Below are 72089 nucleotides of genomic sequence, written 5' to 3'. Positions count from 1 at the left end.
AAATAGCATCTCTTCACCCTCCTTTTTTTTTTAATTTTGTTTGTTGGTTGGTTTTGTTTTGTTTCGAGAGAGAGAGAATCCCAAGCAGGCTCTGCACTGTGAGGGCAGAGCCCAAGGCGGAGCTCGAACTCACGAACCATGCGATCAGGACCTGAGCTGAAATCAGGAGTGGGATGCTTACCCAACTGAGCCACCTAGGTGCCCCCCTCCCTGCCTTTGATAGAGGGTCTGTCTCTGAGATTGTGCAGGAAGGCCATCTAGTTCAACGTTTCCCAAAGTAAAAGAGTCTTCCATTCATAAAACAAGATACTGTTTTAGTTAATGCATAGACGTGATAATAACGTAGAATCACAGAGGGAGAAAGGTTATTCCCCTCTGAGTTCTCAGGCATTCCTTCTTTTTTTGTTACATTTATTTATTTTTGATAGAGACAGAGCACAAGTCGGGGAGGGGCAGAAAGAGAAGGAGACACAGAATCCGAAGCAGGCTCCAGGCTCCGAGCTGTCAGTACAGAGCCCGACGCAGGGCTCGAACTCGCGAACCGGGAGATGGTGACCTGAGCTGAAATCAGTCGCTTAACCCACTGGGCCACCCAGGCGCCCCTCAGGCATTCCTTCTAATGACCTCAAGGAAGTTCCCTCAGCCTTATGCCTGAATACTTCTGAAGCCTATCTAACAGTTACCAATGTCTCGTTTTAACAACGTTAAGAGAAGACCTCAAAAATCAGAGCCTTCAACAGACAACCCTCTCCAGCTAGAACGTAATGATACTGCTTGATTTATCCTATTGATTTTTTTTTTTTATGACAGTGTTCTATTTAGGGCAGATATTGGTTTTCCATCCACGGTGACAGCAAATTTGCTTTCAGTCAAATTTCAGTAAAAATGTGAGTTGGCTTAAGAAGAATATCGTGTAGGTGAGAATACACGATTCTCAGGTAGTGCGCAGATAAGGCAAAAACTTGTACAGATGGTACCAGGAGGTAGAGGGACTTGACAGTGAACATGTAACTCTATCTTCTGACTCAGTGGCAAATTCTCCCACTTGTGTATCCGGTTCTACGATGGGACTGCCCACTAATGAGTTACTTCAGTCAGGCCGACACAGACACACGAAGGTGCCCTAATTTTCTTTCAACTAGTCAAGTTTGTGCTTCATTACATATATTAAATAACTCATATTTCTCCTTGGAGACAAACAGGGGAAAGAGGAAAATTCCTTTTGTGCCAAATAAGACGGTTTTATGTTAAATCCCATTGCAGCCCACAGGCAAAATCCCCGAGCTGCCAATGCCATTTCAAAGAAAGTTCTCTATTTCCAAATCCCTGTACCTCAGAGTTAATAGTACTTGGTTTACCTAATTACAACAAATTCTTTCCAATAATAATCCTTACAACTAGTGCTTTCTCTGGCTTTGAGCCAGTGACTCAATAAAGCAAAGCCCCAACTGTTATTTCCTTCAGGCAGGACATCCTTTCTCTATTGCCTTGGATATTTCTTAAAATTTTATTTGTCTGCTTCTCATCCAGTATCATCATACTCCTTGACTTGGGCGAGCTTCTTGAAGGCAGGGCTCTCGGTTTGGTTCACTGCTGTGTTCTCGCTGCTTGGAACGGTGCCTGATCGTCAGTAAACATTTGTTAATTACCCGATAGTTTCATTAACTGCGCTGGTGGGAACGAGTCTTGATTTGGGGGAATTGCTTGTTTATGTAAAGCCAACTGGAACATCTGCTCTGTGCAGGTACGTCTCACAGAAGCGGCTTTTATCTTCGAGAGGGAGATAAAGAACATACTAGTGATGCGGGTTGTGCTCAGCTTGGGAAATCGTGAATTTCAAAGAGTCCCAGGGGTTATCTACTCGGTATTGAACCGGGGAACCATCCCAGGTGGAAAAATGCCTGATAATTGTCCAAGGCCATCAGGAAAGTAGGTCGGTTGACAACTCCTTGCATGCTGCCTACAGGTAAGTGTTCTCGTTCTTCCTGTGAAATAATAAAGAATTATCAAGACCTCCCGAGGTTATTATGATTTTTGTTTTCGTTTGGTTTCAGCTGAACATTCAACTGATTTAATGCACACATTGGATTTCATATTGCCAACAAAAATGGTTCACGTCCGTTGAGTGGAAAAGGTAAAATCAACAGGAAAATTCAGGGTCGCAGATAGAATTGTCGGTTTAGAAGAGCCTGGTCCCTTGAATCTCGCCCGTAGCCACAACACTTTGTTTTCTCAACAGGTATTTAGGTGCTAGAGAGCACCGCCAATACAATCTGCAGGCCCTGCCCGCAAGAAGTGTAATCACAGGGGCACCTGGTGGCTCAGTCGGTTAAGCGACCGACTTTGGCTCAGGTCACGATCTCACGGTTCATGGGTTCGAGCCCTGCGTAGGGCTCTATGCTGACAGCTCAGAGCCTGGGACCTGCTTCAGATTCTGGGTCTCCCTCTTTCTCTGTCCCTCCCCCGCTCACACTCTGTCTCTCTCTCTCTCTCAAAAATAAATAAACATTAAAAAAAAAAAGAAGTGTAATCACAACCGAACAGAAGACAGACAGGTGAGCCAGTAATTACAATTCCTATGGGTCATAGAGCCTATCAGAAGAGAAAATGGGGGCGCCTGGGTGGCTCAGTCGGTTAGGTGACTGACTCTTGATTTCGACTCAGGTCATGATCTCACGGTTCGTCGGTTTGAGCCCTGCATTGGGCTCTGTGCTGACAGTGCAGAGCCTGCTTGGGATTCTCTCTCTCTCTCTCTCTCTCTCTCTCTCTCTCTCCCTGTATCTCTGCCCCTCACCACTCTCTCTCTCTCAGAACAAATAAACTTGAAAAAAAAGGAAGAGAAAACCTATGGATGTGGTGGAGCACGTGGAAGGGACTGCGCCCAGTCTCTGTGCGCGTAGTGGGAGCTGGGAGGCCACGGAGAGCCTCTGGCATGAGGTTAATAACCCAAAGGTGCCGGAGGACTTAGCCAGGGAAGGCGAGGAAGATGTTCCCGGAAGAGCACGCGTCCCTTCAACAGTTGTCATCACGTCTTCGGTCTCAGGGTTGTCTTCTACTCTGCTCTGCGTTGTGTTTCTCCCTGTCTGGTTATCATGTGTCATTCCAGAAGAAGGAAAGATCATTGCTGTGGACCAAATGTCTGTGTCCCTCCCGCATTCACACGTTGAAGTCCTAATCCCCACTGCAATGGTATCTGGAGGTGAGGCCTTTGGGAGGTCGTGACATTGTGAGGGTGGAGCCCTCACAAGTGGGATTAGTGCCCTCGAAAGAAGCCACGAGAGTGATGATCTCGCCCGCCACGTGTGGATACGGCAAGAAGGCAGCCATCTGCACACCAGGAAGCGGGTCCTCAGGAGACGCTGAATCTGCGGGCACCTTGATCTTGATCTGTGAGAAATAAATGTTTGCAGTCTAACCACCGCCCCCCTCGGCCACCCCCAGTCTACGGTATTTGTTGTAGCAGCCCCAGCTGACTCACACAGTGGTGACGCAGTCCAGCCCACCATCACATAAAAATGTCATCTGACCCCTGCTTCCAGTCTAAGAGAACCACACCGTCTCCATTTTATCCCAAGAAAACCCTTTTATAATCCAAGAGCAAAGTTGGCCCAGGAACCCCAAGGTAGCCTTGGGACAGGAGTCTGGGCGATAAGCAGAAAATGTGCCCATGCTCCCCTCCTCTGGAAAGCATCAAAGCCGATGTTGCTGTCAATGGCTTCCATAGTACACAGCCAGGTTCTGTCTGTAAAGTGTGCATATTTTTTAAACCTGGTTCTTGTCCTCGGATGACAAGAGAGAGAAGGCTTTTTTATCATAAGCTGTCTCTGTCCAAAAAAAAAAAAAAAATTACCAAAGCTTCTGGCTGGCAGGAGAAGGGGATGAGTAGGTAACAATGATCAAAATGCCTTGTAGGTTTTCCTAAGAGACTCTCAGAAGATGCTGTCCATTCTCCTTTAGGTGAAAACAGAACAACTAATTTTAATTTTTTAAAAGCATGTTGATTTTTGAATAATTCATAGGAAACTAAATGCTTCATAGACTTGTTATTTCCCTGAGATTTTTTAAAAGATTATTTTTTTTTATTTTGACTATTTAAATTTCTTAAATATGTATTTATCCTTGAGAGAAAGAGAGAGACAGAGCAAGAGCAGGGGAGGGGCAGAGAGAGAGGGAGACACAGAATCCGAAGCAGGCTCCAGGCTCTGAGCTGTCAGACGTGGGGCTCGAACCCACGAACCACAAGATCATGACCTGAGCTGCAGTTGGCCACTTAACCAACTGAGTCAGCCAGGCGCCCCTATTGTGAATATTTTAAGATTTATAAGAAGTTATAAAAACCGTAGGGCGGGTACCTGTATACCTTCCGTCCAGCACGTACACAAGCATAGTACGTTGACAAAACCAATGTTCCTTAGATTTTTGTGTTAATTTTCTAAAAAAGAAAACTTCTGTTCAGTGTGCATTTGTTAATTTTAAAGTTTATTAATTCCACAAATATTTAGTGAGGACTCACTCTGTTCCCAACACTGTGCCAGGCCTAGGGATTGAAAGCTGACTGCAACATGGTCCATTCCTTGAAGGAACTCGCAATCCAGTGTGGGGAATAGACCAGGATCATGTGATCAGTCCTGGGACCCAGATAAACACGGTACTACCAGGGACCAGAGGAAAGGCATCTCCATAAAACTCTTCGCCCAAGAAGACTCCTCAAAGACCCGCCTGATTGGACTCGTGAGGGTTAAGTGATCTTTAGTTACCCAAAGGGATCAGAGGATATTTGGGAAGGAGGAATTGCGCGTGCTAGGTCCAAGTAATATAAAATAGCAGGGTTTGTTCAGAGAACCAAACTAACTCAGTTCGGACGGGTCAAAGAGCAAACAGCATATATGGGCTCTGGGCAGGTAGGAGTGGGAAAGTGAGGGATAGAGCTAAGTTATGATAGGCAGTCAGGGGCCAGATCATGACAGGCCCTGCTTGCTAAATTAGTGCCTTTGAAAGTTAACCCGAAATTCAGGGTGAGCCACCAATGGGCTTTGAACAGAGAAGAGATATTATCATTTACGCGTTTCGGAAAGCTGAGAAAGAAGGGAGAAAGAGGAGAAGGCCAGAGGTAGGGGGAAAGAGCAGAGGCAGAAACAATAGAATTCAGTGCCTGGTTGGATATTGGGGCTGACGGCTGAGTGAGAGCAAGTCTGGGCTGACTTTTAGGTCCCCAGGTCTGACCCCTGGGGGTATCATGGAGACAGAACGTAAAGGAAGATGGGGAGATTGGGGAGGGCATTTGGTTTGGGACATATTGACTATGGTGGAGATATCCAGTTGGAACTTATATCTATAAGGCTGGCATTAGCAATAAAATATTACTCATTTATTATATATAGTTAAGCCTTCAGGACCGGGTTAGAGGTGCAGAATGCTTGGAGGTGAGACAATCAAGCCAAAGTAAATTCCCACCTTTTAATTCATTCTGTTCCTTTGACAATAGTATCTTTCTACCAAAACACCCACTTGGTGGCAATCACCCTTGTGTCCCCAGAGTCGTGCACACAGCAGGTGCACGATTTTTCCTAACTGAATGCACAACAGCTCTGTGGGTTCCCGGGGCCACTTAAGTACTTCTCACCTTTAGCTCTCTCTCCCCTCACTAGGTGCATTTCCATCTCTGTGACCCCAGTCCCCATTTATTTCCGCTTCTTCCCTTATTCTTGGAGCTTTGACAGAAGCCACTAGAGGGTGACATGACAATTCCCACTGAAGTAGCTCAACAGAGAAAGGCTTCCTCCGCCAGCAAGAGGCAGAATGGCTGGGGACACTCAGGCGCCCAGCCCGTTCACTGAGAGAAGAGGGAAGTAGTGCCACCTAGAGGCAAAGCATGCAATTGCCAGCCTATGGATGCCACCATGACCCCCCGGGAGGCAGGTTTCCTCACCCACAGAAGGAGAGCGCGAGATTGATCTTCGTGCACCGTTTCTGGCTTGGTGAAGTTTAGAAGGCATTATGTAATGCCTCTGTTCCAATTAAAACATGGTATAACGAACAATAATTTTTCAAAAGTACACTCTTAAGAGTTAGCATAAAGTTTTCCTGCTTAGTTTTGCTAAAGGTTTTGGCAAATGGCACTCCTTATGCTGTTGTTATTAAACAGCAAGCAGGAAAAGAACTTGGCAGTGTGGATGCACCATTAATTCACTCTTTTCATTTGTTAAACAAATACTCCCGGGGTAGCTGGTGACAGAGCAGCAACATCAAGAACTGGCTTTCCTGGAGCTTAAGTTCTAATGGGATAAGGAGTCGGAGAGACAAGCACCCCTTGTCCGAGGTGCTAAGCTCTGTGGGGCAGCGTGTCTGTTACTCATAATCATCGCCACCGCTCCCATCTCTAGGATCGCACCACGCTTGACAACTGCCAAAGCACTTTCCCGCTCATTATTTCCTTCTTGACATCACAGAGAGGGACAGATCTGTTGAAGTAGATAGGAAAATGGAAATTCAGAGAGGTGGGGTGCCTATCCAAGGAAGATCTGACAAGGAGACAAAGAAGTCTTTTCCACTCGTCTGTTGCTTTGCATTTGCAAACAGATTGGTTTGCATCTAAAGTAAAACCCAGGCAACAATCAAGGAAGGGTGCATTTTGCCACTTCTATCCCCTGAATAAGAAGGGCTTTGGTCCCAATGCAAGTAGGTGCAGGAATAAACAGCAGGTAAGGAGAGGATCCTTTGAGGTGGAAAGATGTTGAACTCAAACCTGGCCTCTTCTTATGAGCCTGGAGGACACCGTAAGTAAATCCTCTGGGGTGGGGTAGGACCCAGAGGGACCCGTACATGGACTTCTCACTCTCTACTCCCAAGCTCCTTCACTGCCTGGGGGAGCCTCCCTCAGAGAGCTGCCTTTTTGATCCTGAAACTTATAGGTTTGGAAGGGATTGTATTCCTTCAAAAGCAACTTCTGGGGCGCCTGGGTGGCGCAGTCGGTTAAGCGTCCGACTTCAGCTCAGGTCACGATCTCGCGGTCCGTGAGTTCGAGCCCCGCGTCGGGCTCTGGGCTGATGGCTCAGAGCCTGGAGCCTGTTTCCGATTCTGTGTCTCCCTCTCTCTCTGCCCCTCCCCCGTTCATGCTCTGTCTCTCTCTGTCCCAAAAATAAATAAACATTGAAAAAAAAATTTTTTTAAAAAAAGCAACTTCTTCAGCAACTAATTCTAAGTACCAGAATGAGTATGGAATCAATGAATATTCATTACGGAGCTAGATAAATGGATGATTTTAATAACATAAAACTTATTTTACATTAGAATGCATCCCTATGCAGGCCCCCCGTATTATTTCTGCATTCATTTGCAGATCTCTGCCAATAAAAAAGTGTTCCGCTAGAGCACATTCTTTTTGTTCATAGAAAAGTATTCCTTTATTTTTGGAAAACAAACAGAACTGGTGACTTCGGGAAACTTCTTGCTACTGACTCATCATACGTGCGCAATTGTCCTTTGAAGTAGAAAGTGCAACTCTTTTAAAATGCTCATTGGAGCCCTGCAGTCCTATCTTACTCAGTTGGTTTAAAGGTAGAGTAAATAGCTATTGAATTTAAAGGCGACAACTTCTGACCCCAAGGTCTGTCTGAAATCTAGAACTGGACGTGCTATACCACCGATACACTATCTTCCCTTAAAATTCAATATATGCCTTTCCATTTGGCTTAGCTGATAATTTTTGAGTCCATCTAGCTCCCGGGCTTGTTTGAAAAGCTGGCTTCGTTTGGAAACGTAATCTCGGAGATTTTTGTGAGGACGGTCTACAGGATGAGAAGACAAATGAGGATTCCAACACTTCGGCTACCTTCACTTGCCTTTGGATCATGTGATATTGGAAGCAAAGCGGCTCTCTGGAGAGCTGTTAGACTCCTTTGCATTTACAAAATGTTACGCTTACTGTTGCTTATGTTTTGTGCTGATTGAGTTAGGAAAAAATAAACACAGAGAGGAAATTAAATTGGCAATAGGATCCCAGCAAGGAGAAACAAAGGCGTTATCTGAGGATTGCCGTTGTCTCTTCAATACAGAGCCGTGTCAAGGAAGACAAAAAAAGTATCTCCTTTGACATATATCTATGCTCATTTTCGTTGTTGCAAATACGACTATAATTATGACTATGTTTCTGTCTTTCCAGACACCTCTCAGGGAGGTGACCATGTATTTTGCGTAGCGTTAGAGCAACTGACGCCAGGGGTTAGCAAAATGATTTTCTCAGGCGCTGAGGCCCCTCATTCAATGAATGGGTAGTGGGGCTGCTGGTTTTCGGAAATTGGCCCTTCCTTTCCGGCTGGTGTGTTTCAGAGTGGCTGTTATCTGGGAGAGACCTATTCATTTAATGAAAGGGTGAAGTCATTGGGTGCCCCCACCCTTCCTATACTTACAATGCTGAGATCTTTCCTACCAGCATCACATGCCAAAATCTGGTGAGAGTGGAGTCTACCAACCAAACTGAACCAGGAGACTTCTCTTCTGGAGAAAGTTGACTTCATGCGCATGTGCAGATAGCTGAAGACAGCGTGTGGGGGACTGGCTTGGATAAGGAAGATTGCAGATGCCCAGAATTTTCAAATAAATTAGAAAGCTGGGGGTCATCTAAATCCACCCAGTTGAGTCTCAAAAGCAACAACAACAACAACAACAACAACAACTTAAACGTTACATAACCTACTTTTTCACCCATACCCAACAGCGAAGAAAAGAAGATTGTTTTTAAAAAGGTAAGCATTAAACGTAATAATCATGAGCTTTACCTGATACAGCAATTTCTCATTTTGGCTCAAATTATATAAGCCAGCGCTTTTTCCAAATTTGAATCCTCAAATCCTGCTTTTTATCTTCTCCAACAGGGAAAAACGAATAAATTTAAGGTTAGTATTCTGTGCCCCCCCCCCCCTCCCCGACTCTCCTCTTTAGTGTTGATATTTCTTGATGTATCACTCACATATAGAACAGTGCCTGAGACATAGTAAGTGATCAACATGTGTTTTTTAATAAATTAATTACTTAAAAAGTTGATGCCATGGGGCGCCTGGGTGGCGCAGTCAGTTAAGCGTCCGACTTCACCCAGGTCACGATCTCGCGGTCCGGGAGTTCGAGCCCCGCGTCGGGCTCTGGGCTGATGGCTCAGAGCCTGGAGCTTGTTTCCGATTCTGTGTCTCCCTCTCTCTCTGCCCCTCCCCCGTTCATGCTCTGTCTCTCTCTGTCCCAGAAATAAATAAACGTTGAAAAAAAAATTAAAAAAAAAAAAAGTTGATGCCTTCTTCGTGCCAGGCATTTGAGGACCATTAAGATTACTCCACTGGAGTCCTTATTCCCAGTGAAGCTCTACAGGTTAAAAGAAGAAGTAATAAATGTAAATAAATTAAAAGCATACAAAATGAAAAGTAACTCGTAGCACTGACAATTTACATATATCACCTCCCTTAACCTGAACAATCCAAATAAGTAGATACTCTTATTATCCCTACTTTACACATAGGAACAGAAACCAACCAGGATATCTTTATAAAGGAGACGCATTTGAAATAAACTTTACAAGATAAGCAGGATCTAGGTGTTTACGGATAAAACGAGAGTCCAGAACTGTGAATGGTTCGTGATTCTACCTGCTTGCAAGCTGAGTGAGCCTCCTCCAGTTGTATGAATGCAGTCTAAGACACGAGATTCCAGGGTCAGAAATAAAGGACAGTTTATTACTCAGCGATAGAATGCTTCTATGTCTAAGTATGGGCTCCAGTTATGAGTTCTGCCACTTGTCTATTTCCCACCCATCTGTGGGTCGCTGCAGTGACGGTACCCAACCTCATTTGCCCCACACAAATCTGTTATTCTTTCACGATTGTTCCCAAATGGGGAACCAGAACAACAGGTCTAGTTACATGTCACCTCAGCACTTGGAAGAAAGTTTGCAGGCAAAAGTATGTTTCTGGTGGCAAGGAAATCACTGTGGGTTAATTCTAAGTTCCCCCAGAATTGAGTTAACCTGCTAATAATAATAATTTTAACATCCTTTATACTGGAGTAAGGGAGAAGAAAAAAGGGGAAAGGAACATTTTCAAAGACATGGTGGGGTTTTATGTTCATTTAACTGTATTAGCCTACATGGGCCATCATAACAAAATACCATAGCTTGGGTGGCTTAAACAGAAGAGATTTATTTTCTCACAGTTCTGGAGACTGGAAGTCAAAGATTAAGGTGCCAGCAGGTTGACGTTTAGTGAGAATTCTCCTCCTTAGTTGCAGAAGATTGCCTTCTCTCTGCTTACAGGGTCTTTCCTTGGTGCATATGCACAAGGGAGAGAGGTCAGTGGAAAGGAAAGAGAAAGGGTATGAATGCATTCTAGTGTCTTTTCTTATATGGACACTAATCTTATCAGATCATGGCCTCACTTTTATGACCTCATTTAACTTTAATTACCTCCTAAAGACCCTATCTCCAAATACACGTTGGAGGTTAGAGTTTTAGCATACAAATTCTATTTTATATTTTATTTTATTTTATTTTTATTGTTTATTCATTTTTGAGAGAGAGACAGAGAGAGGCAGAGCATGAGTGGGGGAGGAGCAGACAGAGAAGGAGACAGAGTGCAAAGCTGAGCTGTTAGCACAGAGCTCGATGTAGGGCTCGAACTCATGAGCTGTGAGATCATGACCTGAGCCGAAGTTGGACGCTCTACTGACTGAGCCACCCGTGTGCCCCTTTAGCATGCAAATTTTAGGTAGGGCAATTCAATTCAGACCATAGCAATATCATGCAAACCTCAACTAACACCAGAAGGTCTTGATTCCCATTCTATAGGGAAGGAAACGGGCTCAGAAAGGTTCAATGAACTGTGCAAGGTCACAAAACTGATAACTGGAACAGGTAGAGATTTAAACCAATCTTCTGGCTTCAAAGCACATCTTGACTTCAACGTCAGACTGCCATCAACGGCCATTTGCTAATATCTCCTGTATATTGACTACTTACCAAGAGTCAGCAACCCTGCTGGAGGACTTTACAACATTATTCTTTAATGCCTCGACACCAAAGGGAAGGCACAGAAAAGTTAACTCACTTGCCAAAGAGCACAGTGAGAAAGTAATTTTATTCCAATGTCAACCTTTTTGTTCTGTTTCTCTACAGTGGATTTTTGGTCTTGGTCAATTACTTCCTAATCAATAATTTAATTAGAATGCATTCTAAACCGGTGTACTTCAAGCCTTATGAAACTATGGAAATTTTTAACATGAAAAAAAAAATCCACAGAACATTAATCAGGGTGAAAAGTTTTAACATATGCAAAGGCATATATTGATATCAAAATCAAACTTATATTGGTTTATGCCTGAAATTCCACATTAAAGGGAGGCCAGTATGAATTGTAATCACACGGAAGAAATATTAATTGGTGTAGGGACTTCAGGCCAGGAGCGTTTCCGTAAAATGCCTTTGGTTTCAAAGTTGTGGCTGGTGCAGTTAAAGTGACGTCTTCCACCCAAAGGGGGCAGCACGTATATTACTGCTTTTCGTGTGCTTTGGACTGCATTTAACATAGCTTGAAGCTTTGAGAGCTTCGAGAGACCTGAAAGATCCTCTAGGGTATCCCCATCGTTTTGAAACAGAGGAAGCGGAGGCCAAGAAATTATCTGTGACCTGCTGAACACCCCACAGCTTTCAAAACAGGGCCCGAACCAGAATCCGAGGTCCCCGACTTTCAGCTCTGTCTTCCTATGGGAAGCATTCCTCAACTTAGTAACAAATTCACAGCTGATGGGGGGGACGATGAGAGAGTAAAGTTGAGTTTAAAAGAGGAAAGGAAGAAGGCAGGAAGGAGAGGAAGAAAAGAAAGGAAAGAAAGAAAGGCATTTAATTTGGGAAAAAAGACGAGCTGCCAACAGAGCCTTGAAGCATGAAACTTCAAAAGTGTAATTGCGTCTGCAAAAGAGATCACGTGTTCCAGGGAATAGTTAGGAAACCCCTGCCCTGCACAATATCAAATCTATCTGGGCCAGGTTTCCCAAGTCAGCCACACCTGGGTGCTTGGTAGGAAGGCCGGGTCCGCAGCCCTGTTTCTTCCCGAATTGCTGAATCAGAATCTGCGTTTTACAAGACACCGAAGAGATTCACAGGCACATTAAAGTAGGAGAAACAGTGGTCCGGAATCTAGATTCTTGTCTACAGTGTGGGGTTCCCCAAGTGTGGTCGCTGGACCAGTAGCATCAGCAATTAAATCAGAATCTCCGCGTGGGGCTCAGCGATCTGTTTATGACAGCCTTTTCAGTGACTCTGAGGCATGACGAGGTCGACGAAGCACTACTTTGAACTTTGCTAATTCCTTTGCTTTGACAAGTCCTACATCTCTGTTAACCGTATCAGCTGGGCTTGCTCTAAATTGTTTTTTATCCAGATGTCACCTCCCACCTTCTTCCCTTCTGCCTGATTAAAGGGTCTATTACAGAAGACCTATTCAAATGGCTTGGCTCCTATTTGCTGGCTTAATTCTTTACACACACACACACACACACACACACACACACACGCACATATGTATTCTGGTAAACAACCAATTTCCTGGTTAAGATACCACTGAAGCCCTTGGGTGTCAGTTAAATAAATAAAAATAGATATTAAAAAAACACTATATGCTAACTCGGATGTAAATTAAAAAAATTTAAATAATAATTTAATTTTACATAATAAATAAAATAAAATATGAAAAAATTTTACTAATAAAAATAAAATAAAATAAAATATGAAAAAAAATGCCACTAGAGCCATTAGCTAGTTAGGGGGAGGCTGACATTTCCCGAAATGGGACCACTCAGACTTTCAGAATTTCCCAAGGCAGACCTTGTGATAAGATCTGTCCTTACTTTGTTCTGGCCCCAGGCCTATCTCCACGTGCAGAGATGGATGCCTGCCACCGCCTGGTGGCTCCAAAGCCACCAAAAGCCATAAATCTTCTGTAATAATTACTGAATTGGGGCAGCCTTCAGAAGATGTAAGGCACAATTGCTATTAATATTTTGTTGTTGTTGCTGGATATTACAGAAAGACCCAACTGGGCATCAATTTAAAAAAAAACCCTGGAACACACAGTTTATTTCCTCTTGCATAAAATGGGAATAGAATTGCCCCGTCTACCTCATCCAGATGTCAATAGAATCAAATGAGCTTACACATGTAAAAGAATTTTATAAATACGCTCTTACACGTGTAGGTATGCTTATGTGGCGATATGTGCCAGAAAGGTTGCTATTGTTATAAAGTTATCGTTAAATATTAGTATTTTCTGTACCTGTGGATTTTCAGAGCTTCTCTTCTGTATCCTTTGCAAAACTGATAAACAACCCAGAGGTTCTGTGGTTTCAACTCAAGCGGGGGTTGGTAAGCTCGTTCTATAAAGTGCCAGACAGTAAACATTTTGGCTTTGTAGGGCCACATGGATGCAAATACTCTGTCATTCTGGCTGGAGAATAGCCATCGACACTACATAAACTAACAGGCATGACCGTGCTTCTGTAAAACTTTATTCACAAAAAAATGGTGGCAGGCAGAATTTGACCCTGTAGTCTGATCACTCCTGACCCAAAGTCCTGGCTTGAGTGCTCACAACAACCGGTAGGTTTCTGCAGTGTTTGAGAGTCCAGAGGCAGATGAGAGATAAAAAGTAGAGACGTATCTCAGTGGTGTTTGGGAAGGAGGAAGCCAAGGTTTAGCAAAGGTAATCTTGAGAATTCTCTCCAAATAGAAGAGAATTAGCAACTATTTATTGCACATCTGCTGTGGCAAGCACTGTTCTGGGTTGTGAGGGAATAGTGTTGAATGAGCCAGCCCTCAGTCACCTCATGGTGTTTATAGTTGAGACAATGGCTGAGATACCACTGGTGGGATATATGGGTCGGGCTGACAAGGTGCATAGTTTGGGATGACAGGCTGTGATGTCAGAGTAGATCAGTTTTGAGCACTTACTGAATATTCTGGACGATGCTTGTCACAATGGAGGGAGACAAGCTCCTTTCACCCAAGGAGCATGGTATTTCCTGAGATTGGTAAAGAACACAGACCAACTACTAAAGATAGTAAATAAGGACTAAATGTGGGACAAGGAAGGCTTGACGAAGGAAGTAGGGACTAAGCTGGAGGGGATGGGACAGCCTCAGTTTTCCCAAACGTTGGTAGTTTGGGGACAGAGTGGATCTTGGAGCACATCCTTCTCTGTTTGGGAACAGAGTCTTTGGTCAATGAGTAGAGAGAAACCATGCATCTACGCTTTCATTTTCTGCCTTTTCTCACAAAGAAAGATAAACATAATAGTATCCTTTACCGTCAATCACCCCCGACCCCCAAATAAGTAATGTGGAGTTGTGAGAAACATAGGCTACCTTCCTGTTTGGTTACTTCTTTGGGTGAAGCCCAAAGAGATGCTCATCCCAAGCGGACAAAGCCAACTTCGCACGGCTTAGGGTCTAGAGAGCATCCCTAGCTGAAGTCTATTATAGCAACAGTAAGGCCAGATATTTTAGAGCTGGAAAGCTAAAGTCATCGACCGCTATGGCAAGTGATCCTGTTTTATGGAAGAAAAACAGCCACCTTTCTTCACCCCATGCCTGTAATGCCATTGAGAAAAACCAAGATTAGAACTAGCAGGTTGAAATAATGCAGAATTGATCACCTGTCTGTGCTCTATAGCTCATGGTGCACTGTCCCACTTTGTCAAAATTCAGCAAACAATGTGGCAAATGTGACATAATAGCAGGACACAGTTCCTGAAACCCGACCTAACAAAGACACATTTTAAAAATATTTCCTTTTGAGTTTAGAAACCAAAAAGTTGCTTTGAATTCCTAACCAGGTGAGCCAGGCTGTGTGAGTGTAGGAATAAAGTCGTAAGAGAAAGTCCAAGGAATATTTTAGAGAAATAACACTCATGGTAAATAATAGCTCGTGTTTGTTTCCCATTTGCCATGCACTAGGTAGGGCCTTATATTAATTAACTTATTAAACTTTACAGTACCTCTGTGAACTCTGTAGTATTATTTTTGTTTTATTATAGGTGATAAAGCCAAGGCTAAGAGGGATTACCTAATCTTCCAAGGCTCCCAGATGGTAAATTCTGCCCCAGCCAAAGCTTAAACCACAGTCTAAGGCTGCCTTGGGTATAATCAAGGCAAGAGATGAGAAAGCACCTTCAAAACAAGAGTGTGAAAAGGGGATGATGAGGACAGGACCTGTATATCTCTGAAACCACAAATTGGGAGACGTGTCCACTGTGATGGCGACTTGAGGAACTGGTGGTCCAGAGTCGCATAGGGTGTTGAAAGTCCAGAGCCCAGGTCTCCCAATCGCATTTCCTGGACTTTCTCACGCTCTCCAGACCACCTTGAACCATCTTTTCCTTCTACAAGATGCTGAGAGATTTGAGAGGAAATATATCGGCTGGCAATGCCTACTGGTCTCATTCAGTCGCTTTTTGTTGTTTAATTTTTGGTCTTATTGAAGTATAGTTGACAATCTTTATTAATTGCGGGTGTGCATCAGAGCGGACGTGCGATTCTGTTTATTATGCAATGCTCACTATGTCATCGCCATCTGTCACCATACAACGTTATTACAATATTATAGACTATGGGCGCCTGTGTGGCTCAGTTGGTTAAGTGTCTGCCTTGGGCTCGTGTCATGATCTCGCGGTTTGTGGGTTCGAGCCCTGCGTTGGGCTCTGTGCTGACAGTGTGGAGCCTGCTTTGGATTCTCTGTCTCCCTCTCTCTCTCTGCCCTTCCCCCTGCTCATGCTCTTTCTCGCTCTCAAAAATAAATAAGCATTAAAAAATATATACGTATAAAAATATTATAGACTATACTACCAAATCTTGTCTAATATGGCTTGGGGTAGGAAAAGGGACAAGATCCCAATTCCCTCCCTCTTTTTAAAAGTTATTTCTCCTTTTTAATTCTTTTTTTTTGTTCCCACAGAGATGCATAGCTTTGTTCTGCTATAAGAATGAAGCCAATATTTGTTTATTGTGTTTTAGCAGAGAGCCAAAATTGTGCATAATTAAACTCAAGAAGATAGAGTGCTTTGTCCAAATGGGAAAAGAGCTTTGGAAGCTGAAGTGCCGGGCGCCATAATGGTTCCTGCTCGTTACTCTTGAGCTTGGATCTCGCATGTTGAAAGGCTGCTCTGGAATGCAAAGCCCATGCTGTGAAGCGACCGTCAGAACACGTGCTTTGTTTTTCTGTGTTTAGGACATTTCCTAAGTCATCTACGGTTTTTTGTTTGTTTGTTTTTGGTGAGATCAAATTCTTAAGAAGGGATGGAAACAAGCCTTTCCCATATGCTGGACATACACTTATCATCTCATTTATTATCTATCTATCTATCTACTTATTTATCTTTAAAGGTTTTTATTTTTATTTTTGAGAGAGAATACGTGAGCCGGGGAGAAGAGGAGAGGGAGAAAGAGAGTGAATCTCAAGCAGGCTCCACGCTCAGAGCAGAGCCCGATGCGGGGCTCGATCCCACGACCCCAGGGTCATGACCCGAGCTGAAATCAAGAGTCAGACGCTCAACCAACTGAGCCAGCCAGGCGCCCCTGTATCATTTAGTCTTTACAGTACTACTCCCTCATGGGCATGGCGGTTTAGGGCAAGCTGCCTAGAGCTGCCTAATGTGACACCACTAGGATTTGAACCCAAGGCCTTTCAGGTCCCAAACTGTGCTCTTTTCCCCACTGTTCTCTTCTCCTACTTCACCGGACAACATTGTCATCGTGGGTGGCAGGATTGGGGGATTAAAAAAAAAATGGCCTCCTCAGAAAAAAACTATCTTGTTCCAGAGAAGCATGCGAATAGGATACAAAGCTCTACAGAGAATAACATGGTGGAAAACAATGACAACTACAGCAAGAGGGAACTGAGGTTACCATGAATTTTTAACGGATTTATAGAATGCTTCGGAATCTGCAGGGTGATTTACCTACTTGATCCTACTCACTCTCCCCTTAACAGATCTGAGAGGAAAGCCGGGGAGCTGTGGTTTTCCCTAAATTCACAAAGCTTAGCCGAGCTTACGTGTCCCTCCCCCCATTGTCTTCTCACCCCGTGTCCCACCCCTCTCACTCTATGCTTTTCCCATTAGTTTGAATTTTATCATCTGGAAATTGTCCAACGTCAGTTGACTGTGGTGATTACAGGACTGACAATTAGGTTGTGATATTTCGACCCACCGATGAGCTGAGAGACCCGTTCTAGCTCTCCCAACAGCATCGGTGTGTGTTCCAGAACAGCTTTCCAACACACGTCTTGTAGCTAGTAAACAGGAGTGTTGGCATTAGAGCTCAAGGACTTCAAATCCTCCCAGAGCCTTGTCTACACCACGCTGTTCATAGACTGTTGTGTTTCTAGATCTTTTCATTTCTTTCTGTGAGAGGCTGGATTCAGTAAAGGGTAGAAATAAGCTTCATCTTAATTCTTACGCGTTGAATCTTTCGACAAAGAAAATGTGATACGTTTTATGCCTTTTCCTTGTATGGTGCAATGGTGACCTTTTATTTCCCTCCTTGGTGTATTCAGCATACTAACCTCCTGAATGATTCCTTCCTAGGGAGACTTGAGTTCTGTCATGCTTTTGACTATACTTGAGATAGGATGGTTTCTGCTGAGACAACTTAGATTGTTTTTTAAATTTATACATGGGATATAGGATTATACTCACTGTGGAAAAGAAGATCAAGGAATACGAAGACAGAAACCAATAGATATGCACTCCCCCTACCTTGATCCTATTTTCCTTCTTTAAAAAATTTTTTTCTTAATGTTTATTTATTTTTGAGAGAGAGAGAGAGAGAAAGAGAGAGAGAGAGAGAGCAGGGGAGGGGCAGAGAGATATGGAGACACAGAATCTGAAGCAGGCTCCAGGCTCCGAACTGTCAGAACAGATCCTGACGCGGGACTTGAACCCACGAGCCATGAGATCATGGCCTGAGCCGAAGTCTGATGCTTAATTGACTGAGCCAGCCAGGCGCCCCCCAACCCCCCCATTTTCCTTCTTAGAGGTCATCCATGGTAAACAGCTTGAGGTGCTTGTCTTTAAGACTTTTTTTTCCTGTGCATTATATAAGTAGTGTTTGCAAAAATCATATGGCCCTGGTTTTAACTATGGCCTCTCATGGCATTTCGTGAAATTTTAACAACACCCAAAGTTACACACCCTGTCACAGAGACACAGTGACAGTACGACTAGAAGATTAGCATCATGTAATTTAAAATGTGCGACTCTTTCCCAGACTACCCTGGCTCGAGCCAACAAATACTTAATATATGTTAAAAGCTTACTGCATTGTTTTAATATATTGTTGTATACTGCATGTATATTATAATATATTATGGATCTTATATGTGATACATGTATAATTATATATATAAATCCTGTACTTATCCTGAGAAGAGTTTTATAACCTTTTTTAATGTTAATACTTTGATGTCAACCTGAAGGAAGTCACACAATGTCTGTGATCCTGTTTTCCAGATCCTCACTTATTAGCAAACCATGAGCCTCAAGAACGGGATATGGCCTCCGCAGAGCACTGGCTTGGGAAACAGGTTGTGGCTTTGATTCTGTTAGGGTGGTTGCACACTAGCGAAGTGACCTGAGCCCACGACATGCAGAGGCCACTCTGATCTTGTCTTCGAAAAGAGGAGGCCAATTGGTAAAGTCCTCATTTGATCCCACTTGCTGGCCGGGTCATGCAGTGGTCTTGGCCAGGCTGCCTGACCGTCTACTCTCCTTAGTCTGTGTGCTGCCTGCCCCCTTTCCTCTGTAGGGCTCAGGTGCTCCTGAAGAAGGACAGTATACAAGCGGATGTGAGAGGGCGTGTGCAGAAGGCATCCACAGCTGGAGGGGGTGTTATAGGCAAAAATCTCTGATCCAAACAGCAAACAATGCGTTTCCTTCCACACCCAAACGTCTTTCGTACCTCCAAAGATGGATAAAGAAGATGTGGTATGTCTATACGATGGAGTATTACTCGGCAATCAAAAAGAGTGAAATCTTGCCATTGGCAACTACGTGGATGGAACTGGAGGGTATTATGCTAAGTGAAATCAGTCAGAGAAAGACAAAAATCATGTGACTTCACTCGTATGAGGACTTTAAGAGACAACACAGATAAACATAAGGGAAGGGAAACAAAAAATAATATAAAGACAGGGAGGGGGACAAAACACAAGAGACTCATAAATATGGGGAACAAACAGAGGGTTCCTGGAGGGGGTGTGGGAGGGGGGATGGGCTACATGGGTGAGGGGAGCTAAGGAATCTATTCCTTAAATCATTGCTGCACCATATGCTAACTAATTTGGATGCAAATTTTAAAAATGAAAAATAAATAAGTAAATAAATAAATAAGGAGTCTTTATAGCTCTGTGATCTTACATCAACTTTCTGGGCCTTAGTTTACCTATAAAATGAGTGGGTCAGACTCATTAGAAAAATTCCAAATCTAACCCCCCCTCTATATTACAGGAAAGAAGTATTTACTGCTTACCTATTGTGTTTACATCTGTGTGCATATTTCACATGCAGACAATCTCGGGCTTCTGTCCTAGCCACCCACTAAACTCTGCCTGAGTCAAGGAGTATCTGAAACATCTCAAATGGCGCGACATTTCTCAGCTTGCAAAATTATCCAATTTATTAAAATAATTTGGGCTTTTTTATTAACAGAAAGTCATTTCACCCACAAATGAGGATAATTGGATGCTTTTCACAAGAGAAAGAAAGGCAGCTTTTGCCACCTTGCCTTTTGCTGCTGAAAAATTAAACTCTGTAGTACGTGAGGAAATGAGATTACTCCCAGAAAAATATCATTTGCTCTGGAAACTGTTCGTATGTCACTCGTCGCAAATTCTGTCAAATTGCTACCTTCTCAGTAGCACATGGAGAAATGAATCAACAGTGGTCATTCTAAATGGGGAGTTAGAAAGTGCGGGTAACGCCAATGAAATAGGTGGTTTTTCTGGTGGTACTTATTTGTGGGAGTCTGAATAAAGATACTACTTTCTAAGGCAAAAGGAATTTTGCATGTGTGATTAAGGATCTTAAGATGGAGAGATTATCCTGGACGATTCATGTAATCACAGGTGTCCTTACAAAGGCGGGCAGAGGAGGTGTGACTGTAGAATAGATGTGACGATGGAAGGAGTAGACTAGGGTGACGTGGCTGCAAGCCCAGGAATGACAAGTGACACGAGGGAGAACTGGCAGCCTCTAGAAACTGGAGAGGCAAGGAACAGATTCTCCTGTGGAGCTTCCAGAAGGACCCGACCCCTCTGGCACTGTGATTTTAGTCTTTTTGTTCTTTGTTTTTTTAGTTTACTTATTTTCAGAGAGAGAGAGAGAGAAAGAGAGAGAGAGAGAGAGAGAGCAGGGGAGGGGCAGAGAGAGAGGGAGAGAGAGAGAATCCCAAGCAGACTCTATACCAGCCGCACAGAGCCCGTCGCAGGGCTTGAATTCATGAACTGCGAGATCATGACCTGAGCTGAAATCAAGAGTCGGATGCTTAATCAACTGAGCCACCCAGGCCCCCCCATGATCTTACTTTTATAAGACTAACACTGGACCTCTGATCCGTCAGAGAAGAAATCTGTGTTGTTTTAAGCTACTAAGGTTATGGTAATGTGTTACAGGAGAAACAGTAAGCTAATACATTCATTTTATGGCTTTATTGTTTATTCAACAGTTTGATTCCAGGAAAAAGGGTGACAAGCATCTTTCGGGCCGTAAGAAGCCATTTGGTTGAATGTTCTTGGAATTCCTTTGGTTGGTAAGCTTTGCAATGGGAATCTCTTTCTGAGGGCCCAATCTTCAAACAGCAAATGCCACACTGGGCATTCGGGCTTCGGTATATGAAATGGGGGTGGGGAGGGGTCACAATTCAATTCACAGAAGGAACTAATTGTAATACTTATGGCGGTTCTCTTTTTGGAAATGTTTATACCCTGGTCTGGAAAACATTAAGTGGTAAACATTGACGGATTAATGGGAATAAGAATATTGACAGCATTGGAGTTTGAGAATTCTTACCCCCAGAGATGAAAAACTGGAAATATTTCTTTGTATGTCATTAGAATTCAGAAGATGCATTTCTAGAAAAAGCCCTAGCCGACACACAGTCCACGTCCAATTCATGGCGACACAAGTTAGGACTGTGGGTGCGTAATCTCTTTGCAAATGCAGTTGGCTTGGTGAATGCTTTCTATAAACGGATGTATTCGTCTTTGGACATAACACACACGTATGTGAACAGGTACAAATAAAGTGCTGTGTCCCAAAATGATGAACTTCGTTATTGAACTACTTATTTAGGCCTCACGAATCCCATGGTTAAAGAAAAAAAGTTATGTTAGTAGCTCCTGATAAAGGGAGCATGTATTCTACGGGCACAAGTGAGTAAAGATGTTAAGAATAGTTGGATCGTTGCCTCCTGCAAGATTGTCTTTGTTGGGAGTTATCTCCAGTCAGTTTATAGGCATACATGAACATGGAATGCTGTCGCACGAAAGTGAACACGTGAAGCTCTCTGCAGAAACCAAGTGTTCTAGAAATCCTTTCTCTTATCTAATGATCACCCGTCACAAGACATTTTGCTGGAGTTTGAACCTTCGAATAGAAGACAAAAGTCGTACATAGATTCTTACAGTGACAAACAAGAAAGAAGGACATAAAGTATAAGATGTTCTCTGAGGTTTAAGTACTTTTCTTACTGATGACCTACAATATAAGGTTATGCAATTAGTGTGAGTTGTGTGTGTTAATATTATATATACATGATACATATAATATTGTAGATATTATATATGTCATATATAATATTGTATGTATATTGTAGATATATATATTATTATATATATCTACATATATATATTATATATAATATATATATTATATATTATATATATAATATTGTAGATATTGTATAATATTGTAGATATATATTATATTAATATATATACATGATATATATAATATTGTAGACATTATATATGTCATATATAATATTGTAGATATTATATGACACATATAATATTGTAGATATATATCATATACAATATTGTAGATATTATATATGACATATATAATATTGTAGATGTGTCATATATAATATTGTAGATATTATATATGTCATATATAATACATACATGTTTTAATGGAGCAAACCTTCCAGTCTTAGTGGGAGGGATATTAGGAAAGATTCCATTTCAGAGATTCTAGGGAACCTAGTCAAGGTCTGCTGCTGCTGAGGGGGTATCTGGTCTTCTCGTAGCCAAAATCTACTCTTTTATGAAAAGAGTAAGGTGGGTATTTTATGAATAAAATGGGTATTTTGAGGACAATCATTTTATGAAAAGTGGGTATTTTGAGGACAATCATTAAACTGCTTTCTCAGGCAGGCTCCACTTGTCAACCCTTGTTGCAGACATTTTTCGGGGTTTGTCTGTCTGTCTTCTCAGGGTTTGTCTGTCTTCTCAGAGGCATATTGGTGCCCAGCTGGTGTGCCAGTATTCACGGCAAGAGTTCAGGTTAACCTCAGACCAGTCTCTGCTGGGTTGACTCCAAATCAGTGCGACTCAATAGAAATATAATGTGAGCTACATATGTAATTGTAAATTTTCCAGTAGCTACGCTAAAAATGGCAAAAAAAAAAAGAGGGGTGCCTGTGTGGCTCAGTTGGTTAAGCGTCTGACTTCAGCTCAGGTCATGATCTCACGGCTCATGGGTTCAAGCCCCGCATTGGGCTCTGTGCTGACAGAGGGGTTTTCAAACACTTCTTTTGCATACTTTGGGCTGGTTTTCCAGAGGAATTTGGATTGAGGATAATAAATGCTTGTTTCAAATGGCAATTATTTCTCGAGCCAAATGGGATTCGAGCAATATAAGGGCACAGACAGGCAAATGAAAATTGTGAAATAAGCAATTTCATTTTTTCAATAAATATCTATTAGGGCAGAAAGATGAGCCAGAATCTATGCTAATTGTTAGGAGAATACAAAGAAACATAAGACTTAGTCTCTGTCCTTAAGATACTTAAAGGTAATTAGGAAGATTAAAATAATCAGTCATGATAATAGCTCCCCTTTATGGAGCACTTATTCCCTTCTGCAAACTATGCTAACCGTTTTATATAGATTATTTCACTTAAGGATCCTCGAAATCCTAGGAAGTAAATAACTGGGCAATGGTCAAAGCAGAGATTAAATAGGATTTAGAGAGATACTGAGATTCACGGCCTCTCCTTTGTCCAAGAGTAAAGAAAGCAGGCCATAGGAATAGACCTTTTTATTTAGAATAGAGCCACATAAGTGGCCACTTAGTTTTACATACTATAGTATTATGATGCTGTCTTCTTTTTTTTACTGGACCAACACTGCCGCTCCCCTAGATCTTTGGTATCCAAAGCTGGTCTGGGAGGAGATGGCCCAATTTACCTAGAAGTTCAAGGTTATTCTGAGGAGGAAGGGACAAATGGTAGCCCTACTTCCCATATATTTATATATATATTAGGGTAGATCAGTGGGTCCCAAGCAAGACGCTCTGGTTGGCAAACTGAATCAGAGATAGGTGTCTATGTGTTTGATCAGAGTGAGAAACCAAAAATGATGCCTGGTTGCTTATGAAAATGCCAGAGTTATGACATACTTGCTTCGGTGCCCAAAGTCTCAGTTCCCCAGAACAAGGAAAAGCAGGTGAGTGGGGAGCTTTAAAATATATATTAACTGAATAGTCTCTGGGATAATCAGAAGCAAAGCAATCTGGAGATTCTCAAACCCGTTGTTCCCCTAAGTTATTTAGTGAGGTACGAAGAGGAAAATATTACATATAGTATTTGGCCTAAGCATCTTGTGAATTAATGTTCCATAGAACGCTAGTTTAAGAAATGCTACGAGAGATCTGTTCAAATCAGGGCTACCTTCCTCCCTTTCCCCAACCCTACAACACACGTGTATTAGTTTCTATACGAAACAAATATAGGAGGGCTACCTAATATTTACATCTCAGAATCCAGTTATAAGATGACTTCAAGTGGGACAGGTAGAGCCATAATTCCCCATTTACGTGCTGAAATTTGGATGAGGGTAAATTATGAAAAAAAACAAAACAAAACAAAAACCAAACCACAAATATATAAGTAGCGGGTCTCAGAGCTCTATTTCCATGGCAGTTCATGTAAAGAAAGCCATGTATTTTCAATGTGGGAGAGTCCACTGTGAAACAACGACATCATGACTGACTCCAAATATCACGTAAATTTTGGTGGCTCTGGGAGTTCCCTCTGAAGCGCTGCTGTTGTGTCCCGCGTGGGCTCCACTGTTGGTGGCAGATTTAAGAGGGAAGTTATAAAACCGTAGCAATCCCATGCACTATGCAGCATCATTTGTTGGCAAACGGGGTGTGACGGAACTCATTTTTCCAGGATTCTCTTCACTGTGTGGTTCTGCGTGAGAGCTGGCCAAAGGAAAGTTCTTCCAGGAGACTTGGACGGTGCGAGTCAAGGAGCCGCCATTGCCCTTTGAAGGCTGTGGTGTTAGATGTGGCGCAAGACTTCGAGACGACTGGTTGTCCTTGTTTTCTGCTCTGTCTCTGCCTCTTCTTCCTGACTACTGGCCCTGTTGAGCAATCGAGGCCCCAGCCCGTCACTGGAGGCTGGAATGTTGACTCGCCTTCTTTTCCCGTAGGTGTTTCTACAGCTCCCCCTTTGTGACGCTCCTTTTGGCAGTCAGGTGACCTTGGCCTCCTCTAATTTCCACCAGTTCCTTTTGACCTTCATTTCCTGGCTTCTCCTAGAGTCATGTAATTCTTATGTTAGTGTACATATCCCACAGCTCGTGTGTGCTTCCCCGACCGAACCGTGACGTAACTGACGCTCTATAGCGTTTAGCTATTATTATTGTCATGTATCTGAGGAGTGCTTACTATGTGCCAGGCACCACTCCAAGAGCTTCGCATCTGATACTTAATTCATTGCTCCTGGCGGTCCCGAGAGAGTAAATACTATTACTACTTCCCTTTTACAAGTGAAGAAACGGAAACGCAGAGAAGTTGTGCCACTTGCTGAAGTCTCTTTAGTTAGTGAAGGGGCAGCACTGCGATTAAACGATGAATCTGACGCAGGAGTCCATGTGCTTAACCATTCCAGAGATGAGGCCGAGCAGATTCAGAGGGGGCCCGAGAAGCATGCCAGAAGAGGAATGGCTTTAAAAAAATGGACATCTGATCTAAAAAACAATTCGCAGTACATATTTGTCAACGATCTCAGGAAGAGTGATATGGAGAAGGGAGTAAGCTTGTTTATCCCTATCCTGCCGGGAAGAACTGTAACTATTTGGTAGAAATGGGGGGGGGGGGATGGGTTTTATTACTTTAAAAACATTCTAATTATTAATGTTGAAAAGTGAAATGTCCTGCCATGCCGATATTGTTTCACCAGGATGGAATGATTATCAGCCGAGAAGATGGCCAGGGGTGTTTAGATTCGTTATGAACTGAATGCTCTTTCATTCATTCAAGAAATATTTCCGGAGTACCAAGCATTAGGCTTACAGTGGATATAACAAAGCAGATACGGTACTACATAACATTCCCAGTCTAGTAGCTACAGATATGAAACCACAAAAATCATGCATTAATATGTACATACACTAAACATATAATACAGCCCGTGATGAGTACTCTCAAGGACAATTAGAGCACGGAAAAGAGGATATGACCTAATCAGTAGCTTCTGGAAGTCTTCCATAAGGAAACTGCGTTCGGTCTAAATCTGCTGGCTAAACAAGAGTTTTCTGGGCAAATTGGTAGGATACAAGAGTACCAGGCACAGAGAAAGGCTATTCATTGGCCCAAAGGCAGGAAAGAGAGTGGCATTTCAAAAAAAAAAAAAAAACCCAAAAAACCCAGATGGCTGAAATGTAGAATGTTAGAAAGAAACGGAAATAATATTGCTCTAGGCAGGTAGATGGGACAGATTATGTAGAACATACTAGGGCAGATTATTGTCTTTAGCCAAAGGGGCCATGGGAGGATTTTAATTAGGGACTGGACATGAGAATCATTATAGATTACAAGCAGCACTTTGGACACAGTTGGAAGACAGGTTAAGAGTGAGCCATAGAAGAGTTGGATGGCTCTTAAAGTAGTTCAGGACATTAGAGACATGCGGAACTGGGTAGAGATGGAGAGAAGTAAATAGATCCGAGATAGTTTTTAAAGGCAAATTCTATAGTGTGTTCCTGGGTCTGGGAAGTAATGGAGGGAAATGACAAAGATGAAGCCCAAAGTTCTGATTTGCACCACTGGTAACCTGGGCTTGAAATGCACTGAGATAAGCATGTCAGAGGAGGGTTGAATCTGGGGGGGGGGGCGGGTTGGGGAGGGGGAATGGGATAGGAGACTATGAGGTCAGTTTTGGAAAGGTTTTATTGAACTGTTTGAAATGTCCAGTAGAGGTGTAAGGTAGGCAACTGGCTAGTTGGATTGGTGCTGAGGAAGGTGTGGACTTGAGATATTATCTGAGAAAACATTTGCATGCAGATGGAGCGAGAAACCATGGGAGTAGGTGAGAGGGCTTGGGAAGGAGTGTAATGTAAGAAAAGAGGGGCCAGGGATCATCTGGAGGAACTCTAACATTAAAAAGCCTGATCGTAGAGGATGTTCAGGCAAAGGAGCCTGAGGAGTGTTGGAACAGTAGGAAGAAAATCAGGACAAGGGTGGTGACTTGGAAACAAAGAATGAGGAAACATTTTCCAACGGTTGAGAGAAAACACTATATGATATCCGAGATGGCTTCTAGCTCTGAAATTTTATTATTCTTTATTTTAGAAAATAGGCATGGACTTTCCCGTTGTATGATTCTATTTTGAATATCTCTCAGCATGATCAATGTAGGTAGTCAAGAAAGCTTGACATTTGTATAGTGATTCCACATAGATATTATTATCTTGCCCCTCCCACAGTTGAGAAAGAATGAGGAATATATCCTTCAGGTGTTTTCAAATACGGCAACTGAATTTCAGAAAATCAAATGTTTTGCCTAAGGTTGTAACTAGAAGAGATATTCTGACTTCTTGGCCATTTAAGTTTCTTTCTCTTCTACTATGTTTCTTCATAGATAGTGTTACATTAAACTTCAGCCAGTCTCTCTTTACATTATAAGAAATCCTAAATGGTTAACGTGTCTTTTAAAGCTCACAGCTTACCAATTTTGAAGCTCTCCTGGAGTGTGGCTGAAAATAAATCTTAAAAGTTATCATTAAATCTCAAGAAATTTGCCTGGATTAAAATAACTATTGTTTTTCTTAAAGAATACTCTCTTTCTCTATATGTTACAGGTCAGCTCAACACTTTTGTTCTCTTAATTTATTGCCACGGAAACATGTGCTTGACCAACTCTACAGGTGATACACGAAGAGCTCTCCATTGGTGATGCCTACTATCAGTGTAACCAGTTGAAATGTTGACTTACGGCACTAATTTAGTAACTCATTTTGAACTCAGTGTCAACCTCATAGATGAATAAAAAACTAGAACTCTCTAATAGAAACAATGCAGGGCCCCTGGATGCTCAGGCAGTTAAGTGTTCTGACTCTTGATCTCAGCTCAGGTTTTGGTCTCAGGGTCGTGAGTTCGAGCCTTGTGTTGGGCTCCATACTGGGCATGGAGCCTACTTAAAAAAATAAAATTAAATTAAAAAAAGCCAAGATTGGTAATGAAAATGAATGGTACACACATAAAAGTCATGGTGATTTAAGAAATAATTCTCTTGACGTTAGCCATAATCTGTTGGGGACATTTCAAGAAACTCTGCTCAAAGGTATTGACGAGAATAAGTTAATCCAAAGAATGACTTACTATTTAAATCAGATGTGCCTATTGTCTTGGAAGCTAACTCAGTTCGTTAAAACAAAAGAAAGCAGAAATGAATAAGTTGCCAGCTTTTCATTTCCGAAATTGATGATTAAATAAAGCTGTCAAATGTCACTCGGGTCTGATATCGTATAGCGATTATCTTATACATCAAAATATTTTAAAATCTCATATCTTAGGTCTTGTCATTTGTTTTTCTTTAGTTTCATTGGGTCTGTAAAGTCAACTAATGATTCTCCTCTTCCTTCAGCCTGGGAAGGATAACCCAGAATCCCCTCCCACTTTTCCCTTTTCCTTCCATTCCAACATGGCCTCCCCCCAACACATGAAATTTGGAATTTAACATCACCTTATTATGCGCTCTGCTTCCTTGCTCACCTCTTTTGAGTCATTCCCCCTCCCCCAGACTGGCAATATTTCACGTTATTTATTTTCTCAGATTGTTTTCTCCGCTCATCAAATACCGCACTTCGCACGAAATCAAGACAAGACAGAAATGTAAAAGTCAGAAAATGATAGATAGTTTCACTCACATCAATAGCCTCTATTCTATAAGAATAAAAAGAATGTATTTTATCTTATGAGCATATGAAAGTCTTTATATTTTACACGGCTTTTGGCTACATTCACTTTTCTGCAAATGAATTTTCTTCAATTGCATCATATTGATTAGTTTTTACATTCTCTATTTCAGATAGAATTTATATAAAACTTTGTTAACATCTGCAGTAAACTCTGTTGAATAAATGAACTCAATATAACTCCCATGTTATGATATCTGAGAGGGCTTATAAGCACATATAATGACATATAATGGCAGAAAGCCACAGAGTCCAAGGTCAATGTAAAACAGGCGTTAGCAAATTTTTTCTTAGAGGCCAAGATAATATTTTAGGCTTTGTGGACCATACTGTCTTAGTTACAACTACTTAAGTCTGCTGTCATGGTGCTAATGCTGCCATTGACTATACATAAATGAATGGATGTGACTGTGTGCCAATAAAACTTTATTTACAAAACCAAGCAGTGGGCCGGATTGCCCCATGGGCCATAGTTAGCCATCCCTAATGTAAATCATTCCTCTTCCTATTGTATCAGTCTATTCAGAGTTCACTTCTGCTGGACTCTTTTTGCTCTCTCTACTCTTCCTCCTCCCCTACATGTCTCATAGACTCCATACTGGGCATGGAGCCTACTAGGGCCCCTAGTTCCATCCCAGAATGGTTGATTCAGAGCCAAAGTTTCTGTCCACAGCAATAAAGCTCTTCAGACTTTTTAGAGTAAACAGACAATTTCTGTCGCTAATAATATTTTTTCTAAATATAACTTTCTTAAAATCTTTACAATCTGGCCCTTCACAGAAAGAAATTGCTGCCCTTTGTTGTATAACTACTTTGGGATGCAGAATGGTTCTATTACCACGGAGGAACCCCCTTGTGCCACCCTTTTATATGGCATGCACCCCTCCACCCCTGTCCCTGTCACCTGGAAGCCGCTACTCTATTCCCCGTCTCTAAAGTTTACAATCCCATCTTCTTCTCATCTTTGCACCCACATCCCTTACTAGGAGTGCCTAAATATGTGTTGAACACATGAGCGGAAACAACGTTAAATGTTCCTTTTTAAAGTTGAAGACAAAGAAAAAAAAAAAGAATATCTTATATTAACAAACTTCTGATTGTTTGAAAATTATCATTAAGGTATGAAAACAAATAAAACCACTTACGCTACCATTTTTTAAAATAGTGTTTTCCGAGGATGCAAATGAAGTGCTCAGAATAGCGATCAATATGGGCCTAGGACGTCACAGTGGCCTCCTTGGAGGGCTCGCTAATTGTGTTCTACGGGAAGTGTGATCCTGGCACTTCACAATGGGTGATTTTTCAGCTCGTGCACTTATCAGGAAGTGACTGCGACCCACAGAGTTTGAAAGGCCCTACCCTTTCCTGTACCTCAGCAAAGATGATTAGCAGGCCTCTGAAAGCCTGATTAGACCAAGTCTGAAAGCCATAGCTGCTCACTGCCATTTCTGGGGTTAAGCCTTCCAGAGGTCCCTCTGGAACAGAGATTTCTTAGAGGAAACCTGGCATAAGAAGTGAGGGACCCCGGTGTCACGTGCCATACAAACAGCAAAGTCTACGCGGAGAACTGTTACCTGAGTTTAGACACTGCGAAGGGAAACTGGCCTGAGACTGGTGGACCTCAAACTGGGGCACCCAGAGGCTGTGCCGTCACAGATTGAGATTTCCAATTTTAGACCTTCAACTTCCAAAAATTTTATGGCTGAAATTGAGTCTGCGCTCACAACAGTTCTTCTCCCATTTGACAGGACAAAAGCATTTTCTTTCCCCCTCCAGCCACAAAAATTCCCTGGGGTAGAAACCTCGAGAGTACCGAGTGAAGGAGGCCGGGTTAATTACCAGTCAAGGCATCATTACCTGGTAGGACTTCCTGTCTTACACGTACTGCTCTTCAAGGTGAAGCTTGTTCTTGGAAGGTGGCTATGTGCGACCATGTTGGCGTAATCAGAATCCAGACAGGTGATAGAGGACGGCAAGTCCCTGACCATTAAGACTGGGTAGCTCTGAGGGAAGGTCCCATAAGAGCAAAGGGGTAGAAAGTACTGAACACTCGGGGCGCCTGGGTGGCGCAGTCGGTTAAGCGTCCGACTTCAGCCAGGTCACGATCTCGCGGTCCGTGAGTTCGAGCCCCGCGTCGGGCTCTGGGCTGACGGCTCGGAGCCTGGAGCCTGTTTCCGATTCTGTGTCTCCCTCTCTCTCTGCCCCTGCCCGGTTCATGCTCTGTCTCTCTCTGTCCCCAAAATAAATAAACGTTGAAAAAAAAAAAATGAAAAAAAAAAAAAAAGAAAGTACTGAACACTGAAAACAGCTTAAAATATATTACAATACAATTTCTTTCAGCCATTCTCCATACTTATCCTTACAACATGTAATTTGCTGAAAACAAAGAACACCTTCCAATAGCTAAAGCAGTACAGATTGGCGTTATTCTCTTCAGGATAACGAATATTTCTCAGGATTACCCAAATTTTCAAGATACAGTAGGTAACACTGGAACCAAAGTTTTAATTCAAAACTTTTTTTGAATTTCAAACAAGAATTGTAACTTCTTCAAAACTCCAAAGTGTTATTTCAGTAGTAATTGTTATACGTTTTGAGATGTTGACTTCAAATATAGTAAAACTTTATGACATTTTTTCTACTCCCCAAAATACTAGCATTTCTATTTCCTGTTAAAAAATATATGCTAGCGAATCATCAATTTTTTGCATATATATGCTCTTTTCTTAAGTATATAAGTTTAATTACGGTGCCTAAGAAATAAATGGTATTATTTCTAATTTTTAACATTTGATTCTTATTTAATTACTCCTAAAAGCCAAGCATCAAAAAATACTTACTAAATTCTATGCCTTTTTATCACACTTCTTCCTTCATCAGTAACACAATTTTGGCTGTATTTTATATTGTCACTAAGTAGAAAATGAGTAATAGGATATTGATTTATTATCTTAAAAACTTATTATAAATGTATTAATTACCTTAGATCTATAACAATTTAATCTTGAATAATTTCAGTAATGTATTTTGCAAGATGTGGTCTATTACTGTGTGTTACAAAAAATTCCCTGAAGTACCTAATACAATGCTTACTGCAACCAAAAAACAGAATCACCTTTTTTTCTGACGGAAAATTGGTCTTGTATGGCTGATGGGTAGAAAAGAAAAGTCAGCCTTCTTAAATAAGTTACATGGCAGAGAATTCCCACAACCTGCATAAGCAAAATCTGTAGCCCCAGGGTTTTGGTGGAAGTGTGTTTAAAGCTCATGATTAAATATAAGTATTTTATCAAAAAATAATGCAATTGCAGAAGTGGGTAAAATCACAATGGTTTGATTTTTCTCAATTCTTTCTGTAGTTAAACAAGATGGCGTTAATTTGAGGAGTGACAGGTATAATTAATAATAAGTTTCTAAGTCTGGCTAAAACCTGGATTTCCTGAAATATGGAAGGCGAATGATGCAAATATCCAACTTGTGATTTTTTTTTTTTTTTTTGCAATTCAGGTTTCCAGTTTTCCACCTTCCACAAAATTAAAGGAGTCAATTAAATTGTTAGCTGATACACTGTTAAAAAAGCAAAAAAAAAACTTTTGATGATAGAACATTGTGTAAGTTTTGATTTTTGACCAGCAAGGAGTTTAAAGAATAAAGTGACGTTGCTTCTTAAAAGAGAAAACCATGCCATGGAATCATATAGTTATGTGCACATGGTTTCTCAGTGCTTGTATTTATAGCAGTAAAAAAAAAATGGATACAGAATCAATGATAACTCTTATTTCATTTTGGCAAATAAGCCATTTTTATGCACAGATACATGAACTAATTAAGAAAAAGTATTCCAATTTATCTCATCAGAGAGCATTTGCATTAAAATTTCACCCCTTATATATTACTTATTAAAATGTGTAAAATGAAAAATGCCCTTTGGATCAAATGTTTTAAAATAATACTTGTAATGATAAATCATTCCAGAAAGATTCTGATCACATTAAGACTTAAGGTCACAGGAAATGAAATCAGTTTAAAGATTTCTTAATATATTTTATATTTGCACATACATGCACATATATATTTATATATTATATACTTATATACGTTTATTATTTCCTTCCAGTTAGGAAACTCTGGTTCTACAGTCCTGCAAAATATTTTTGAATTATTCCTCTGATTATTTGCTCCCTTCTCCGTGACGAGTTTTCTGATTTTCTTACTTTTTCTAATGTTTTGGCTCTGTTCTTTTGCTGTGTACCACAAGGGAGTTTCCTTAATTTTATCTTTAAGCATTTCTACTTAATTTCTGCTATCATATGTCAAATTTCCCACAGTCTTTGTTTTGTCCTCTTTTCTTTTTCTTTAATAGTATTTTTTGTTTAATGAATCCAAATCCCTTGTTTCCCTGAGCTTGATGATAGTGTATTTCTAAACATTATTTTCTTCCTGTAGTTTTTTTCTAAGGGTGTTTGTTGTGTTTTTGTTTGTTCATTTGGGTCTACATCATTCACGGTGAACTCATGCTCTCTACTGTGGTAGCCACGACATGTGTGGACCATTGGGTAATAGAAAGGTGGCCAGTCCAAACTGCAATGAGCTATATGTGTAAATCGTCTGGACTCTGAGAAGTTAAAATGCAAGGAAGGATGACCAATATCTCATTAATAGTTTTCTATTTCTTACATGTTGAAATAATATGAGAGATATATTGAGATACAGAAAATATATCCTTAAAATTAATTTCTACTTATCTTATTGTGGCTACTAGAAAATTTTAAGATACATGTGTGCTTGCATTATGCATCTAAAGAGAAGTCCTATGTGAGATCCTTTCTCAGATGTCTGGCAAATTTTGGTTTTGTGCATGTGTGTGGAGTGCATGCATATATATTTATAATGGGTTTATTGAGATATAATTCACATGCCATAGTATACCTTTAAGTAGCTGTTAGTATATTCAGAGTTGTGCAATCATCATCACTATCAAATAATAGAACACTTACATTCCCCCAGAAATAAACCCTTTTACCCATCAGCAATCCATTCCCCGTTCTCAACTTCCCTCCAGTCCCCGGAAACCATAAATCTAATTTCTGTTTCTAGGAATTTACCTGCTCTGGACATTTCCTATAAGCAGAATTATACAATATGTGGCCTTTGTGACTGGCTTCTCTCACTTTTCATAATGTTTTCCGGGTTCATTCATGTTGTACCATGTATCACTACTATATTCTTGTTTGTTGTTGAATAGTATTCCAGGGAATGGATATACCACATTTTATTTATCCAGTCATTAGTTGATGGATATTTGGGTTTCTGCTTTTTGGCTACTATGAATAATGTTGCCATGGACATCCATGTACAAGTATTTGTGAGGACATGTGTTTTCATCTCTCTTGGGCACAGAGCTGCGAGCGTTCACATTTTCAGAATGAGGCACTATAAAGCTGGCTGGGTTCTTTGAGCATGGATGTGAGGCTGGTAGAGTGCAGCCCTCCCTGTCTGAGGATATGGCTAGATAGATGCTATGTCATTATTTCCATGTCTTTCCTTTGGGCCAGACAGATTTCACAGAAAAGCTCTAGCATCCTGCAGGACCGGCTCACCCTGCGTGATAATGTTCTGGAGAGTAACTGAGAGAAAAGGGTTGGTTTTTCAGCATTCGGGGTGTCCATTACCTTTTATTTCCCCTATTACCCTACCATACCTTCACCCTTGACTATGCTTGGTATCTCCCAGTTAGAAACTCCAGAGAGTGGGAGTGGAGTGGGTATAAACTCTCTAGAGAGTGGGAGTGGAATGGAGTTAGAAACTCTATAGAGTGGGTAAAGGGGTTAGAGTCTCCCTCTTCTTAAACAAGCTTTTCTCTGGCTTTTTGTACCATCAACCATGCCTAGTTCCAGAGATACCTGGGGCGGTCAGTTCCAGAGCTTTTGGTAGGTGCCATGGAATTAATCCGTTTTCTTTTCGGCTTCCTCACTGCCAGCTGAGGATTTAGCATTCTTAGCTACCCTTATCTGCTTTCCATTTTCCAAAGCTCTGTGACTGATGTCTCCTCCCCTATTCTCTTTTGTTCTCGTGGGCTCATGCCTGAAAAATGTCTTCTGTGCGATTTTAGAAGGCTTTAGGAGGGAGTGAAACGAAATGCACGTACTCAGTCACCCATCTTGATCCCAGAGTCCCTGCTCCGTGCGTTTCTCATGCATTGTTTCAAATGTTTTCTCTAGCCTTTTCTCCTATCAGCAGACCAAATCATGCTTCAAGACTCTTAACATCCTATTGGGGTACTTGTAATCCAGAAGACATCATTATTTGTAACTACTTGACTGATTCCCCTGCTAGACTAGAAGCTCCTTGAGAGTAGGGATCAGCTTTTTTCTTTCTCTCTCCTGCTGTTTAGCACAGCGCTCAGCTCAATATGAGCCCGTGGGACATGCTAGTTAAATTTAATTGACACACAGAGGCTGAATAGTGGCGGCTTTAGAAAGGAGAGGAAGACTCAAGTGCCCAAGTCGCGCATTTTCCATACAAGGCTTTTGTCCACCCATGCTCTGCTTTGGCTTATAAAGGGGCTTGTGTATGTAGGGGTTTTCAGTGTTGGAATTTTATGGAGGCAAGCCAGAGAAGAATTATATCTATTCTGCCCACCAACAACAGATAGTGTTTACAGGTATGTTGTCCCTTTGGATGTACGGGTAAGTGGATTCAAGGACAGCCAAGAAGTCCCTGGATTTAGGAATTCCCTGGACCTAATCAGCTCAGGAGCTTGTGGAGTTTCTGTAACACGGCGCGCGCGCGCACACACACACACACACACACACACACACACACACACACAGAGCTGTCTTCCCTGAAGACATGGTTATTCTAAAGGAATTACCTCTGAAATAACTTCCTTTTTCCTGCCCTTTGCTATCTGCTGATATCATTCCCCTCAGGTCTTCAGGCCAGGTTTCCTTGAGATTCGCTGTTAATGAGCAAAAGAATAGAGACGGTTCAGTCTGAGAAAGCTGTCTGCCTTAGTCCCCTGGCCCTTCCCTGTTGCTGTTGCTGCTCCTTGCGTGCAGATTTTCTTGTCTTTTGTAGTATATCCTCCATGGCAACCACACGAGTTGGCCTCGGACCTCCGCTTTGCTCTGTACTTAGGCCACGTTTTCTCATGGCCTTCCGAGATTTTGACCTACTGTGGCCTGGCCCTTCAGTTTTACGTTGGCTGTAATTTCCAGACTAGTCGTTTCTTCCAATATCCTCATTGGCCTGGTGGAGTGAGCACTGAGTTCCCTCCTTGTCTAGCCTCTCAGCTCCGGCTACGCTAGTCCATATCCAGCCTTACTTTTCCCTACCATCAAAACCATTTCTTTTTTTCCTGTGCATCTTCAATTTGCCCAGTCGCCAGGTGGCAAAGGAGAGCGATGTAACGTTCAATGGTGTGATACCTCCTTGGGGCATAAGAAAATATTTGGATACTCTTTGTGATTAGAGTTTGGGCATAGACAGGTGTGGCAGATTACAGGCCACACCAGACTCTGCAATAGGGCGTAAGCTAAGGACGGTACTGATTCAAGGTATGGAACAATGTTTTAAAAAAAATTTTTTTTAATGTTTATTTATTTTTGATACAGAGAGAGACAGGGCATGAACGGGGGAGGGTCAGAGAGAGAGGGAGACACAGAATCTGAAGCAGGCTCCACGCTCTGAGCTGTCAGCACAGAGCCCGACGCAGGGCTCGAACTCACGGACCGCGAGATCATGACCTGAGCCGAAGTCGGAAGCTCAACAGACTGAGCCACCCAGGCGCCCCAAGGTATGGAACAATGTTATATTTGAACTACCTTGTTCTGGCACTTTGGGGGTCCTAAGAGTCTAGGGAATGAGGAGGGTGCAAAATAAAACAACCAGAATTGAACATTAGAGTGCTCAAGTGACTGTTGTGAAAGATCCCACCCCCACCCACACACCCTTAACTTTCTATGCAGTGGCACATGAGGCAGGAGACAGTTTCCCTGTCAGCCGGAGACGTGAGTGAGAGATGTGAAAAACAGATCAGGGATACCACGTAGGCTGCCCAACAGGGTTTGGGCAGCATGACGAACCATGGCAGGTGACATTTGGTGATGGAGAGGCACAGCCACGCAGGGCTCCAGGTGGCAACCGTAGTCAGAGGACATGTTGCAAGGGCACGGGGACAAAGGTTAGGTCAGTGATTCCGTGTAAGTAGCCCCTGGAGAGTCCAGGAAGGATTCCAAGCCAACTTATTAGAAAACAGACCAGAGCAAAGGCAAGAGCAGGGCTGGGTCACAAGGACAGTGAACCACACCTGTCTCTTTTGACACTATCGGCTAAACATAATAAAGGGGGAAAGGGGGTCTTCTGACTGCTTGTCCCTTGAAAGATAGGAGGTTTTAATCCAAAAGATCTAGGGATCAACTGTTACGGTGGTCTTAACCTATGGTTCATAAGCTGGTGAGACCTGGGGTTATACGCACATTATCTGGGAAACAGCATCGCAGAGTAGCAAATGCTTCCCGAGAAATTGAGTATTTATGACTCATTGTGGTGCTCTTAATCACTTGTCAACTGGCTTTCCTATTTATAACTAATACAATTATACATAGCCATTTCCTTTAGATGTAAAAAGGAAACACATCCACATACCCATGTGTATACAGAGATGCCTCATTAGAAAGACTGGAGGGCAACAGAGCAGAAGAGTGTTAAAACTCCGAAAAGGCCAATTACAGTTGCCCCCCAACTGGTCCACATTTTAAAGAGTGCTATTTGTAGGGCTGTGCTCACCTCCGCTGTCCTCGGAGTGGTGTCCCTTTGGCAAATTAAGTTCCTGGAGAAGATAATAGCCTTGCATTTATATTACAACTTATTTGCAGAGACTCAAAATACTTGTCCATGGCCATAGAGCTGACTTTATTTTCTATATGAATACATTTTCCAAGATGTGCTGTGGGGACACAGCGTCCCAGATTTTGTTGAATGACTGAATCAAAAGCAACCAGCCCAGTTGGAGGGTCTTTAGAGCCCATGGACAGTTGCTGTCAGTGAAACTTAGGACCGGGGATGGGGGAGCAGTGTTACATGCAAACCAGAGGGTTTGTCCAGGCTCTTGGCAAGAAAGGGTTGAGATGTTGTCCAAAGCAACAGGCAGAGGAAAAAAATTAGAAGGACGCCAGGTCAGAGAGGTCAACTTCAAGAGGAGGAAGACCATATCTAGGGGGAGGTACAGGACTGAGATTTTTCCGAGTGGCGTTGGGACACTGAGTCAGATGCAGATGCCGGAGGTATTAAACAAGACACCCCCCCCCCCCAACACACACACGCTTAGGAGACTTGTCATCTCGGGCTGGTTACTTCATCTCTCGGCATCTCGGGGCTCTGAATGTTTCAAATGGGAATGATAACAATGTCACAGAGATTTTGTAAAGATTATATAAATACCCAAAGCAATCTATAGGTTTAATGCGATCTTTATCAAAATACCAACGGCACTTTTCACAGAACTGGAAAAAAAAACCCCACAAAAGATCCTGGAGAGCCAAAGCCATCTTGACAAAGAAAAACAAAACCGGAAGTATCACCGTGCCAGATTTCAAAATATAATACAAAGCTCTAGCGATCAAAACAGTAGGGTACAAGTACAAAAACAGATATATAAGTCAGTGGAACAGAAAGCCCAGAAACAAACCCACAGTTACGTAATCAATTAATCTTCAACAAAGGAGGCAAGAATATGCAACGGGAAAAAGCCTCTTCAACAAACGGTGCTGGGAGAACTGGACCGCTACACGCAAAAGTGTTAAACTGGACCACTATCTCATACCATACACAAAAATAAATTCAAAATGGACTAAGAACCTGTATGTGAGACCTAAAACCATAAAAACCCTAGAAGAGAGCACAGACAGTAATTTCTTTGACATCGGCCACAGTAACATCTTGTTAGATAGGTCTCCTGAGGCAGGGAAACAAAAGCAAAAATGAACTTAAGGGACTACATCAAAATAAAAAGCTTCTGCACAGCAAAGGAAATAACCAACACACTGAAAAGACGACATAATGAGTGGGAGAAGATATTTGCAAGTGGTGTATCTGATTAAGGATCAGTATCCAAAATATATTAAGAATTTATACAACCCAACACCCAAAAAACAAATGATCCAATTAAGAAATGGGCAGAAGACATGAACAGACATTTCTCCAAAGAAGACAGACGGATGGCCAACCGGCACACGAAAAGATGCTCAACATCACTCATCGTCAGGGAAATGCAAATCAAAACCACCATGGGCTATCACCTCATACCTGTCAGAATGGCTAAAATCAAAAACTCAAGAAACGGCAAGTGTTGGTCAGGATGTGGAGAAAAAGGAACCCTCTTGCACTGTTGGTAGGAATGCAAACTGGTGCGGCCGTTACGGAAAACAGTGTGGAGGGTCCTCAAAAAATAAAACTAGAACTACCCTACAATCCAGCAATCGCACGACTCGGAATTTACCCAGAGAATACAAAAACACTAATTCAAAGCGATACGTGTACCCCTATGTTTATTGCAGCATTATTTTCAATAGCCAAGACGTGGAAACAGTCCAAGTGTCTATCACTTGATGAGCAGGTAAAGAAGATGTGGTATCTATGTCATGGAGTATTATTCACCCATAAAAAAAGAATAAAATCTTGCCATTTGCAACAACATGGACGGAGCAGAGAGTATAAGGCTAAGCAAAATAAACCAGCCAGAGAGAAACAAATGCCACCCGATTGCACGCATATGTGAAGTTTAAGAAACACAACAGAGAAAGAAAAAAAAGAGAGAGAGAGAGAGAAACCAAAAGCAGACTCTTAACTATAGAAAACAGACTGATGGTTATCAGAGGCAAGGTGAGTGGGAGGGAGGATTAACAGTTTACTTACCTTGATGAGCGCTGAGTGATATATAAAACTGCTGAATCACTATATTGCACACCTGAAACTAATATCATACTGTATGTTAACTACACGAGCATTAAAATTTTAAGTGATTAAAGATTAAATGAATTAAATGAATAATAACTTACGAAGTTATTATAAAAGTACTTTGAAATCAGTCTTCAAAGACCGCTGACGCGGAATCAAGAGAGCAAAGCATTGGGTTCAAGAACTAAACCATAATTCACCTTCAGTAGACGTATGTCTTAGCTAGGTCTGTGTCTCCTGTGTCCAGTGAAGTATCTGGCCCATGGCAGGTGTTCATACTCGCAGGCATAAATACTTGGTGGGGTGCCTTGATTCCATATCCTAGCCTGCAACCTGGTTACAGACATTTGCCTGGCATAGCCCATTCCACAGATACTCCAAGGTTCTGGGTCTCAGGCGGCAGGAAGCTATCCTGGAGTCAGACCCCCTGTTAGGGTCAATGCCACCAGAGCCAGCTTCCTAGTGAGTGTGACTTTCTTTTGGCCGCCAGCTACTTTCTTGTCACGGTCAGTTCACCATCAGTTTAGGGAAGGTCTTACTGAGTCTATTTTTTTTTTTAACGTTTATGTATTTAACTCAAGAGAGAGGTCGGGGGTGGGGGGGATGCAAGCAGAGAGGGAACGCAAGTCAGAGAGAGACGGAGAGAGAATTCCAAGCGGTCTCCGCACTGTCAGCACAGAGAGCCCAGTGAGGGGCTTGATTACACGAACCTTGAGATCATGACCTGAGCCGAAATCAAGAGTCGGACGTTCACGAAATGATCTTTCGATATCAATCATAATCTCCCAAGGGCCCCTGGCTGGCCAACCCTGAGAACAAGGTATGCAATGGTAAGATTTTAGGCTTCATGATTCTAGCTTCTGGCATCCCACGTAGCACTTAATGACGCACTGAAAAAACGCTTGTGGAAAAGAGCTGACCAGCTTCTAAGAAATCCATGTACTTCTCAGGAAATGCAAACCCGAATCATATTTAATTCTTAAACAAATATTTATTGAGTCCCTGCTATGTGCCCGGTAGTGTTCTAGGATCTGGGGATGAAGTGAGGAACCAAACAAAGCAATCTTCTATGGAGCTTACCTGTCACTGAGCTAAAAATACATGAAATTTTCAAATAAAGATAAGTACTGTAATTAAAATGCGAGGCAATGGGAAAGGTAGGAGATTAGTCGGCACTAATGATACGCTGAGGCAGTGATTTTCAAGCTGAGACTCGAATGACCAGAATGTTTCAGGGCTGCAGTGATCTAACGTGGGAGCGAACTTGGGAATAGAAAGAAGGCGAGTGAGGGGCGATTGCAGGAGAGGAGGGCAGGGGCAGGGGTCTCAGGGAATGGGGCTCTGTAAGTGGACTGGACTTTATTTTACACATAGGGAACTCTTCTGGGGAGATGGGTTTGTGGTTTGTGGAGAAAAAAATGGTATGGGCTGCTGAGACCCATCTAGAAACTCGGGAGGGGGTACCGCGGTGGGGCAACTGTAGAATTGAGAAGACTAATTAGGAGGCTACTGCCGTGGTACCACGGCAGAGAAAATAGTGGCTCAGACTCAGAGAGCAGCTGTGGGCATAAGGAAAAGCAGAGGCTTGACAGGATGTTTGGGAATTGGAGCCAATAAGACTCAATGATGGGTTGGATGGTGGAGGTGAGAGGAAGGGAAGAACGAACAAGGACGTCTCCTGGGTTTCTACCTAAAGCATGAGATGGTTTGCAGTGACATTTACCCAAATGGAGAAGACTGGGGGTGGGGTGGGGTGGGGTGGGGACAGGTTTGAAAGGGGTAGAGATCAAGAATTCTGTTTGGGGCATGTTAAGTTCACGATGTAATACTGTTTTTGTAGTTTTCAATTTTGATCTCAGTGAGCCCTGTGGCAATTCACTGGAGAAAACTTACCTGTTACATTTTCAGTGGAAAAAGCGATCACTGGAAAGATGGAAAGAAATGACTTCGATCTCAAAGAACACAGGTGGGAGGCTGCAAGGACCCCCTCTCTTCTAATGAGCCCCGAGGCTCACATAGGGAAATGAAAAAACAACTCCCTGAATTCTCTCTAGCCCATGGTGGCTTTCTCAGAACCACTCCATTCAGGAAAAGAAAAACGAGAAATGTGCTTACACCATATTGTACATTCTTTTCTGGAAAAATCAATCAATGCTGTGTTTATTTCTCTGGCTCGCTGTCTATGGAAATGAGAATCCCCACGTAACACAAATGAAGCCTAAAATGCATCAGCACATAGGGCACCCTGGCACCAAACACATCTCTAGAAGTTAGTCCGGTAAGAGTTCTCACAGACTTTGCAAGGTGGAAAACTTTAATTTTGGATATTCTTTCTAAGTGGATGTTATTATTTCTCAGATGGATTTCGTTTTTCCCCTTGAGGGGCGTATTCAGCCAGGAGCTCTCAAGCTTCCACATACTGAAGCATGAAGTTTAGGCTGCAAAGTTGTTTACTGGGCAGAAGAACGACATGCCCGGTGGAGAGAGAGGTTTGTTTGTTTGCTTGGTTTTTAATTTAATGAATGGCAAATAATTCACATTCATCTTCTTAAACCTTGCACACTTTCATTGTATACTTGACATTTGTTTCCCATGGAAGGTGGCAAGTTAACATGCAGGTGCCTGCACATGTTTATTTTGAAAGCCCCATTTTGTTTTCTAAAGTAATGAATTTATGACAATGAATAAAAACTAAGGGAGGAATATGACTTTGTAAACCAATGCCAGAATGGCATTGCAATTCCAATTCATGGCAAGAATGAGAATGGTGGGGGAGAATGGTGGGGGAGGGGGAGGGGGAGGGGTTTTTCTGAAGTCTTTTAAGTGGGTAAACTGGGGCGATTCTACAATCAAAGCAGCAAGAGAGCCTTCCTCTCCTGCTGAACTTGCCTGAATCGTGGGTCACTTTACTCCCTACACACAGAGCAGGGAATTATTTGTGTCCGTGGTCCTTTTTCCTGAAGCTTGTTCTCTAGAAGCTTTGGCAGGAGGTATCGTGGAATAATATTCCGGGAGCTTCTACATGGTCATAATTGTTGGTCTGTGTCTTTACACATGAAGGTCAGTTTGGCTGGATATAAAAAGCTAGGGCTTAAATGTTCTTTCCTTAAGTACCTTAAACACATTACTCTTTAATCTGCTGATATAAAGAATTGTTCTTGAAAACCTTATGATGGTATGTATTATTTCCTTTCCATTATAAATGATACTTTGGTTTTACTGGATGCCCAAAGGATTTTTTTCTTTAAAATCTAGTGGTTTTTATTAGAGTATGTACTGGTGTTTGCCACTTTGGGTTAGCTGTTTCTCTGGCATGCAGAATGCCCCTTTAGTATGTAGTTTCAAGTCATTTTTCATTTCAAGAAAGTTTTCTTGAACTATAATGTGAAGCGCTAATTCCATTCTATTGCCTTAGAGATTTTCTTTGGAGGTCGCTGTTATAATTGAGTTGGTTCTTCTTTGTCTTGCTTCTCTACTACTTTCTTGTGAATCTTTATGTTTAATCCCTTAATTTCTTTTCTTTTTGAAAAAAAATGCATCCTTTATTTGTTATATTATTTGTTATATTATGTTCTTGTGTATTCTTTCTAATTTAATATGTGTTAACTAATTTTTCCTTTTATCTCTATTTCCTTACCTCTGGCAGCTTCCTTTCCAAATCTCGATTTTCCTCTAATCACCTCATGTATGAGTGTTTTCCCCTTCTGATTCATGTTGTTTTCTCAAATTTTATGTTTCTCTTTCTCTCTGGATTTGACATTTCAGGTCACAGGGGTTTTTTTTTTTTTTGGAAAGTGATATTTTTATTGTGACATCTTTGACAGATAACATTGCATTAGTTTTAGCTGTACAGAAGAATGATTTTATATATGTATATATTGCAAAAACGATTACCACTAGTTAATGTCTATCACCACACATAGTTATAATTTTTTCTATGGGATGAGAACTTTTAAGCTCTACTCTCTTAACTAGGTTGCAGTTTTTATTAGCTTAGTAGGCATACTTTCTTTTTTATTTTATTTTTATTTTTTTTTAACATTTATTTATTATTGAGAGACAGAGAGAGACAGAGCATGAGCAGGGGAGGGGCCAAGAGACAGGGAGACAAAGAATGTGAAGCAGGCACCAGGCTCTGAGCTGTCAGCACAGAGCCCAACGTGGGGCTCGAACTCACAAACTGTGAGATCATGACCTGAGCCAACGTCGGTTGCTCAAACAACTGAGCCACCCAGGTGCCCCTAAGTAGGCATACTTTCTAGTGTGCTTTGTCTAAAAACATGTTTTCTTCATTTATTTTTTTAATAGTCACTTTTTAAGGAATTTGTCCCTGATCCTTTTCTCTTGCTCATTTTTAAGTGAAATACATTTTCCCATGATTTTAGGAGAAAGCGATGGTCTAGAAAAGCTCTTCCGCTTCCATGCCGGTAGAGTGGGTTCTTTTGTGGTTTTCACAAAGTTCATAAAAACTACCGCTGTGAATTTCCTGAAATCTGCTTCCTCTATTCTCCTCTCCCATTTTAATCTGGATGTTCTACTTTCCTTTGACACTATCATTTCTATCCTGTTTAGTTTGGGGGCAAAAAACCCAGAATCGTAACGTACAGTAACCAGAAAACTCAGCCAAGTGAATAACAGGAGCTGAACGGGGAGTGCCCCAGGTTCTGATGCAAAGGAGACTGTAGAACTGGAGCTCATACTTGGACGTGTCTTGTTCCAGCCGTTTAGTCTCTACAATGTAGTGTTTTCATTACTCTGCTCGCTCCTTTAGAGCCATGCGCTAGTACTCTGAAGACAGTACTAAGAAGAGTGCAGAGACGGCTGGTGTTTAAGGTGCCCTTAGCAGGATGTCAACACTGAAGGGCATCCTTAGAGGACAGTAAGACTTCCACATGCATCCTTTATTCTTTGTCTCTTAAAACGTTGATTTTAATCTCAGATAATCCCAAGGGTTAGCCAGTCAAGATTTAGGAAATGGAAATATACATACATACCTACATACATAACGCGTATGAATCACCCAATCACCCAATAAATTAAATACATGCACTTAAATATTATATTTCTTCTGTAAATTTCGAAGTGCCCAAAGTAATGCTTTCTTTAAAAAATTTATTTAGTGAGGTATAAGTATACCATAAAATTCTCCCTTGTAAAATGTACAATTTAATGGTTTTAGTGTATTCACAAAGTTGTACAACCACCACCATTTAGTTATATCATGTTTTCATTAACCCGAAAGAAGATGATTCATGGTCCCTCCCTGTTTTCCCCAAACTGTCCCTCCCCAGACCCTGGAGCCTACGTTCTGTCTCTATGGGGTCGCTTACGTTGGACATTTCAAATAAATGGGATCATACCATATGGGACCTTTGTGTCTGGCTTCTTTGACTTAGCATAAGGTATTAAAGGTTATTCATAGGTAAAACAGTATCTTACTGTGGTTTCGATTTGCATTTCCCCAATAACTAATAATATTTTGTATCTTTTCATGTGCTTTTTGGCCATGTGTATATCTCCCCTGGGGAAATGCCTATTCAGATGCTTTGCCCAATTTTCAATTGGATTGGGGCTCTTTTTTATCATGGAGTTCCAGGTATTCTTTGTATATTCTGGATAGAGTCCCTTATCAAATATAGGATTTGCACTTGTTTCCCCATTTTGTGGGTTGTGTTTCCACTTGCTTGACAGTTTCTACTGAGGCACAAAAATCTTCAACTTTGATGAAGCCCAATGATCTACTTCTCCTTTTGTTGCTTGTACTTATGGTGTCATACCTAAGAAACCATTGCCTAACTCAAGGCTACAAAGACTTAGGTCTATGTTTTCTTCTAATAGTTTCACAGTCTTATTTTTAATTTATGTTTTTTATTTTTTAAGTTTATTTCTGAGAGAGATAGAGACAGCGTGAGTGGGGGAGGGGCAAGAGAGAGGGAGAGGGAGAGAATCCCAAGCAGGCTCTGTGCTGCCAGCACAGAGCTCAGTGAGGGCTTGAACCCACAAAGCTGCGAGATCATGACCTGAGCTGACACCAAGAGTCAGATGCTTAACCAACTGAGCCACCCAGGCACCTCTACAGTTTTAGAGTGACATTTACATCTGTGATCCATTTTGAATTAACGTCTGTGTATAGTGTGAGGTAAGGACCCACTTCAAACTTTTGCATGTGGATATCCAGTCTTGTCTGTGCCACTTGTTGAAATAACAGTCCATATGGTGAATGGCCATAATAATTTATCAAAAGTCTTTTGACCATTATTTGTGAGAGCTGGTTCCTGGACTCTCTATTGCATTGGTCTTTATGTCTGGTTATGCTAGTACTACATTGTTTTGATTACTGTATCTTTGTACTAAGTTTTGAAATCATGAAGTAGGAGTCCTCCAGTTTTGTTCTTTTTCATGACTGTTTTAGCCGCATTGAGGTTTCATATGAATTTTGGGATGAGTTTTTCTATTTCTGTCATGATTTTTATTTGTGTTTCCCTGATGGTTAATGACGTTGAACTCCTTTTCACGTACCTCCTGGCCATTTGTCTTCTTCGGAAACAATGTCTATTTAGTTATTCTGCCCACTTCTTATTTGAATTGTTTGTATCCTGATTTTGAGTTGTATGAGCTCCTTATATTTTAGATATTAACCCTTTATCAGGTATATGATTTGCAAATATTTTCTCCCATTCTGTAGACTGATGTAGGAAGTTTGAGTTATTTGTTTTTTTTATCACTAACCAGTTTAAGACCTAAACGGAACAAAAAGACTGATCCATGAGTAAGAATGAATTCCTATCCACATGCCTTGAGTTGGGACATTGGTCCTTTCCTGCCATCAGGCTTGAACTGAAACATCTGCTATATCTAGATCTTGCACCTGCTGGTATTTGGATCAGGAATACATCATTGGTGTTCATGTGCTTGTGTTTGCTTTATCTATCTATCTATCTATCTATCCATCTCGTGATTCTCTGGAGAATACTGATTAATATAACAGTATTCATTTACAGTCCTTTTTATTTCTGTAAAGTTACTAGGAATGTTCTTTCTTCCGTTCTTTGTTTTGGTAACGTGAATTTCTTTCTTTTTGCTTGATAAGATTTAGCTACAGCTTTATTAATTTTGCTTACCTTTTTAAAGACCAACTTTTGGTTTATCTTCTGTTTTCTACTTCATATATTTCTATTCTGATGTCTGTTATTTCCTTCCACCTGGTTAATTTGTATTCAGATTGTTCTTTGGCAGAATGTTAAGGTAGAACACTAAGTTATTGGTTGGGTCTTTCCTTTAAAAAACATAGGTATTTACAGCTATTTTTTAGTGAGGTCCTATAACTTTTGTTATGTTGAGTTTTAATTTTAACTCATCTCAAAGTATTTTCTAATTGCCCTTGTGATCTCCTTGACCTACTGATAATTCAGGAGTGTGTTATATAATATCCAAATATTTGTGAAGGCACCAAATTTCCTTCTATTATTGATTTCTAATTTTTTCCATTGTGACTGGAGAAAAAAAACTTTTTTATGGCATAAAATGATAAATTTAGTAAGACTAGTTTTCTTGTCCAGCATATGGACTTTTTCCAAGAATGCTCCGTGTGTATCTGAGAAGAATGAGTATTCTGTTATTGGATGGAGTGTTCTACAGATATTTATTAGGTCTAGTTGGTTTATAGTGTTGTTCTAGTCTTCTATTTCCTTGTCTATCTTCTGCATAAATGTTCTATTCATTATTGAAATTGGAGCATTTATGTATCCAACTATTGTCATAATCTTATTGAGGATCCTTTGTACATGATAAATTGCTCTCTCTTGCTGCTTTCAAGATTCTCTTTTTTGAATTTTGAGAGTTTGATTATGATGTGTCTAGATGTGAGTCTGTTTAGATTTATCCTTCTCAGAATGTGCTGGGATTCCTGGATGTGTAGATTAGTGCTTATCACCAAATCTGACGAGTTTTCGGCTGTTGTGCCTTCTAATATTCTTTCTGTTTTTCTCTCTTCTCCTTGTTCCTGGGACACCCACTATGCCCGTGAGGGGATTCTCCACGTTTGGAGGCTCAGTTCATTTTTCTTAATTCTTTACTGTGTTTCAGACTGGATTATCTCAATTGATGTATCTTCAGGTCACTTATTTCTTTTTTCTGCTCAAATCTGTTGAATCCCTCTAGCAATATTTTTCATTTCACTTATACTTTTAAACTCTAGAACTTCTATTTGGTTCTTTTTAAGAAAAGAATTTCTGTCTCTTTATTGACATTTTCTATTTGGGGAGATAGCATTCTCCTGTTTTTCTTTTTCCATCATGGTTTTGTTTGAACATATTAATAATGGCTGACTTAGTGTCTTTGACCAGTAAGTCCAACTTCTGGACCTCATCAGGGATGGTTTCTATCGACTGTTTTCCTAACCCTGTATTTGCCATATTTTCTTTTATTTGTATATCTCAAATTTGTTGTTGAAAACTAGATGCTTTCAACAATGTAGTGTGGCAATCCTAGAAATAAGATTCTCCCACCTTCCCTGGGTTTGTCAGGGTTGCTAATGTTGATACTGTTTAGTGACTGTTCTGGAATAGTTATCTAAAGTCTCTGCTCTTTTTTTTTTTTTTAAGTTTTTTTAACGTTTATTTATTTTTGACAGAGAGAGACAAAGCATGAGCAGGGGAGGGGCAGAGAGAGAGGGAGACACAGCACCCGAAGCAGGCTCCAGGCTCTGAGCTGTCAGCACAGAACCCCACGCGGGGCTTGAACTCATAGACCGCAAGATCGTGACCTGAGCTGAAGTCGGATGCTCAACCGACTGAGCCACCCAGGCGCCCCTAAAGTCTCTGCCCTTTGTGTTCTGTGGTTGCTGAAACTTTCACTTGGTTGCCTGAATAGTCGGCTAATACCTGGACACAGATTTCCTTAAATGCCTGTGACCAGTAAGTCTCCTGGCCATTGCTCAGGGGTTCTGGGCGTATCCTGGGGTGTGTTTCAGCTCTCAGGTAGTTGACCACTCTGCCTCACGCTTCACTTAGTGCCTGAAGAGTCCCAAGGGAAGCCATATATTTGAGCACTTAAAGCCTTCTCAGGTCTTTCCTCAGTATTCACGCAACTCTGGGCACATGTGGACAGCCCTACATGTGGGTGTGGTCTTCTAGATGCCCAGGAATATGTGGGAGATTTTCAAACCTCTATAGAGACATCTCATTCTTCAGCTTTTTTGCTTAACTGCTTTTTTAGTCAGCTTGCCGTTTGCCCCAACTGTTATCACTACCTCGGCCACGTGAACCATAAACAGATGACAATTATTTTCCACAAATGCTACCAGGAGAAAGTCTGTTCTGCTCTTGAGTGGGCAGAACTCTGAAGTCAAATAGACAACCCACTCAAGTGTAGTTTTCCGGGGAAGTGCCAAATAGAGCAAATAAGGACAATTCTCTGGAAGAAGGGCTTTGGAGGATCTTCAACATCGTCCTGTCACCTCCAGAGGCTACTGGTTTTCACGTGCACGTGGAATTGTTGGTGTTCAAGGATGCTGTGACACCAACGAGGGGGGAATGAGAATAGAGCAAATTAAAATGTCACGAACCTTGTTGTTCTTGCTGGTATTTAACGGTTTTTCTTGTATAAACGGTCTCTGGTTTGTTACAAGCCTTTGGTTAATTTCTGTAGCTCTAAAAGAGCTGATTTTGACGATTTTTTTTCCGGTGTTGCTAGCAAAAGGGCGGGGTAACAGATGCTTCTGCTAAGTAAATGTTAACACAGTGCCAAACAGCCAGAGTTGTCCCAGGATGGAATGGGCTGCTTTAGAAGATCACGAATCCCTCATCTAGCGATTGTCGAACAAGCCCAACAACACGTGACCGAGAGTATCACGGAGAAGCTCTAACAACAGAAAGATGGCTAAACTAGATCATGTTGGTTTTTACTATGAAACCATTTTGCTATTGTTAAAATTTTTAACTATCGACAGGGGCGCCTGGGTGGCTCAGTCGGTTGAGCGTCCGACTTCAGCTCAGGTCATGGTCTCACGGCTTGTGGTTTCAAGCCCCGCGACCGGCTCTGTGCTGATGGCTCAGAGCCTGGAGCCTGCTTCGGATTCAGTGTCCCTCTCTTGCTCTGTTCCTCCAGCACTCGTGCTCTGTCTCTCTCTCTCTCTCTCTTTCAAGAATAAATAAAACATTAAAAAAATTTTTAAATATCGACAAAAGCAGGGGAAATAGTGCGATACACCTCTATATACCTATTATTTTAACCTTACCACATTAGCTTCATGAACACCTTTTTCTTTTTTGTTTTTCTTTGCTGAATTTTTTAAGGAAGATCACACAATTTTATCCCACTATACTTTGGTCTACATCTCTAAAAATGTATGGACTTTTTTTTTTTACATAAATGATATTACATAAATTACATAAATGATATTTACATAAATGAGAGACTGGGAATCATCATAGATACTTCGAAAGATGGGAAGTTACAAGGAAACTGAAGAGCCAGTCTATTCTGAATTAGTTTAGGATAAAAATCTGAGAGGGAAGCAGATGATACATAATTCCAAGAAATACAGAGTAACATTCTGAAAAATACTGTGGCGAAAATTTAAATTCACCATTAAGTCAACACATCAAGATGGAAAATGCCTTCAGGCTTTATCAAGTGCTTTGTATATTCTCAAGGGAATAACCCATGTTTTATTACACTTGAAACCAACTTCAGCTCAGCTATAAATTTTAATGCTTTAAAAAATAAACAGTACAAAGTTCTAGATAAAATTTTATCTTGGCTAATATTTAGGTTTGGGCTCGAATTTCCATTAGCTGCAGAAAGAATTTTCTTAAAAAAAAAAAAAAAACAACTCTGGTGTTTCGCCACTGAAAAGGACAGATGGGACACCCAGGGAGAGCAAGTTGTGTTTTCCTAGGGATCTTACATCTGTGTGTTTTCATGTCACCTGTCCACACACCAAGGCCTCTCTGAGGCCGGGCCAGTGGTGGTGGGGGGGGGGGCCATCTTCCTTACACACTGTGATTTTAGGGGAATAAAAGAGTTGAATTCTTTGCAGAGAAGACATTGTTTTTTACTAGCTATTATTATGTAAAAAAAAAAAAAAAGACAAACAAACCCACCCAATTCTTCTCATATTTGTGGGGTATGTTAAATATCTCTGTTCTCTGAGAACTATCCCATCATTCCTCACAAAAATGAAGTCCAGATACCCATGCTTGTGTCACGCAACCCTGTCCCCCAAACTACGCCCCAACATTGGCCATGCTTATTGGACCACCAGAAGAGTGTGATATGAGCTCCACAGGGAAGTTTGACTCCTAGTACCTTGGAGGTGGGACTCAGAGGGAACTCGTTAGTTTCTGCCTGTGGACATGACCAAGTGGATGCAACCGAGGCAGCTGGAGGCGCGGGACCCTCTTCTGTGTACAAGGAGAGGGTGAAAAAACTGCCCAGTATAGAAAGAAAAACAAAGGCACCCTGAGAGAAGCAGAGATAAGAAAGTGAGCAAGAGACAGCTGGATTCCTATGTACTTTCCACTGCCGGTGGTGGTTACCAGATGGGCTCCGTGTCTCCTAGATTCTGCAGGGGAACTCGCTAACTTCCCGATATTCATTTCTTCCCCCCTCAGGTAAATTCAGGTTGCTGTCAATAACTTGTCATCAGAAGAATGTTGACTAAGACAGTTTGTCTATACTTTGGAGGAAAATGGAATAACTTCCAGCGTCAATTGTATATAGTTATAAGCAGTCCGTTTCCAAAAGGCTTTTTTGAAAGTCAAGTCATTTTCATTTCAGCAAAACCACTAATCTTCTCTTATTTAGATGTCGTCAGTAAGTGCACTTACTTCCATTCCTCTGAGGTAAGATTCTCACTGTTGTCAGTAAAAGCAGTGGGAAGTGAGATGTTGATCCAAACCCCGTTGCCCCATGATGATACGAAAGGATAAGTCCAAAATGACACCCTAAAGGTCTTACTGAATTAGACCCTAGTCTCTTTAAGATACAAGGGCTTTATTAAGATGCCAAATCCAACAAAGCGAGATGGATCTTGGTGACAGAATGATGGACAGATCTCCCTTTACGTGAATTAGTCGTCATTTTTTTCTTGTGCAAAGAGCAATGTTGATTCTCTTTTATCAGTGTGTGTGTTTACATGGGACATTTTATCCCAACGGATGAACGCTGACAGAGAATTCAAATCAAACCTACAATTCTGAAGTTCATATGAGCTGGTAAGGACAAAAGTGATTATTGTAAATTCCACGGGACAGGACAGCGGTTTATCCGTTATTCCAGCATTAATATGACTTTATAGTTTTTAACTTTCTTCATCACTCTTGGAGGGAGAAAAAGAACTCTTTATTAAAAGACTATTCTATTCAGGGGCACCTGGGTGGCTCAGTCAGTTAAGCATCTGACTCTTGATTTCAGCTCAGGTCATGAATTTACAGTTTGTGAGATCGAGCCCCAGGTCGGACTCTGTGCTGACAGTGCAGAGCCTGCTTGAGATTCTCTCCCTCTCTCTCTGCCGTTCCCCTGCTTGCGTTTTCTCTCTCGAAATAAACAAACGTACAAAAAGAGACTATTCGATTTTTAAAAATTGCTGGTTGCAAAAATAGATAATCTTTCAGGAGATCTCAAAGGAAACTAGATTCTGCCTGTTCTTACAAGTTCACTCCCCGAGGAGATGCTCGCTTTTTTCCTTTTCTTCTATTAAAGCACAGCACCTGCTCTACTCCAGGAGCCTGGAGCAGGGCCCACGCATCAGGATGTCGCGGGGATGGCTCAGGGATGAGGACATCACTTTAGTGCTAGAACGTGGTTGTTGGCTTCTCATGGAACGATAGTAGCTCACATTTATTGAACACTAGATATTTTCAGGCATTGTTTTATCGTATAGCCGTAATCTCATTTAACCTTCGCATTCGTATGAGGGATGGGTAGGATCGTTTACCAGTGGGAAAACCAAGGCACAGAGAGTTTAAGTAAACTGCCCAAGATCGCTAAGCGACAGAGCTGAGTTTTGGACTTAGGCTATTCCTGAGCCTTTGTTAAAATCACTACGTCATGGGAGATTTCTTAAGTACATGTTATTTATGTCACATTCCTTGCTGTTAATATTAAAAAAAAAGAAAACCATGATGGGTATTGTACCCATTTTATGAAAGAAAGAAAACAGATGACCAGCAAGTGAAAGTGCGATAACTCAAGACTCCTCATCACTAGTTTTTCACAATTAGACTTTAATACTACATATGTTTCTCTTTGTGTGTACCCTGCTTAAGACTCACTGACTTCTTGAGTTGGTAGGTTTAGTTTTCACCCAGTCTGGAAAATTTCCCACCCATTTCCTCAAATAACCTCTTCTATCTCCTCTCCTTTGGAAACTCAAGATATATATAGGCATTGATTACACTGCCTAATATTGTCTTACAAGGCCACAGAGTCTCTGTTCATGTTTCCTTTCAATTTTCAAGGTCATCATTCTGGATATACAGAAAATTTAAATCGGACGTTAAAAGCAGATCTTGCATATGGGGAGCAAATTTCACCATCACAAAAATATTGTGTAGTAACCAAATAATTTCTTTGCTTTTTAAGCTATTTGGTAGAATTTGAAATTTGTAAGAATTCAATGCACATAAATATTTTTTCTCCCAGAACTTCCCTATTTCATAGATTAAGCTTCGATAAATACGCTTGATAAATAAACTCATGTATACATTTATAAATATGCTTGATACATAAGATAAATATAAATATGCTACCCCTCCGCCACCCCACCCCACCCGTTTGCCTGGACAATCTTCTCCAGGATGCTAATTCCAACACTCTCTGTAAGTTTAGGATAGAAATCCTTTTTCTGGGTTCCCATGGACTTCTTTGCATATCTCTCTGTTTTGAATACTTAATTCGAATGATAAATATTGAGAATTTATAGGTGCTAGGGATACATCAGCAATGTGTTTCCTTCACCTTGTAGAGCTTATATTTTAGTGACTAGATCTCTGCTTTGGTTTTTAGTGACTATAACTTAATGTGACTACCTGACCGACAAGACTAAGTTTCTAGAACCCAGTTTCACGTGGGGTCTGGAGCACAGATATTCAGCAAACGTTTGGTTTTTATTATTTTTTTTTTAATTTTTTTTTCAACGTTAATTTATTTTTGGGACAGAGAGAGACAGAGCATGAATGGGGGAGGAGCAGAGAGAGAGGGAGACACAGAATCGGAAACAGGCTCCAGGCTCCAAGCCATCAGCCCAGAGCCTGACACGGGGCTCGAACTCACGGACCGCGAGATCGTGACCTGGCTGAAGTTGGACGCTTAACCGACTGCGCCACCCAGGCGCCCCAACGTTTGGTTTTTAAATGATGCATGAATAAGTAATTAAGAAATCAGTGAATGATCTAGACCAGGGTTTCTCAACCTTGGTACTATTGATATTTGGGGTCAGAGAATTCTTTGTTAGAGGATGTTTAGCAACACCTCTGACCAGAAAGCCTAAGACAAAACTTCTTTGAAGAGGGGAGGTGAATCGGGGTGGGTAGTATGTATTATTGACTTTAGTTGACTGTGATCAAATTAAATATAAGTTTCCAGAGCCTGGGCCTTCATCCTGTGGGCCTAGGAGATCTGAATAGTTAATGACCCAACTAACAAGTTAACTGGGGATGAGCTATAGGAAAAACAAACAAGTTAAAGTGGAAAAATCTGTAAGACAGATCCTAGGTAGCCATATATGAGTCAGAAAATAGGAAACAGTTTACAATTTCCTACAAAGCTGATGATATAATAATAACATTCATCAGATATTTCTCAACAGTTTTTTTAAACAGTTGTTTTTTTTTTTATGAATTTATGGGCACTTGGGTGGCTCAGTCGGTTAAGTATCTGACTTTGGCTCAGGTCATTGTCTCATGGTTCGTGAGTTCGAGCCTCACGTTGGGCTTTGTGCTGACAGCTCAGAGCCTGGAGCCTGCCTATGATTCTGTGTCTCCCTTTTTCTCTGCCCCTTACCCACCCCTCCCCCCACTTTCTCTCTCTCTCTCTCAAAAATAAACATTAAGAAATAATAATAAAGACTATGAATTTAGACTTATATAAATTATTACTCTGGTTATACCTCCTGCAGAATTAAAGACATGATTCAAACGATGGGAAATTTTTTTTTAATTCTGTAAGAGTTGGTTATGAAATCAAATGCATTAATAGAACACAGCTGCTTTTTGGTTCCTGACTCTATCAGTTTCCTATTGTTGCGGTAACAAATTACCACAAACTCAGTGGCTTAAAATAATACAAATTAATTTTCTTCCAGTTCTGGAGGTCAGAGGTCCAAAATGGGTGTCAATGGGCTGAAATTAAGGTGTCAGCCAGGCCACATCCCTTTCTGGAAGCTGTAGGGGAGAATGCATATCCCTACTTGTCCCGGTTTCTAGAAGCCCCCCACATTCTTTGGCTGGTGGTCCTCCATCCATCTTCAAAGCTAGGAGTACAATGACTTCTAGTTTCTCTCAGCCTCCAATACTGCCTCTTGCCTCCTCCCTCCTTCACCTTTAAGAATACTGTGATAACACTGGGCTCACTCTCAAGGTCAACTCACTAAAACCTTAATTTTCCTTTGCCATGAAATATAACATTTTCCCAGGTTCTGGGGATTAGGACATGACCTCTTTGGGGGATCATTACTCTACCTTCTACAATAGAGTCTTTCAAACTTCCATCCATATCTCTTTATTGGGCCATATCCAAAATTTTGAGGAAAACATCTTAACCTAGCCAAAACTGCAAAACAGGGGCGCCTGGGTGGCTCAGCCGGTTACACATCTGACTTCCGCTCAGGTCATGATCTCGTAGTTCGTGAGTTCAAGCCCTGCATCAGGCTCTGTGCTAACAGCTCACAGCGTGAGACCTGCTTCAAATTCTGTGTCTCCTTTTCTCTCTGCCCCTACCCCCCTTGTGCTCTCTCTCTCTCTCTCTCTCTCTCTCTCAAAAATAAACATTTAGGGGCGCCTGGGTGGCGCAGTTGGTTAAGCGTCCGACTTCAGCCAGGTCACGATCTCGCGGTCCGTGAGTTCGAGCCCCGCGTCAGGCTCTGGGCTGATGGCTCAGAGCCTGGAGCCTGCTTCCAATTCTGTGTCTCCCTCTCTCTCTGCCCCTCCCCCATTCACGCTCTTTCTCTCTCTGTCCCAAAAATAAATAAACGTTGAAAAAAAAAAATTAAAAATAAATAAATAAATAAATAAACATTTAAAAAACCCTGCCACATAAAGAGCTGTGCAGGAGTCAAAGAGCAGCCAATGTGGGGTCATTCACCCACATTATCAGCTACGCAGTCATTCATAAGTGGCCTGAGTGGCCGGGCCCTACGTGTCCAGCTCTGTGCTAAGTGCTGTGAGGGCCACAGAGGTGTGTTGTACATAGTCTTTGTCCACAAAGGAATGAGATACAAACAAGTGTTGCCAAGTCAGTGCAGAACATTGGGGCATATCCAGTACTCCTGAACCCTCCAGGAGGGGAAGGAAAGGAGAGGAGAGATCACTTCTGAATTAGGTCTTGAGAGCAGGCCCCACTCAGTGTGATGGCGGGAGCGGAATTCACTCCCGGTTGTGCGGGTGGAGACTTTCACGAAAGGACAGCCGATAGAGGTGTGGACGGGATTTAGGGAAGACAGCAACAACAACAAAAAACAATGGAGAGCATGGCTCAGGGTCCCGGGACGAGGTAAGGAAATAAATGAACTGGAGCCTGGCGAGGCTGGAAGTTGGGGCAGGCGGGAGGGTGTCCTGGCAGGAGCTGAGTCACGGAAGGATCCAGTCGCCGCAGAGACAGGCGCCCAAGCAGGGAGGAGTAAGTGGGGTGAACACCTCTACCAGGGAGGTGTGCTTAGAATTGAGGGGTCTCCTGGGCTGTGGAACTCTGCTAAACCCACTAAAGTCGCAGGCAAACTGGGACGATCCGGTCGTCCTGAGAGTGGAGAAGAAATGCCCGCGTTCTCTCTTCCCCCGGTGCACGCTGTGAGGTGGTGCAGGCGATGTACACAGCCGGCCGAAGCACCATGAGAAGGGAGAAGGATGGATCTGAAGACCAATCGGGACGGAGGTTTCAGTTCAGTTTTGAAGAAGGGGCAGAAATGTATTCGTTGGGAGGAGGAGAGAAATAGATTCTAAATAGGCCATAACAAGCTTTACTTAAGTGGATTCCTTGTTCATTCTTAGGGTTTTCATTTTTTCTTCACGATTGTCCACCTCTCCCCAAGCCCCCACTACAGAGCACATTCTGCTCTCCTTCTTAGTCCTTCCGCTCCCGTTCTACTGCTGGGCTCCAGTCAGGTTTCTGCAGGTGAAGTGAACAAGAACAGTAACAGCGATGAAGAAGAATCTGCTCGGGGCGCCTGGGGGGCTCAGTCGGCTAAGCATCCGACTTCGGCTCAGGTCATGATCTCAGCTTGTGGGTTCGAGCCCTGCATCGGGCTCCGTGCTGACAGCTCAGAGCCCGGAGCCTGCTTCAGATTCTGTGTCTCTCCATCTCTCGGCCCCTCCCCTGCTCATGCTCTGTGTCTCTCTGTCTCTCAATAGTTAAAAAAAAAATTAAAAAAAAAAAAAAAGAAGAATCTGCCAAATGGGTAAGGGGCATTAAGGAATCTACTCCCGAAATCATTGTTTCACTATATGCTAACTAATTTGGATGTATATTTCAAAAAAAATAAAAAATAAAATTAAAAAAAAAAAAGAAGAAGAATCTGCCAGTGGGCCTTCATCCTCTGGCTCTTCTATTGCTCCGAGGCCAGTGGGATCTAAATTAGCCCTAAACCGAAGTACGTTTAACTATCAGAACGCCAAATGAAAAGAACACGACTTTGAACCCTAACGCCTTCCCGCATTTGGGGTGCTTGCCATCAGATTCCCTCCAGCATTGTTGGTCTCCCTCAAGCAGGCATTGACCATTTTGAACAGAATGTTTTTGATTATTTTGAGTTCTCTTTGTTTATTTATTTAGAGAGAGAGTGTGTGCACGAGCAAGCAAGGAAGGGGGACAGAGAGAGAGAGAGAGAGAGCAAGAGAGCACATCCCCAGTAGGTTCCACATGGTTAGTGCAGGAGCCCCACGTGGGGCTCAATCTCGTGAGCTGCAAGATCATGACCTGAGTCGTGCTCAAAAATCCAGAGTTGGACGCTTAACTGACTGAGCCACCCAGGCGTCCCTATTTTGTTTGAGTTCTTGACCAAAATGCATCTTGTTGCCTACTTCTTCCACAAAGGTCGCATACACAATATCGTGTTTACGAGTATAGCTCTGAAGTCACCTGGATTTAAATCCTAACTCTGGGGGGCTCCTGGGTGGCTCAGTCGGTGAAGCAACCGACTCTTGATTTTGGCTCAGGTCATGATCTTGTGGTTGGTGGGGTCACTCCCCACACAGATGCTCCTCACGGACAGTGGGGAGCCTGCTTGGGATACTCTCCCTCAAGATACATAAACGTTTAAAAATAAATGAATAAATCCTAACTCTGCTTCTTACTGTGGGACTATGGTCAGGTTGCTGGGTTTCTTTGTGCCTAGTGTCTCTGAGCACAATATGGACAATAAAGTGTTCCTACTACACAAGTTGTCCCAGGGATTCGGTGAAGTGATAGAGGCAAAGAAAAAACCATGCCCAGCATATAGTGAGTACTCAGTGTTATTATAGTTTCATTCCATCACTGTTCTTGGTAAATAAAAAAGCCCCTAAGAGGAGGAGCATTGCATGTAAAGTTTTCCTATCAATCCCTCCACTCTTATGCATCGAAAAAAATTTTTAAAAAAGGAACTACGAACATGATGCAATAGACTCCACTTGTTTTTGATAGATGTGTTCTATAAAGATGTCATAAACACTGAGTTCATGAACACCAAATCGTTGCTCACAGGAGAAATACAGGATAAGGTTATATATTATCGACTCATTACTATTGTATATATTATATACTTATACATTATGTATAGGCCAATGCATATTGGCCTCACAATGTATTTTCCCATATTTTCTGTCTAAGGCACCTCACAGCCTTCTTGCCCTTAGGAACAGTAGATAGCACTTCAGCACTCTACTTGGGGGCCATTTTATTGTATTTAAAAAAAAGTTTTTAATGTTTTATTTTACTTTTTGAGAGACAGAGAGCGAGCAGGGGAGGGGCAGAGGGAAAGGGAGACACAGAATCCGAAGCAGGCTCCAAGCTCTGAGCTGTCAGCCCAGAGCCCGATGCGGGGCTCGAACTCATGAATGCAAGATCATGCCCGAGCCAACGTCAGACGCTCAACCAACTGAGTCACCCAGGCGCCCCCCGCAATATACTTGGGGGCCATTTTAAACAACTAGATCATCAACAAAAAGCACAATAATGCAAAAGATACGGTGCTAAGTCTATTGCAAAAAAAAAAAAAAAAAAGGACACCTGTTTCTAGTACCAGAACTCAAACAAGAAGGAAAAGTCTTGCATTGCTCTGCCTCAGCTGGTAACGTACACTTTGGGTGACAATTTTCTTTCCTCTCTGTGTATGTCTGCAAATAACTACAAAAGTGCCTAAGCGCTGATTTGAGGATTACAGATACATTTCAGCGAGTAGGCAGATTCGCAAATATGGGATCCTCAGAAACCCCGGATTGCCTGTAATTAATTCAACATTCCAGCAGAGCTAACGGCTTTATGCTTAGGGGTGAGTGAGGAGGAAGATTATAAAAGTGTTAATGGAACCATTAGCCTGATGAGGTAAAGATGTGATGTTCCCAATTTCTGTGTAGGTTAGTATTTCCCCCAAATGTATTTAAATATATTGAATCATGCTAACCCTGTCCTTGTGTTGCAAAAAAACTTCAAAGACTTTAATATGCTAATGTACACTGTGAATTTCTTCAAAATATAGTGTTTCTTAAATTTGACCATTAGACCCTTTGGGAAATGCCACGGTAGGTGTTTCCAACAAAAATCACCTGTAATTTAATCCTAGCACTCAGAAATTTTCTATTGGTACAGAAGAGTGATTTGCATTGTAAAGGCTGCCATTCAAATAGCCAAATGACCACTGTCTGGAATGTTTCTCAGGGTCGGTGGGCAGATTGGCCTATTCTCGGATTTTAAGCACATTGTTGTCTCCCTCCCACATTCTGTTTGATAGAGTTTTGTCTGTATGGGCTGTGGGCTTTCTTGGAAGAAACGCTGCTAACAGAAAAATTGTGTTCTTGCTTTTCACAGTTGTACATTTGCAACTTTAATAAGCAATTAAAACAATTTTTTTTTAAGTTTATTTTTGAAAGAGAGAGAGAATGCACGGGAGGGGCAGAGAGAGGGGGAGAGAGAATCCCCAGCAAGCTCCATGCTGCCAGTGCAGAGCCCAACCCGGGGCTCGAACTCATGAACAGTGAGATCATGACCTGGGCAGAAACTAAAATTCGGATGCTTAACCGACTGAGATACCCTGGTGCTCTAGCAATTAAAACAATTTATATCAAGAGGCAGAACCTATGCATCGCCACTTAAAACTTTGCTAGGAGAGAAAAAAGATTGAGAGCATGATGATTGGAGATTGACAGCTAAGCCTCAGGTCTCAAGGCACTGCCTAAGAACTACACCATCTTAATGACAGATTGTGATTTGGCCCTTGGAAATGAAAGATGTTTTCATTCTTGTAGTTTCTTTTGCCCAAGCTCATTGCAGGACAGAGATACAGCCTGTTAGTTTAGGACTTTGTTTAAAGCTTTTCATACGTTATTAAGAGAGGAATATCACAAGTGATTTCTTCCTCAAATAGTTTTCTTTATCTTAAGACTAAATGCCGTGAAGACTGTTGTGGGCAATGACCTTTTCATCTTTCTCTACGTTGGAACCAGGGAAGTGGAGTGACTGGTGAAGGGTGTGAAGAATGTGCAAAGGCCCTGGGGATCCGTAGGAACCAAGTTGAGAGAGAGCTCAGGTCAGGATGCTTGAAAGCAAGGGTCCAGGAGCTCCCGGCCCGGGTTCCTCTCTTAGTCTCTCCACTTCCTGTCTGAGAGATCTTGGCCAAGTTACTAAATCTCTTTGTGCCTCGTTTCCTCTCTAGAAACAATAGGGATTTAGGGGCACCTGGGTGGCTCAGTCAGTTAAGCCTCCGACTTCAGCTCAGGTCATGATCTCATGGCCCATGAGCTCAAGCCCCACATCAGGTTCTGTGCTGACAGCTCAGAGCCTGGAGCCTGCTTCAGATTCTGTGTCTCCCTCTCTCTCTGCCCTTCCCCAGCTCATGCTCTGTCTCTCCTTCAAAAATAAACATTTTAAAAAAACAAACCAATAAATAGTACCTACCTCTGTTAGTGGGGATTTGGGTTCATCTACACATAACAAATATGAGTTCAGTGGCTTATTCAAATAGTGTTTATTTTTCTGGGGTAATAAAAAATCGGAAGTAGACAGCCGAGAGCTGGAGCCATGGCTCCAAGAGACCATCAATCTTCTAGACTTTTTCTTAGTTTTGTGTCATCATCCTTAATGTGTAAATATGTGACTTTTAATCTCATGAATTCAAGATAGTTTCTGCACCTACCGATATTCATATTCCAGGCAGAAGGAGGGGGAAAGAAAAAGAGGTAAAACAGAAAAGTCCTTCCTTGGATTGTTCTACCTTATTATTTGGTAATGCAAACCCATCCCCCAACTACTGTTTCTCTCTCACTGGACAGAACTGCATCACATGACCATGCAAAGGAGGCTGGGAACTTTATGAATTTGGCCGGCCATATTGCCACCTCCCCCCAAATCATGATATTATTTAGAAGAAAGCGGGTGGGGGGATGAATATTCGGTAAGCAAACAGCAGAATTACCAGACATTTGTAATGACATTCTGTGGACTAAACGAGTTAATTCTTTTGAAGAACAAAGAAATGCTGGGGAATATGGGAAGTATCTGTCATGTTTAGAACAAACATAGAATGAAGCTAAGACTGCATATGGATTTTGAAAGGAAGAAGAATAAATTCCCCAATTATCTCCACCCCCTAGCCTGATTCCCTGGCCCTCCACCAAGCAGAAACTGTTCCTTAATATGTTCTCTGTCTCTTGATTTTCAAATATTTGCAGATCCCTCACTTTATGAAATGGTGACTTTGGGTCCAGGGTTTTTTGGGCCAAAGATAACTAACTCATTATATCCTCGGCCTGGCACGCGCATTCCATTTGTGGAATGTGTCACCAGGAGAGAACACGGGGCAGATGAAAACAAAATGGCCCCAACGTAGCCAAACACCTGGACGCGACAAATGGCATTTCCCCACATCCGAGCAGGTGTTGCTTGCCAAATAGGATCTGAGACTTGCAAAACACCGCCCAGGCAAACATGTGATTTAGACATTTCCACGAATATCTGGGTGGAAGGCACCCGGGTCGCAGAAACCAGTGCCAAATACATTACATTCTTAAAATAGCGAACACTCTGGTGGTCGCTAATGTCTGTGATCTCCTTGGGAGCAGGATTCCTCCCGTGGATGTCTTAAAGAACTCTTTTCCTCATCTCGGAGAGACGCTAGAGGCTCTCCTTTCCACTTCCCCTCCCCTTTTCTTCACCAACAATTTCCTACCAGGCCTGCCATGAACGCCACGAAGGCTTCCGTGCTGGGGAGATAGAGGCTTCTGGTGTCCTCAATCATTAATAACCTCATGCCACAAAAACATACCGGCATGCTTACTAGGTGGCAGTGGCCAGAATGCAATGAACGCTACGTAGAACAGGGGACGCAGGGTAAGTTCTGAACCCGGAGTTCTACACGGGGGAGAGATGAATAAATCCACTGAGACAAGCGATATGAATGGACAGGATGCCAAGGTCCACCGCAGCTGGCGGGATCTGGTGTAAGCCGAGAGCACCCGGCCCTGTTCTTTCTCCCATTAGAAGAAGGGGATGTTTGGGGCACCTGGGTGGCTCAGTCGGTTAAGCCTCCGACTTCGCTCAGGTCATGATCTCACGGTCCGTGGGTTCGAGCCCCGCGTCGGGCTCTGGGCTGATGGCTCGGAGCCTGGAGACTGTTTCGGATTCTGTGTCTCCCTCTTTCTCTGACCCTGCCCTGTTCATGCTCTCTCTCTCTCTGTCTCAAAAATAAATAAATGTTAAAAAAAATTTTTTTAAAAAAAGAAGGGGATGTTTAATTGGAAGGATGCTTAAAAGTAACAGGGAAATTGAATGATCCTTTCCCTCACTTAGATCTGTTTGATAGAATGTGCCCAAACCTATGTATTTAGGGTTATATGCTTTCTTGGCTGAGACGCTTTGAAGCTCGGAAGGTGTGAACTATAATGATTTGCCTTCAAGCTATTCATACAAATCTAGGCTTTTCTATCAAGTTTTGCCCTAAGAAAAACGCAACTTTTAGTTGAGGGAAATAAAAAAAAGAAAAAAAAAGATATGATATGCATGCTATTATTTGTTGCCCCGGGGGACGCTTCAATTTTGTCTTGTCTTACAAAAATAAATGAGATTTCAAGAGTATTCATCAGGGGGACAGTGGAACAAGGATGGGAGAAGTGATAGGGTGTTTTTTGAGAAAGAAGTCCGTAACTCGGGAGAATCATAGATGGTGGACTACCGGGCTGGAAGGGGCTTTAAAGTACCTGGCACGCAACGTGCAATACGGTGTGTAGCAATGATGAAAGAGTCAACCGGGATCACAGAATTCAGCAACTGTGTGTTTCTTAATGTTCCATTTCCGACTCAGAGGGCTTTGATGTGAATACGGATGAAGTCAAATGAGATCATTTCACCTACTGGTGAATGCATTACTCCGAACACCACGTTCTAGCGATGGGAAAGAAAGACACAGTAAATAAACCATACCCAGAATTTTAACTTTAAGTGTGTATTTAGGAACGGCCCTCAGAGTTGGTTTGTGGGACGTGAACTACAGCAAAATATATGAACGAAAAGGCTTGCTTTGTGTTCGTATAAATCCGTGTGTTAGTAGGAACCATGTACGATGTAACATTAAAATATAGGACATAATAGGTGATTTAAAGACTGTGTAGCGTGAATCTCAGGAAATATGCCGTGCGTACTGTGGTTTAACTAGGATTACTATGACAACCATAACTTTTGCATTTCCTGAATTTTTTTTTTCAGTTTGAATTTGCAACTTAAATGTCACATTACCATAAGTTTTGGCTTTCCCTCTTCTATGTAGTTCAAAAAGAAAAGTCACATACCAGTGCTCCTGTTAAATCCTCATTTAATTAAGTGTACCTCCTGAACACATCACACTTGTTTGGGGATCAAACGTCTGGGTGGGTACCATCGCAGTTAAGAGAGAGAGAGAGACAGAGAGAGAGAGAGAGACAGACTAGTCCAGTCTTAAAATAGAATTTGCAGAAGATTTATAACACTTATAATTTTCAGTCAGTGTATTAAATTCTATTACCGATGTCTTCCTTCCAAGTTATCCACTGGTAGAAGAAAAACATAAGAAAAAGAGGACATAATGTAACCCTCATGACATGAAATCTATCTATGTATGACAGCCACAGCAATTTTATTTCTGGATCGTTCGGAAAACATTAATACAGAAGAATCTCTTTAGAAGGTTGTTGCTTGGCTTAACTGTACCCTACATTCGCTTTACGATCATTTTCCCTGTGTTTTTACCTGAGCCTAGAGATTTTAGCTGTTTTTCCCTGGGGCTCAGTTGGGTCACGTAAGTCTAAAGGGACAGAATAAAAATAAGAGAACGTGGGTGTGGAGAGTTGCAGGGAACAAGCTGTAGAAGCCTCGGACCAAGGCTAAAGATGAAGACACAGGGAGCACGTGGCTAGTGAGTAGTCATGGAAACTCAGTTGATGTGCAAAGTGTGTACCGGGGGCAGGGGGCCGATGGACATTTCTAATTATGTATCAAATGAGAATGAAGGTAGTTAGAGAGGTTGAGCTAGTCAGGACCCAAGGCAAGAGAGTCAAGGTACGAGAGTGGACAAAAGCACAGCCGGGTGAAAAACATTTCCAAGTATAAAAAGATTGGACAACCCGTCAGGGTGGAAGGTCATCAGGACTAAGCCCAGGGATTCTTAGGCCCGGCTCTGACACAGCCTTTGACTGTGACGGTAACACTGGACAGGAGAGGCAAGATAAGAGATTGTGAAAAAGACACATAAGACCTCAAGACGTGTGGTTACGGATGCTCTCAAGAGTGAGATGGGTATTCGAGAAAGGAGAGAAGCCCAACAGAGAGACAGATTTTTTTTTAAGTTTACTTATTTATTTTGCGAGAGAGAATGTGTGTGTGTGTGTGTGTGTGTGTGTGTGTGTGTGTGTGTGTGTATGAACAGAGGAGGGGCAGACAGAGAGGGAGAGAGAGAGAATCCCAAGCAGGCCCCACACTGTCAGTGCAGAGCCCGATGCAGGGCTCAAACTCACAAACCATGAGATCATGACCTGAACTGAAATCAAGAATCAGATGCTTAACTGACTGAGCCAGCCAGGTGCCCCAAGAAATAAATTTTTATCCAGCCTAGACAAAGCCAAGGGAAACAGCACTGGGGGAGAAGACCAGAGTTCTTCAAGTACAAAGGACATGCATTCCCTACAAGGTTAGCCTTGATGAGTGATGAGAAAGATAGCTTCCTCTGAACTCCTAAGAATTCCAATACGAATCAAAATAACTTTAAATATCTCCTGTAATTAGAAATAAAAATTTTTAAATAACTCACAGTGGAAGATAAAAATTCTTAAAACTGAAGAATAATGAAAAACCTGCTTCTAAACAATTTGAAAGATGTTACTAAAATGGAATTGATAAAGAAACTGATAGTCTGAAATGTTTGCATTAGGAAATAAGAAAGGCCGAAAATGAATGAGCCAAGTATTCAACTTAGGAAGCGAGAACAACAAAATACCAAAAAATGTAGAATAAAAAAGATAATATATATATGAGCATAAATTAATGAAGTAGAGAAGACAGATAGAGATCAACAAAATTAACAGATCTTTGAAAAAGAATAGATCTTCCAAAAATACAGTAAGGTTGGCTAACATCCAGCAAGAGTAATCAAGAAAAAAAAAAAGGGAGTACAAAATAACAAGGATAATATGAAAAGAGTCACAACTACACAGAAGACAGAATTTTTAAAAATAAGAAAATAATATTATGAACAATTTTGTAGAAATAAAGTTATGAAATTTTGGCATAAAAGACAAATTCTGGGAAAATACACTTTCTATAAAGGATCAAAAAGAAATATAAAATGTGAATATTATTCTGATCATCGAAAGAACAGATTCAAAAATTTAAAGCCTCCTTAGAAAGTTATATTGGCAAGTTTTAACAAATTTTGTAAGGTCAAAAATTAAAAATATATGCCAATGCTTCTAGAGAACAGGGCAAAGGGAAATTTTTTCCAACTAATTTTATGAGGCTGCCATAAACTTGATACGCTATCTAGACATAAGGGCCATGCAAGAAATGAAAAGTTCAGGCCAATCCCACTTATGAATGTAAACAAAACAAAAACACCAGCAAATAAAATCCAGAAATATATTAAAATGGTAGTAAGTCATGACTGGCATGGTTTTCTATCAAGAATATATGATTTCGATGCTAGAAAAATTACCTAATTCACCACATTGACAGATTAAAGGAGAAAACCCTTTTGAGGATCCCAGATTTACTCTTTGCTTATGGCCAGTAGGGAAACTGCGAATAGAGGGGAACTTTCTAAATTGACAACGAATAACTATGAATATTTCACAGCAAAGATCATTGTTAATGATGAAAAGATAAAGATTCTCCTGAAAATCTGGAAAAAAGGAAAGATTCCCACTATCACCACTTTTAGTCAATAGGAGAGAAAGAGAGAGAGAGAAAATGCATAAGGATTGGAAAAGAAAAACATGAATCTATAACTAAATCTCAATGGCATAATTGTTTATCCAGAAAGCCAAACAATAGACTATTTAGTAGAACCAATAAAGGAGTTTAGCAAAATTAATAGATAAAACATCAATATGTAAAAACCAGTGACCTTTGTCACTTTTAACAAAGACTTAGGAAATGGACTTAAAAAAATACAACCTAGAAAAAGAACAAAAATGTAAAATCTTAGGAAGAAACTTAAAATATTTCCAAAAGCTAAAGAATAAAATTAAAAACTTTACTAAAGTATATTTTTTAAATGAGAGAAAATCCTATTAATGCATAGAAAGACTTGATTTCCCAAACTCAATAGAGAGAGTGAATGTAATTCTAATCATAATGTAAAAGTATTTTCCTTAGAGCTTCTCAACATGATTGTAATTTATAAAAATCTCATCTGAAAAGCCAAATCAATTTTGAGGAATAACCTAGCAGAGGGACTTGCCCTACCAGCAGATTAGAGAGACTTTATTACAAAGTTATAATAATTTATATAGTGTCATATTGGTTCGAGGATAGACAAAGAGACCACTTGGGTATGACAAAGTGTTGAGAAACAGATCTAGGTTTACATGCCAATTTTCTATATCACAAAGCTGGTATTACAGATCAATGGGTTAAAAAAAAGATTATTTTTTTTTACTAAATTTTTTAATAAAGATTATTATTTATACTGAGAAAATTAATTAGAAGAAGAAACACAAACAAGGGCAAACAAACAAAAAGAACTGAATCCTTAACTCACACCATGTCCAAAAAGGAATTCTATGTGGCTTAAAGATTTTAATGTGAAAGCCAAATTTTAAAGCTTATATTATAGAAACAATCGTATGAGCATATATTTGTGACTTTGGTGTAGAAAAGGATTTCTCAAGACTTCCAAAATGGAAAACACAAATCAATAAATTCAAATTGTTCGACAGAAAAATAAAGGGTGTGTGCAGATATAAACACAGAAGTATAATCATCAATTAAGTGTATAAAGAAATGTTAACCTCGTTAGCATTCAAACACGTGAAACAAAAAATTGTAACGCAATACGATTTCATACCTGCCATATTGGCAAAATGTAAGATCCGACAATCTCCAGTGTCGGGAGGGTGAGCAATGTTGAGAACACCCATGGCAATCACTTACAACGGGGTGATGACTTTACCCCCATAAAATAGAAGATGGGACACCTGGGTGGCTCAGTCGGTTAAGTGTCCAACCTCAGCTCAGGTCATGATCTCACGGTCATGAGTTCAAGCCCCACATCAGCTCTCTGTTGTCAGCACAGAGCCTGCTTCGGATCTTCTCCCCCCCGCCCCCCCCCCACTCTCTCTGCCTCTACCCTGCTCTCTCTCTCTCAAAAATAAACATTAAAAAAAAATTGAAGCTGCATATACCCTATAACCGGTAAGTATATATACTTATATTCTAGAGAATTTTTGCACATTTGTTTCAAAAGACATGAACAGAAAATTGATAGTAACCACAATAACTGGAAAGAAATAAAATATCTGCAAAGAAGAACACATAATGTTTTAGTATATCGTACAATTGAATACCATATAATAATAGGAACAAATGGAATCTTTCAAAATGACAGACTAAGGAGTTTGGTGGACCCTTTACCCAGTAAAACAATACTTTAGTGAAAATTATAAAACACAAAAATTTAAAGTCCTTGACAATGGTCTTAGTACATACAGCAGACGAGGAAATATTCATTCGAGAAAATTGACTATATCTCAGTAGGAATCCAGCAATATATCAAAAAGATCATATACCATTACCGAATGAAATTTATCCGAGGAATGTAAGACCGGCTCAATGTACAGAAGTCAATTAACATAATAATACCATATTATTAGAATAAAGGGGGGGACACAGATGCAGAAAAAAGCACTTGAGAAAATTCAAACTAGGAATAGAAAGGAACTTCCTTAATCTGATAAAAATCACTAAGATTATATATGAAAAACTCACAGCTATTATATTTACTGGTCAAAACTGAATGCTTTCCCCCCAAGATCAGGAGCAAGACAGAGATGTTTATTTTCTCTCCCTACTTTTATTCAGCATTGTATTGGATGTTCTAGCCAGAACAAATAAGCAATAAAAGAAAAGCTTCCAGATTGGAAAAGAAGTAAAATGATCTCTATTTGAAACTGACATGATTTTTTTTCATTTAGAGAATCTGAGGGAATCCACCAAAAACTATTAGAATAAACAATGTTGTAGGATACAGAATAGAAAAAGTCAATTGTACTTCTATGCGCAATCTAAAAATGAAATGGAGAAAATTTCATTTACAAAACCATCAAAAATAATAAAATACTTAGGAATGAACTTAAAAAAGCACAAGACTTGTGCACTGAAATCATAAGGAACGTCTTCATAAATGCGAAGATGTCCCATGCTCATTAATAGGACATCTTAAGATGCCAGTAGGCTCCCAAACTGATCCATAGATTTGATGCAATTCCTATCAAATTCCCAGCTCATTTTTTTTCTTTGCAGACATCAAAAAGCTAACCCTAAAAGTCACATGGAAATGTAAGGGAATGAGAACAGACAAAACAATCTTGAAAAGAACAAAGTTGGATAACGCCTACTTCCCAATTTCAAAACTTACTACAAAGGATCAGTAAGGCAATGTCATACCGGTACACATAAATAGATCAATGGACTAGAATTGAGAATATAGAAATAAACCCTCACGTTTTGCAGTCAATTGATTTTTGATGAGGGTGACAAAAAGGGGAAAGAATAGTCTTTACAACAAATGGCGTGGATATCAAGTGGATATCCACATGCAAAAGACTGAAGCTGGACCACTAACACCGTATACAAAAATTAACTCAAACTGGACCAAACACCTAAACGTAAAAGTTAAACCTATAAACTCTTAGAACAAAATATAGGAGTAAATCTGTGTGACTTTGGGTGAGGCGTGATTTTGTAAATATAATACAAAAAGCACAAGCAGCAAAAGAAAAAATAGATACACTGTGTTTCATCTGAATTTAAAAAACTCATGCTTCAAATGATACTGTGAAGAAAGTAAAAGAAAAACCTACAGAATGGGAGAAAATACATGCAGGTCGTAAATCTGATAAGGGAATTGTATACAAAATAGAAGATCTCTAGCAAGTCAATAATGAAAAGATAATTCAGTTTAAAATGGGCTGGGGCACCTGGGTGGCTCAGTCGGTTGAGCGGCCGACTTCGGCTCAGGTCATGATCTCGCGGTCCGTGAGTTTGAGCCCCGCGTCGGGCTCTGTGCTGACAGCTCAGAGCCTGGAGCCTGTTTCGGATTCTGTGTCTCCCTCTCTCTGACCCTCCCCCATTCATGCTCTGTCTCTCTCTGTCTCAAAAATAAATAAACGTTAAAAAAATAAAATAAAATGGGCAATAATTGCAACAGACATTTATCCAAAGGTACACAAATGGCCAACAGGCACATGAAAAGGTATTCCACATCGTGTCCTGTGAATCAAAATGACAATGGCATACCCCTTCACGAGGATAGCTATATTAATAATATTTTTTGAAAGCAAGATAGGTGTTGGCAAGGATACGGAGAAATTGGAACCCTTCATAACAGCTGGTGGGAATATAAAATATTCTCACCATATGAGCCTTTTCTTTTGATAGCTATTTTCTCTTATCTTTGATCCTCCAAAGTTTTTGTCTCAATTTGGATTCGGTTCTGCCTCCCTGAATCTACTGTGGATTTCCATGTAAAGTTACATTCCTCTGAGTTAGTTGTATTTTAGTTATACATTAGATCTTCGCTAGTGCCTCTCAATGTTTTTCTTTCTGGAAATTCTCTTAGGTATATTGTAAAGCTTCTCAGTATTTGGTCTCTTCTCTTTACCAATTTCCATCTCTTTATCTCTTTTGTCTTCTTGGTGATTTCTAATTATCAATATTTCCATTAATATTCTCTTCAGTCATCTAATCTTCCGTTTAATCCATCGTATGAGCGTTTCTCTTTTTCTCAAAGCCTATGGTCTTCATTTCCAGAAATGTATTCTACTTGTATAAAAAAAAAAATCACCTTGTCGTTTTTATTTCTTCCTTTCTGAGTATTTTATATACGAAGCCATGTATAACTTCATTTTTAAACAATTCCAGTATAATATACAGTGTGATATTAGTTTCAGGTGTACAACATAGTGATTCATATATTATTCGGGGCTCATCAAGACAAGTGCATTCTTTAATCCCCATTACCTATTTCACCCATCTGCCACCTACCTCCCCTCTGGTGACCATGAGTGTGTTCTCTACAGTTAAGAGTCTGTCTCTCGGTTTGTCTCTCTCTCTTTTTTTTACCTTTGCTCATTTGTTTTGTTTCTCCAATTCCACCTGAGTAAAATCATGTGATATTTGTCTTTCTCGAACTTATTTCGCGTAGCATAATGCAATTACGCAATCACTCCGTGTCATTGCAAATAGCAAGATTTCATTCTTTTTATGGCTGAGTAATACTCCTGGGTGTGGGGGTGGGGCATACCTTCCTTATGCATTCATTTATCGGTGGACACGTGGGCTGCTTCCACAATTTGGCTCTTGTAAATACTGTAAATAATGCGGCTCTAAGTATCACGGTCCACGCATCCCTTTGAATTAGTGTTCTTGTATTTCGGGGGCAAATGCCCAGCAGTGCAACTGCTGGATCGAAGGGTAGTTCTATTTTCACCATTTTGAGGAAACTCCATATTGTCCCCCATTAGCTGCACCAGCCTGCATTGCCACCAACCGTGCAAGAGGGTTCCTTTTTCTCTACATCCTCGCCAACATTTGTTGTTTCTTGTTTTCAGTTTAGCCATTCTGATGGGTATGAGGTGACTGACATCTCATTGTAGTTTTGATTCGCATTTCCCTGATGATCCGTGATGCTGAACATCTTTTCATGTGTCTGTCGGCCATCCGGATGTCTTCTTTGGCGAAATGTCGGTTCATGTCTTCTGCTCCATTTTTAGTTGAATTATTTGCTTTTTGGGTGTTGGGTTGTATAAGTTCTTAACATATTCTGGATACTGACTATTGGCTATGCCACTTGCAAATATTCAGAATATTCTTAATTTTATATGCACACACACTTTTAAAATAGAGAGATGAAGAAAGAAATACAAACCCCAGGATACGATTATGTATATGAATATATATAAACCTTTTAAAGACTGTTCTCTTATCTATAGTTCCCGAGGTCTGGATTTTTTTATTCATAGTGTCCATAAACCTTCCACTATAGTGGATGGTTTGCTGCCATTCTTTTGAAAGTTTTGACTGTGAGGTCTCCTTCAGACTAGGGATAAGACAGTTTCTTAGCGCAGACCAGCGAATCTTCATTTTGGTAGATGTCACTCTGGAACATTTGGATTGGTCTTTTCTTGGGTTCAAACAGTTTCCTTATCTGGACCAGTTTTATGTAAATTTCTTGATTCAGAGTTCCCTCCAGTTGTGTAGAATGCAAAATTGTTCCTACACCAGCCTTTTTTTTTTTTTTTTTTAAGAAGAGAGTTTGAATCCCTTGCATATGAGTCTTTTTCTAGTTTGGGTGAATGCCAGGTTTCCAGGCCATACCCATTGACCGGTCTGTGGGGTTAAATACTTTACTTTCATAGAAAGGATGGTCTTTTGCATTCCAAGTCTCATGCAGGAAGCTCAGTACTTTCTTCCCGCCAAGCCCTCAGCCTGAAAACTTAGACTCTTATATCCAGGCTGGCATTGAAGCCTC

This window comes from Prionailurus bengalensis, chromosome D4 (assembly GCF_016509475.1).
Source record: "Prionailurus bengalensis isolate Pbe53 chromosome D4, Fcat_Pben_1.1_paternal_pri, whole genome shotgun sequence".
Classification (NCBI taxonomy): Eukaryota; Metazoa; Chordata; class Mammalia; order Carnivora; family Felidae; genus Prionailurus; species Prionailurus bengalensis.
The sequence above is the reverse complement of the archived record's forward strand: the minus strand, read 5'-3'. Positions refer to the sequence as shown.